Source organism: Oreochromis aureus, linkage group 15 (assembly GCF_013358895.1).
Source record: "Oreochromis aureus strain Israel breed Guangdong linkage group 15, ZZ_aureus, whole genome shotgun sequence".
Taxonomy (NCBI): Eukaryota; Metazoa; Chordata; class Actinopteri; order Cichliformes; family Cichlidae; genus Oreochromis; species Oreochromis aureus.
The window spans coordinates 2,743,415-2,815,503 of record NC_052956.1 but is presented as its reverse complement, the minus strand read 5'-3'; the positions used below and the strand labels follow the sequence as shown (position 1 = coordinate 2,815,503).

The 72,089-nt window shown below is 40.5% G+C and overlaps 1 protein-coding gene across 1 annotated transcript; it reads left to right on the top strand.

The window, feature by feature from the left end:
• The first annotated feature begins 41,085 nt into the window (after positions 1 to 41,085).
• On the top strand, positions 41,086 to 43,904 carry LOC120433334. The gene is made up of 4 exons (XM_039599443.1): positions 41,086 to 41,189; positions 42,194 to 42,528; positions 43,202 to 43,390; positions 43,497 to 43,904. The coding sequence occupies exons 2-4, from the start codon at positions 42,415 to 42,417 to the stop codon at positions 43,818 to 43,820; spliced, it is 627 nt and encodes a 208-aa protein (XP_039455377.1). The 5' UTR covers positions 41,086 to 41,189; positions 42,194 to 42,414; the 3' UTR covers positions 43,821 to 43,904.
• Positions 43,905 to 72,089: the final 28,185 nt, after the last annotated feature.

The following is a 72,089-nucleotide window of genomic DNA, read 5'->3' as shown; positions in this document are numbered from 1 at the left end:
TACTTGCAGTTTACCAAAAACTGTATTATTATTTTGTCTGTAAGCAGCACAACATAGAATTACAGAAATAACGTTTTAACTACCCGTCCATCAGTTTTCTTCCACTTATCCAATTTACTGGGGCCAATACACATTTTTCACTAACAAGTGGTAGTTACCAAGTGTTTGTTGATCAGTCTCTAAACCCTGCATGATTGGGGCTTTAGTAGCCAATTTCACAGCAACTGCGAGGAATCTCTGCTAACAACTCTCAACCAGTCACGGAATACACATTGTTTTTGTAGAAACTGGTGATTTTCACTCCTCTCATGGCCCATGTGACTGGAGTTACTGGTCTTATTCCTGACCTGATGCGCCATCTTTTGGCTTGACCGCCACCAGAGATCCTCAACTATTAGGTTGTGCCAGTTTGACACAGAATTTTATGCTTTGTTACAGTTTTGATTGGGAACACTGGTCAACAGTGGCAACAGTAGCAGCTGAGTTAAACTAAGAAGAAACCCCATGTGTCTCCACTAGCAGTGCCCAGCAGCTAATTGTGAAGCTGGAAATGCACTCCTGCTAGTGGCAAGCACAACATTTCTGTGGAGCAGTCAAAACGTAGCCGTGGAGAAGGGTGCAGCAGTGCACAAGGAGATTTGTAGGGGGAAACAACAAAATTTAAAGACTGGTTTTACTTTTTTATGGGCACAGTCAAAGAACTACATCCTATATAATTTATTTCTATATTCCAGCATGGTGAAATCCGACTGGTGAAATCACACGATTTACAGATAACATATAAATGATTGTTATTTTTTCTTGTAAACACAGATGCTAACCCTTGCTTTAACCTCTTAGTCTGTCATTTTAATGCTGTGTAGTAACAAAAAACCTCAAAATGCAAAATGTGCCTAACGGGCATGTTTTTGATAAGTTATCCCATGTTGTACAGACAAGAGTCAATTAGTTTAGCTTCACATAAGATAGGAATTGGGTGTGTGTGTGTGTGTGTGTGTAATTAACACACTATATTTAATTTGTTTTGTTGAAAAACTAACCTGTATAAATGACAATTTTCCTAAGCTAAGGTGTCTGGCTTTTGAAAATGTTTCTCACAGAGCAAAGAGGGTGTTTTTGCCGTTTTCCTGCCTAAACCCATAATTTGAGGTGCAAAGCCCACTTGTCAAAGCAGACATACCTATGACCTTTTGTATGATTGAAACCAGCCATGGTACGGCACATCATATTATTTGATGTCCTTGCCTTGATCGGTGCAATCATTCAAGCATTAAATGTCTACTTTATAGCTATTCTGAATGTCATTCTCCCTAGTTCATCTTTTTGAAAAGGAAGGTCTTCAGTTTTGAGTGAGCAACCCTGCGAAGCAGAGCACATCTCAATCCAACCTGTTCTACACAATTTCACAGCACAAAAAGAGGTGAAATGCTCTGATTTCTTTCTCTACATTTTTGATTTACTATTAAACCAAACAATTGCTGGCAGACTGTGTCACCCACTGTCTTGGTAAAGATAGCAGAGCACTTTCACAGGAGGCATAAGAGGTGAATTCAGTTCAAAGTCTACCATTATTTGATGCATTTGTCTCTTACAGCTTCTGCTGTAAGCACCTGCTGTGCTTTTTTACTTTATGTCAGTGCCATCTTAAATTTCTTTAAATTCATTTCTTGACCCACTATGACGACAAATTAGAGACAAATGTTCACAATTCTGACACAATGACCATAAAAATAACAGTGAAATAACAAATGAAGATAAAATACTCTTTCTTCAAAATTCAAATAAGAGCCTTAAAATTCGAATAGCTAAATTTAGAAATAACTGAGTGAAGTCAGTTATTCATGATGTACAAAAAGTACAGTCAGATGATAGTAAGAAACACCGTGTATTAGGTCAACCGACTCATTTAATCAAGGACGTCACTGGAAAAAAAATCTACATGAAATTTGTGAAATTTCTAAGCCAGAAATATCAAAAACAGCACGGTGCAAAACACATGCACTACTTTATATGTATAGATATGTAGAGAGAAGCACCTCCAAGTCACATTTGGCATTCATTGGAAGGCTGCGTAAAGCAGACAGGATAAGTGCCTTTTTCTTCTTCCAGAACCGTGACAGCAGCATTTTATGACCTTAGGATGTCTGCTGCAGGTACACTGGCAAATTAGTACAGGTAAAGAAAGAGTACATTGATGGTTGTGGTTTTACTAGTTAAAAAGTACATTAGAATATTGTTATGGCAAAATACCCGTGTTTGTAGTCTGTGTTTTTACTATCAATTTTCCTGTTGACTCCTGGGGGAGCATAGGTCCGCAACAACACCACGCCAACGGACTCTGTTCTGGGCTGCTCTCTTCAGCTGGGTCCATGTCATTCCAGTGGCCTTCACTTCGCTCTCGACAGATCTTCTCCACATCTGTTTGGGTGTCCCTACTTTCCTTTTCCCTTGTGGGTTCCAGTCCAGTGCTTGCCTTGCGACGTTGTCGAGTGGATTTCGAAGTGTGTGGCCTATCCAGCCCCATTTTCTCTTCTTGATGTCTTGACCGACCGGGTTCTGGCTGGTTCTCTTCCACAGGTCTGTGTTTGAGATCTTCTCAGGCCATCTGATGTTGAGGATGTGTCGCAAGCACTTGTTGATGAAAATCTGTATCTTGCTGGTAGTGGTCTTGGTCATCCGCTATGTCTCGGACCCATACAGAAGGACTGCTTTCACATTGCTGTTGAAGATGCAGATCTTGCTGCGCTGAGATAAGGCTTTGGAGTTCCAGATGGGTCGCAGGGTGTTGAATGCAAGCCTTGCTTTGTTGATCCGGCTCCTAACGTCTTCATCTGCGCCGCCATCACTGTTGACGAAGCGGTTGGTTTCCACCAAGTCTTCTCCCTGTAGCTGCAGTGGATGTTCTTGTTGGTTGTTCAACCGCATCACCTTCGTTTTTCTGATGTTGATCTTCAGGCTGATCTTTTCTGCCTCCTCAGCGAGCCGGGTAAGCTTGGACTGTGCATGTTGCTGCTTATGGGACAGAAGGCTGATGTCGTCTGCAAAATCCAGGTCCTCCAGCTGTTTGGTGAGGGTCCACTGGATACCGGTGTTGCTGCCCTCTGTGGTTCTTCTCATGATCCAGTCCATGACGATCAGGAAGATTGTCGGTGACAGCATGCAGCCTTGCCTCACTCCCCTTTTCACTGCAAAGGGGTTGGTCAGTTTTCCATTGTGGATGATCTGGCAGGACGAGTCTTCATAAAGCTGTTGGATGATGTTGATGAGCTTCTGCGGAATTCCGTAGTGCTACATCAGTTTCCACATGGTCTCCCTGTCGACGCTGTCGAAGGCTTTTTCAAAGTCAACAAAGGTTGTCTACAAGGGAGATTGCCATTCGATAGACTGCTCGATGATGATGCGCAGAGTGGCGATGTGGTCTGTACATGATCTGTCTCGTCTAAATCCTGCCTGCTCTGATCTCAGTCTCTTGTCCAATGCCTCCTTCAGTCTCTCTAAGATGACTCTGGTCAACACCTTGCTTGCTATGGACAGCAGCATAATTCCTCGCCAGTTGCCACACTGGGATAGGTCGCCTTTCTTGGGGAGCTTCACCAGGTACCCAAGCTTCCAGTCGGCAGGCACTTGCTCCTGTTCCCATATCTTCACTAGGAGCGGATGTAGCATCTCCGCTGCTGCTGCCACGTCTGCCTTGAGAGCTTCTGGAGGGATGCCGTCAGGCCCTAGGGCCTTTCCATTTTTCAAGGACTTGATGGCCTTGGTGATCTTTGCCTTGGTTGGTGGATTAGTGTTGATACAGAGGGGCTCTTCTGCTGGTGGTATGTCGGGAACTGTTTGCGGTGGTGGTCGATTCAGGATCTCTTCAAAATGTTCCACCCATCTTCTTCTTTGCTCTTCGTCACTTGTGCTGGTTTTCCCATTCTTGTCCTTGACTGGCTTACTTGGGTTGAAACTCTTACCTGACAAGGTCCGGGTGATCTCATACACTCTATTCATATTGTTCTGCTTGGCTGCTGTTTCAGCCTCTTCTGTCATACTGTGCACAAATTGTCTTTTGTCCCATCTGGCACTCTTCTTCACTTCTCGGTTCACCTCCCAATATTGCGCTCTGAGGTCTGTTTTCTCCTGTTGATCTTGACATCTGTTAATTTTCTGCTTCACCTCCTTCTCTTCTCTATCTTCTCCCATGTCTCTTTTGTCATCCACCCTTTCTGCTCCCTCTCCTTCTTCCCCAGGACTTTGGTACAAACGGCCTTCCAGGTCTTCTTTATTTCTGTCCAGTGGTTCTCTATTGTCTCTTCGACCAGATCCCCCAACGCCTCGAACCTATTCCTGACTTCACAGTTGAACTCTTTTACTTTCTTGCCGTCTTTCAAAAACTGTATGTTGAACTTATGGTTTGGTCTTCCTGAAGAGTCGCAGATGGATCTCAACTTGGTCTTCAGTGTTGCCACTAGCAGCTGATGGTCTGAGGCTGCATCTGCGCCACGCCTTACTCTGATGTCCAGCATACTTCGTCTCCACTTGCGGTCGATGGTGAAGTGGTCGATCTGGTTGTCAGTCTTCCCATCTGGTGAAGTCCAAGTGGTCTTATGGATCTTCCTGTGTGGGTAGACGGTGCCACCTATGACTAGGTCATTGAAGGAACAGAAGTCTGTGAACAGCTCTCCGTTCTCGTTGCAGGTGCCTATGCCGTGTCTGCCCATGATAAGTTCTCTGTCTGTGTTGTCGCCTCCCACCTTCGCGTTCAAGTCGCCCATGGCGATCTTTGTCTCTTCGTGGAGTCCGGTCGAAAAGGGATTGCAAGGAACTGTAAAAATCTTCTTTTTCTTCTGCTTGTGCTGCATTAGTGGGTGCATAGCATTGGATGATGGTGATCTTCCTGCCCTTGGAGTTGAACCTGGCTATCATTAGTCTTGGTGAGACGGGTTCCCATGCCATCAGCGCCCTCGTAGCCTCTGGCGCCAACAGTAGCGCGACTCCTTGGGTGTGATCGTGGTCCGCGTCCTCGTGCCTGGAGTAGATTATGGTTTCACCTGAAGACAGTCTGGTCTGGTGTTTTTGCTATACTAACTGGTTATTTGACTGTGTGCAATACGAAAGGATTAAGGGTATCATTTGTAGCTGGAGTCCTTCTCAGCTATGTAGCATGTCTCGGCTAACTGTTGTCACCAACGACTGTTGAATTTTCCACAGTCATTGGTTGTGACTTTACAGCTCACATTTTTGCTTTTTCTTTTGAATCTTCCAGCTCTGTTTTTGGAAACAATACAAAACACACTGGATGGTATTTGCCTAGCAAGAGTTAAAAACCAGCCGATGAAGATGGAGAAACACCTAGGACCAACTAGCACCAGCTGGTTAGCTGCTAGGTGCTTCCCTGGAATTGGTGGAGACCAGGAATTGAAAGAATGGTGACACTGAGCCTATCTTCATGCTTTCTATAATTTCCTGGACCTTTCAACCATTCCCAGTGAATGAATTTTATTTTTTATTTTTCTTGACTCTGTCACAATGCAAGCTAAATAGCTGTTATCATTTTATCCTTAGGTTATCTAAGTGTTTGTGACCTGTTGTTGTGCATAACAGTTGATTATTCATGACCTTTGGTAAAATAGTTTGAGAAACAAATCCCAATTATTTTAACCGCCAGACTGAATCGCAGAACAGAATATAACAGCATAAGAAGTTTTAAGTTACTGTCAGAGTTACAATCTTACCCTGGTTATTATTTCTGACATTTTTCACAGTGGCTTTTTCAGATCTGTACCACCAGTTCGTTTTTTTTATATCTTTATAAACACACCTATTGTACGTCCATCTGGCAAACAAGAATACTTATTATTCTTGCTTTTTCAGCTCAACACTGGCAACTGGAATTATCATGTTAAGGACACAGCTGCTGCTGGGCAAAATGAGCCAAATGCCTGAAATGGTGCAGCATCAAACCTTCTATTAAAACAAATGCAGAGAGTGGGTGGTTACACTTAGCGCTTATTCACCATCTGAAAACATAATTATAACAACAGCTGACACCATTGTTCTCCCTTTAAACTTTTCTTTGAGGCTGCCAACACCTGCTGGGGTGAATTACACTAATGATGAGCACTCAGTCACAGTGATTGACATTTATCTAAGTTCACTTCCACTACACATAATGCGTTTTATTTTTTCTTCTTCTTCTTTTCCCCCACCCTTAAAACCTGGGCCTTTTAGTTTGCTTTCCTTACAAATTTATTTATGCATCTCCAGGTGATGGTGACTGGCAGAGAGCAGAGACTGTGAGACAAACAAAGAATTAGAAAAGCCACAGTGAGAAGAAGAAAAAGTTGAGAAAGGGAAAGCAGAGGGGTGTGAAGTCTCATTTAGCTTCAGCTGTAACAGACTCTTTCAGCTTCACTGGTTGGTTTTGATAGAACAGGAACAGCCGGGCTCCCCCACAGAGAAAGGGACCAGCACAGTGAGATGAAATAGCTTTTTCAAAACACCCTGATCACGCATTACAGCAAATTACTTCCCATCACACTGAAAAAAAGAAATAATAAATAAAAGAAATCAGTGTGCATATTCAGTGAACTACGGCACTACAGTCTGTGAGGGTGCAATGTGGAGGCTGATTTGTACTATACAAATGAGGATCCGGGAAATGTGTGTGATTGTAAAGCGAAACTGCATACGTATAAGTTTTAAGATGGGACTTCAAATAAAAGTTGCATTTAATAGACATGTCTATGGCTATTACGTCTTGCGATGCACTTCATGTATTCATTAAGCCTGATCCATATTGCTAATTAACTTCCCCTGTGTGAGGCTTATCTCAAATTGCCTGTGTGCTGCACAGCTGTTCAAGAAGCATCTTTAAAAACTCTACGCTCTGTAAGAAAGTCTCTTAAAAAATATCCTGCCTCGGGGAATTTTTTTTCTACACCATGCAGTGACTTACAAGAAACTTGGATAAAAGCAGTGAATGTCAACTGTTCTAAAGTTATGAGTGGAAATTATGCATGCGTCAATGTGTCTGTAACTGGCAATTCAGGAGGCTCAAACTGGAAGGGATTCATACATTGACACGGCACTCCTGGTACTCACCCAAATAAGCATCCCCTGTTTTTGTGTGTTTTGCTTCATTTCAGAGTAATGTAATTTTTCAGAGCATCTAAGAGGAACGGTTCATCTTAGTGCCCCATGCTTCTTCACTCATTCAGTCTCTCTGTTTCAATTTAGTGCATGATGCTTACTTAAATAAAAAGAACAAAATTATAGAGGCCCAAGTGTTTTGTTCAGTTGGCATGTTGGTGCAATGGTTAGCCCTGTTGTCCCACAACAAGATGGTGAGCTGGTGTTCTCCTGTCTGCATGGGGACTTTGTCTTCCTCTTCCTGTCTAACTGGTGATTGGTTGTTTTGGTCTCTCTCCATTGGTCTTGTGACAGATTGGTGACCAGCACACGGTGTATCCCCCTTCTTAAGAGCTGGAATGAGCTCTGCATTACGGTGTGTTCACACCGAACGCGATAGGCGTGAGCGAAAACGCCCCAAACGCCCCTAATTTGACGCGTGCACATTCGCACCTCAACGTGTCCAAGACAAATCCATCGCGCGTCAAAATTGCATCTTTCCACGCGCGTGGACCGGAAATGTGGGAGGAAGTTGTGCCAGATGTGTTGTGCTGCAGATGTCCTCTGAATAAACACATCATCTCGTTAGCGGAAAGGTATTTGTACATCAGTGGGAAAATAGCGGGACAGTAGGCGGGCTTGCTAGCTTTTGCACGGTTTCATCGGGTCAGTCTGAACATTAAAAAGCAGAATGAATGACCTTACCAGGTTGCCCAATCTCCTCACTAATGTGCCTCCAAGCTAGGTCCTTTTTATTCCTGTCTCGGTAGAAGTAGCAACCAGCATCATTTAGCTCTGGATGATTAGCCACGGCACTGATGAGCTTTTCCTCCATACTGAATGACGGATGAAGGGCTTTGGCCGGATCTGCCCCATTGACCTAGTTACAGCCACGTCACCAGGCTCCTGATTGGTTGTCGCGGCGCGATTTGACGCTGGAGTTCAGATTTTCCAACTCGAGCGGTTGGCGCGATACGCGCGTGCACAAAATGCAACACACAATCTGACACGCGTGGTTTTCTTCGCGAGTCAAATGCGCCCCACGCGCTACACTGACGCGCGTTTCAGGCGTTTTGGCGTTTTCGCGACGCAAATCTGCTTCCGAATTTTCGCCGGACGCAATCGCGTGTCATCGCGCTCTTTCCATTGACTTTACATGTAAACCTGACGCTCTGGCCGCCTCTATCGCGTTCGGTGTGAACGCACCATTAGTGTAAAAAATATGAATGGGTACTCTGCTTCTTAAATGCTCATATTAATTATGGCCAAATATTTGAATAATTAAAAAACTTAAACAGGAAAAAATGAATTGAACAGTGTATATCCAACAATTTGCTATCAGCCAGAAAGCTCTGCTTCTGGTTTTTTATGGTGTCAAACTAAAAACAACCAATTTTTTTATTATTAGGAATATTTCTTTTTCAGAAATCTAAGATAAGAACTAATGCCAAAAAAAACCAGAACAAAAAACTCTTTTTTTCCCATCTGAATTAATTTATTAGTAATGAATCTTTCAGCTTATAATAATGCCAGCGATTATTCGACGTTATGTGACAGTTTTGTTAAGTTTGAATATCTGCTACAAAAACATGTTAATTAAGAAATACATATACATTTCATGTATTTGAAATGAATGTTATCATGAAATACTGTTTTCTGTTACATTGTCACTTTGTAGTTAAACATTGTATTATATATGATGGGTAGGTGCATGTAAGCTGCTGATTGTGCCTACACACTCTGTCTAAAATATAGTCGGGCTTTCTCTCTCTCGCTCTCTGTTCTTTATCTTTGATTGACTGACTGACTGACTGAATGTCAATGAGAACAGATGAATTTTAATGTGATCATCACAGCTACACACCTGTCTATTAGCCCCACCAACACTTTTTTCAGATTGCAAGGACCAGTCAATCAGATGGCATAAAAGGGAAGTAACAACAACTTTTTTCAGACAATAGAGCCTGCACCAAGGCTCAGTAGGGGATGAACAAGGATTGCCTTGAAGTGTTAATTGCACAAAGCTACTCAATATAAAAACAGCTGGGAGCTGAGAATTAGCATAATAATAATAATAATAATAATAATAATAATAATAATAATACACTTTTCTCTTTTTTTCCAGTAATTTTTCACAAAGTTTACCTTCTACAGTGTAACAAAGTGGATTCCTGTGCGATATACCCTAAATATCAATCTACAAAAAATGTTATCAAGGTACCAAACTCATATTTACATATTTGCATTTTCCCTTTCTGACACCACACTAAAAGCCTCCTAGAATAGAATAGAATAGAATAGAATAGAATAGAATAGAATAGAATAGAATGGATATGTGGATTGCAATATATACATTTAAATCTAAATAAATGTAAATGTTTTGCCAGGCCTGCGACACTTGTTTGCTTTACTCATGTATAAACACAGATGTGTGGGGTTTTTTTTTGTTTGTTTGTTTTTTGTTGTTGTTTTTTGTTTTTTAGTCTTCAATATATCAGTGTTTATATCAGGTTTAATAAATGACATCTTTCAGGCAGATGAGTTACTGAAATTGCTTTCAGTTTTGGACATAAACCAGCAGGTGGCTCCATAAAAGCTGAAGGATCTATTGTGTTGAATCTACACAATCCTCTGAGCACCCTCTGAGACAGCAGGTGAAAGCAAGCATCAGACTGCACTCGCACATTCAAATGCAAAAATATGATTAATATCCACCAATATTAGCTCAAATTGTTTTGTAACCAAGTATCATAAATATAAGCAGAAAAAAAGTTAAACCATCAAATTAAACAGCATTCAAGACAGAAACCTCTGGCTTACACCTCTGACTGAGCTGTGGCTTACACCTCGGTGTAAAGTAAAGGGAGCACTCAGACTGCCATTAATCTTTAGTGCTCTCTGAACATCTCCTCGAAAAGCCTTCATTATACCAATGAGGCTTGATTTTAGACCAAAGCACTCAAAAAACTTTTTAAGATAAAATGGTCAGCACTGTCAAATGGTTCTATTTGGTCTAATGAATCCAAACTCTGTGCCCTAAGTACTAGAGGAATCCAAACATTGCTGATTAAAGGCATAGCAGCCCTGTGTATACTTGGTTTTAAAATGTTTCTTGCACAGGCGGATTATAAGTGGACCATCATGCAGAGACATAATCGTTCACGCCGTGTCTCACACTAGAGTTGTCCAGTTGAGATTTCATCACTCAAGATGTCTTTGAAAAGCAAATATAAATGTGGCCAGAGCCTTACCAACCAGTCTGAGCCCTGAAAAATGCTTTGTAATCTAAACAGAGATTGGCTAGACAGTTCCTATTGTCCTCAAAGTCGTATTTCTTCAGAGCACAGTTATCACAGCTCTTCTGCTTATCAGAGGTAGAATCAGCTTTTCAAAGCTTTCACTGTAAACATCAATAAGATCTGGACTGAATTCACTGAAGAAGGTCTTCTAAAACTCAACTTGGAAGATCAGGGCTCAGGCCTTTTCTCATGCCTACCCCCTGCAGGGCTGCAGTTCTTTAAAAACACAGGCTCCTCCAGCTCAAGAAGATTATCCCTTGAAGCAAAGAAAAACTTAAACTTTCATACTCTTTTGTACAGCTCAGAACAGAACTCAGAACACCCGTCCAGAAGTCTCACGAGTTTCTGAGAATTCTTCTCCAATAGCTAACCAGAAAGAGGTGATGTGCTAACTCCATATATTCCCAATCTCTAGTCCTATGAAAAACTTGGCTGGAACGTGTATCTGGTGGATGGTCTGGATTCATCAGCAAGGTCTAACAATGAACTGCTGACTGAGCTGAACTCTCTCTTGTCCCACAAGTGTCATAAAGAAACAAATTGTTCTTTTCAGGCTTTTCCTTTCAGAATATCTAAAATACTTTTTTTTTCTGCCAAACAATTAGTTACCTGGTAAGGGGAGTAAATTATTCGCTTAAATGAGACATTACTTTCTGTCTTCACTAAGTAAACTTTGCCAGCTGTCCACTAATTCCTGGATTCCTACTGTTAGTTGCTCTGTCAAAGCCAAAAAGAACAGAACTGCTAGCCAAAGTGTCACTTACATACTATCATAATTTTAGAGGTAACGGTTGTTTTGCAGTTTCTGTGACTGCAGATTTTTTTTTTTTTCACACTACATCGTGTCTGTATCTGCTCTTTCTGCCAGAATTAACTCTACAAGGCAATGGCAAGTAGTTGTAGTAGTTGTTCCAAACTGTGGGTAACTTCTGTGAGACACTGCATGTAAAGGAGCTTTACTCTCTGATAAGAGTTTCTCTCTCTCTCTCTCTCTCGCTCTCTCTCTCTCTTTTTAAAAAAAAAAGCTGGGTACTAATTTTTTTATGTCTGGTGAAAGCGAGTGTGTGAGAGGGAGCAAGACAGATGAGCCAAACCAGATATATGGGAGTTTACTTTTAATAACACAAGGCCATAATTTCTGGGAATGAGAAAACTGAGGAGCGCACAAACACACACAACATGAAAAATACCTTAACGGCGTACGGCTGTGTTCATCTGCATTGACACTAATGGCAACTATCAGCGACTAAGGTGGCTGTGTTATAAGAGACAATGATCTTTGATGTGCTGTTAAAAACACCCGCTACAGATCCATATAGCTGGAAAAACAATTTTCAGGAGACTTCAAAGCAGGAGCGCTTTATGGAGATGACTTGATATTTTATGCAGTGTATTGCTATGAATAGCAAAAAGCTAGATAACTTTGCAAATAAGGACTAATTATGATAACAAAATGACTTGATTGACAGCACTACTAAATGGTAGTCAACAATCAATTACAATATTTTGCAATTTATTGTAAATGAACTCAGGATTGATCACAAATTAATTACATTTAAAAAAAATCTGTTGTAAATGTAACTTAACAGCATATTTGTCATGTTTTAATGCTCTTATCATTATGGGAGCATGTTATATGCACATATATGTTTATATGTTTATTATTGCAACAATCCAAAACAATGACAAATACTCTCCAGAAAAAACCCTCAAAGGAACCGTGTGCTTTAAAACAATGCCAAAAGTTATATATACTACCACACAGTGTGACTGTGTTTAACCTGCCACGGGGGGAAATTAAGGCTCACAAAACATCCTCTTCTAAGTGGGATTAAAACAAAAACAGAAATTAAAAACCATAAATAAAAAAGAAATGTAAAAATGGAGAGTGCAATACAAAATTAGGACTCAGCCTTAAAGTGCAGTTTGGTTAAAGCTTATAGTTTAATAAAAAAAAATTAAAATAATTATTTGACCCCCTGCTGAAAGAATCTCTAATTTTTATCGTAGATTGATTTTAATGGAAATCAAGTATGGCTAGATGGCTCCATGACCTTAATGTGCTTCTTCTTTAGCCACACCTTTGCTGCCTTGGCAGTATGTTTTGGCTGATTGTCATGCTGGACGACCCATCGGCATTGCTCTAGCTGAGGAAACGAGGTTCCTGTCCAAGATGTTATGGCACATGCCCTGCATAGGACCATGCACTATACACTACCATCTGTTCTATGCAGTTAAGTCATGCTGCCTGTTCCCTTAGCAGACAAACAGCACCAAAGCATAATGTTTCCATCTCCGTGCTTGACTGTGGAGGTGGTGTTCTCGGGGTCATACTCTGCATTTCGTTTCCTCCAAATTCTTCTTTCTTGTGTCTTTGTTGTTTAAAATGTACACTGGACAATCATTCCACATCCTTTAATGCACTGAATTGCTGCCTTTTGACTGGCTAATTAGATATCTGCATTTATGAGCAGTTGAACACGTGTAGTGGCCAATGAGCATTAAAAGATTTTTACCCAAAATTTTGCCAGTGACAGTGTTTGCAGACATCTTATCAATTAGGTTAATGGCATTTAAAAAGAAAGGCACTGTGTAAATAAGCCATTGATTTTTGAGCAATCGTACGTGCCCTTTTCCCCAGTGCAAAGCAGTGTTTATTAAACCTACATTAGGCCTTACTGAATAATTGATCTGTCTGTGACTAACGTGTCACAACATTTTAACTGTGCTTAGCTCTGCAAATCTGTTCAGAGTTCTACTGAAGGCTGTTTGCCCCGGTGAAGTGTGGGATCCCAGGAGATTCACCTCAAGGCTTGAAACATAAGCATTTCAAAATGCCCACGGCTTCTTTTAAGGTGTTTGTGGCTGTTGAAGTGAGAATGTTTTAAAGTACCGAGGAAAAACAGATGGCTGCAACAGATTTGAGCCAGCAGCTGGGCATCACATGCCATTAGCTTTAAGCTGCCCTCTCTTGCTGCAGCACTGATCGTATTGTCTCACCCCATCTTGTACATACAGATGTCTTCCTGCAGTACCAATAAATCCTAGACTCTAGCCTTAGCCTTTACCTGTGGTGTGGGGAGATGTGTTTCACTAACATTGTCTCAGTGTGTTGCAATATCTGCACAACTGTATTGGATGTACAAACATGGCTGATGATAAATGTGTGTAAGTTGAAGTGCAGGTTCAAAAACCATGTGTTAATCTGACAAAGCTTTTTCTTCCCACTCCTGTGGTGTCAGCTTGTCTGCTTTGAGAACATGTCTCCTGTTTTTTCATTGCGTCGATTTTCACAGGCAGAAAAGCTACCAAACAAAACACAAGTCAGAAAAATGTTTCAGATTCTGACCCTGAAATATCAGCGACTACAAGCAGAACCTGTTAGAGTAAATAATGCTTTTTGTCTCCAGTAATAATTTGTAATGAGGAAATTATGCATGTTTGAACCTTTTCCTCCAACTTACATATGCACTAGTGATGCGCGAATCATGAACGAATCGTTCAATACTCGAGAATCACTTTACTGACTCGTGAATCATGATTCACAAGCGCAACTGACTCACTGACTCATCCCTGTTGCTGTTAGCAAACTAATTTCACTAGTAGAAATATATCTAGCTTATAATTCAAATTGTGAAGAAAAACACAACATCCAGTATCTTAACAAAACCATTTCTGCTCTGAACTGGAAGAAAAAACCCTGAGTAGAAGCTCACATCAAGACAATAGCTCCTCGGTTTACAGTAGCAACGCTCTGCTAACATGCTAACAGCACATTTGAGCTACTCACCCCCTCCATTCCTGCGCTGAATCGTAGGGGAAGCAAATCACTCATGACTCACTAACCCCCTCCCTCCTGTGCTGAATCATAGCGTAAGCAAATCACTCAGGACTCACTAACCCCCTCCCTCCTGTGCTGCTGAATCATAGAGCGCGCGAATCACTCATGACTCGCTCACCCCCTCCCTCCTGTGCTGAATCATAGAGCGAGCGAATCACTCATGACTCGCTAACCCCCTCCCTCCTGTGCAGAATCATAGAGCGAACGAATCACTCACTCACTCACTCACCCCCTCCCTCCTGGCTCGCAGCTACTTCTTCTTCTTCTTGGTTGGCAACCAATGTTAAGGCGCACTACCGCCCCCTGGCTCACAGCTCAGTGGACATTTAGATGAGAAAATATATATTTGACACATGTAAGGAAAATACTAATAAAATAAAAATAAACAAAAGAAATGTTCCCTTTAGAAATTCTTTTGCTCTTTTTTGCTATATAAAATAGTTGTTTTCTTTAAGAATCACTCATCTTAGCAGTAGGATTTACATTAAAAGAGAAACAAATTAAGTTTGAGTGAAAATGTACATTTTTTGCACTCTCTGGTCAACTGACTCAGTGACTCAAATGACTCAAAAAACCCGATTCACTTTGGTGAGTGACTCATTAAAACTCGATTCAGTAAAAAGAATCAAATTTACCATCACTAATATGCACAGTCATCAGGCTTATGAGTGGGCTCTTGTCACTCGATGCATTTAAAGACACGCACCAGCAGGGAACTCTATCAGTATTTCCCGCTGCTGATGTTTTTGCCAGAAAAAAAATGATTTGGCAGTTGCTGTCCACTTTGGGCATACAAGTTTTTCGGACTATATTCTGATGAGGAAACATTGACCCAGGAAGAGGTGAAAACCATCTTGTGGTAAACATAGAAATTCTGTACTTAAGTAGAAGTATAGATATAAATGTTAAAAAATACTCCAGTAAAATGTGAAGTACTGATTCAACACCTTTACTGAAGTAATAGTAAAAAAAAGTACAGTAAGAAAGTAAAAGTAGTTTCTTGAAGAATATTTCTACCAGCTATTTTTATGCAAAGCCAACCAAACCTTGTTCTATATTAATGTAGTAATAAAATATTAATAGCGCTCAACTTTAGTTCAGTCTAAATTAAATTCTAATAAAGGTACTCAGCTAGAATCAGGTAAATGGAACATGAGCAGAGAAAAAAGTAGGAAAATTTAAAAAATAGCTCAGTTTTTTTTTTTGCCTACATTATAGAGCATGACTTTGCCAATAAACAGGAAAATGAGCAGGGATGAGGTTAAAGTGAGATTCAGCAGGTCTGGGATCAGTTGTAATGGCTCAGTGTGGGGAAAGAGTCATAACTCACAATAATTTCTATTGAGAGCCAGAGATGGGCAGTAACGCGTTACTTGTAACGCGTTACTGTAATCTGATTACTTTTTTCAAGTAACGAGTAATGTAAGGGATTACTATTGCAAAAACGGTAATTAGATTACCGTTACTTTCACGTAGGAACGCTGCGTTACTGCGTTACTAAAACCGTGATTTTTGCGAGAACGTCTCATGACAGTGGCGTGGCGAGTGCGACGTTCGTGACAACAGCTGTCTGCAGATCATAATATATCGAGTGCGGGACAGAGTGTAGCATGCAGCGTTTAAAGCGTGGAAGTACTGACCTTATTTTGAGTTTGATTCCATAAAAGTGACAAAAACATTAGTGTCCGTTGTGCGTGGGAAGAAAACTACTTTTACAGCGAAAAAACCCTAAACTTCCAAGCAAGCACCGAGTGTACTACGACGTAATGTGAAATTCACAGAGAAACTCGCGGATTCTTCCACTGACCGCTGCAGCACACCTGCACCAGGGTAAACCTCCTCCGCCTACCCCAGTCCTGCTTTACAGGTGAAAATAGAGCAACAGGACCGCTAGTCTTTGATTTTATTTATTTTCTGCTGTGTTTTACTTGCATCTATTTGAAAGAGTGAGTGTAAACACAAAAAAATATTTTATTTTATATGCTGGAATGTGCAGAAAATAGGTTTAAATGTTAAACAAATTTCTTCCAGTCAGAGAATGTTGCATATAATTTAATTTTTGCTTGATGCATAAAGTTAAAAGATTAAAACTAATAAAACAAGTTTTAAAAAGAGACTTTTCCATTTGATTACATTTTGTATGATGAATTATGCAGAAAAAGTAGAATTGGGCTGAAAGATCTATCGCGTTATCACCTATTCAGGTTGTAAATCGTGTTTTTAAAAAGTAACTAAGTAACTAAGTAACTAAGTAATTGATTACTTTTGAAAATAAGTAATCAGTAAAGTAACGGGATTACTTTTTGGGGGAAGTAATCAGTAATTAGTAACTGATTACTTTTTTCAAGTAACTTGACCAACACTGTTGAGAGCTCTGGTAGATTTTCTTTGCTTTGTTCTGGATCTACACAACTGAATTCAACAAGACGTCAGCAGATGTTTCCTGAACTGATTTCCATCCTCTACACTGACAGAATACTGTTTATGCTGTCTTCATGCTAGACATTATAAAGTTGGTATGAAGGTGGAATTCAGTGAATGAATCTCAACATCATCAGCTTAATTTTCAATTTCATCTCTGCTACACTTGATGCTACCTAGCTCTGACCATGAGCACCACAGCTGCTGTGCACCAGTCACACACTGTTCTTTACTTAAATCCATCACAGTACAGCACACTAACCTGTTTATCCTGCACTAAACTGCAGAGTTTTTTCATACAGCCTTTAAATAGCTGTTTGTTTTGCAGCATGTTTCACACGGGGTGCCCCACATTTATAGGGGTGCATCACAGACAAAGAAAAGGGTGAGGTGAGGCTCAAACTAATGAGGAGGGAAACCGCAAACTTGGAGGTTCTGAGAGTCAGATATATCAGGAGCAGCTTGTGGTTTAGAACAGAGTTTGTGTAATTATAATACTATGTAATTTATGACCTGGCTACATTAGCTTGCTTTCTTCTCTCTCCGTGTGAAGCAGCTGTACCTCTAGTTTGCAACACACTGTGCTACAAACTGCACACAAACAGTTTGTGTGTTTGCTGATGTTTGTCGAGCTGATAGGAACACTGAATTTGAAATTACCTGATGCCTAAAAAACGTCACTCCCTTTATGTTCGCTCCTCTTCTCTATGGCTAGCTAGATGCTGAAGTACTGACACCTGCAGTCGATCCAGTGTATGATTTTTTTCTTTTTTTTTTTTTAAACAAAAAACAAAAACACACACATGACCACTGCAACCTCTGACTATGGCACACGGTTTTGCCTCTCTCATCTCTTTTTATGCGACATCCTCTACGCGAACAGGATTTCCTGTCATGCCTTACTGTTTAGCCTCAAATCGGTTTGATTTGAGGCCCTGATTGACAAATAATAACTCTTCTCACATCTGTTAAACCAAAAGTAACAAGCCTGTTTTGAAAATGTAAGAAGTAGAAAGAAAAGATATTTGTTTAAAAATGTAAAAGTAAAAAGTTGTCAAAAAATAAATACTCAAAGTATAGATACCTCAAAATTCTACTTAAGTACAGCAACAAAGTATTTGTACTTCATTACTTCCCACCCCTGCCCAGGAGGCTATGATCCTAATTACTTGTAGATGTAGTACTTGTCTCTCTTTGTCTGGCACAATGTTTTTGAAGGAGCTAGACTGTGTGCACTTCAAAAAAGGGTTCTTGGGTTCATTAGGGGCTCTACAAAGATCAAAAGGGATCAAGTAAACAGCCTCTGTGTGCTGTATTCTCACACACTTTGCAGCGTAGTGAAATCTCATTTTTGCATATATATATACATACATACATGACCAGGGTTAATTCTTGCCTGCTATGTTAGGATGTTCTGTGAGAAATAAAAGGTGGGTAACCTTGTCATAAGCAAAAAGTTGTTGGTTTGAAACCAAATTCAGATGCTGATATCTGCTCTCTGAGTTGGATTTATGCTCAGAGGCTGTTCTTCAGCCTCTGAGCATAAATGCATATCCACCTGCACCTGCATATTTAGTCAGCATAGTTAGTACATATAAACAATATCAGGCAGACTTTCTTTATACCTCCACAGAAAAGCCAGTCTAGCTTTTCTGTTTGTCAGAATGCATATAACAAAATACTGCCTTAATTCAAAACATAGGCACCCCAAAGATTCAATGGCCTTAGAGGAGAGGTAAAAGCCAAAAGAAAATAATAACAGTGTAAAAATAACATCCAGTGAAACAAAATTCAATGTCTTTAGTAAATGTATCACACATGAGTTTTTATGTGAATGTAATGATCTCTTCAGAAGAAAACATAAAGCTCATTAGATCAGAAAAAAAGATATAAATGGAGGTAGATTTAAAAGAAGTATCATACCTTTTATCGGACAAAAGCCACCACAAAGCGCATGATTGTCGGCTGCTGTGCTAAACATGCTGCCAGTGTCTCTGGTTGGATGCATGTTTAACAAGGCTCCACGGGGCTTGGGCTGGTCCAAAAGGACATTAAGAGACTGTCTCAAAGTCATTCAAGTGTCTTTGCTCTCATCATTGTGCTGACAGATCAGCTCATGTCTCATAACTGTGTTGCAGCATTTTTCCATGTATGTCTACCCACTCCACAGAGAAGAGATGAGTTTCCCTCTCTAATGTCATTTGAAAGGAGCTCCCCCATTTAAGATTTGTCACCTTTGAAATAGATTTGTTTTGCTTTATGATATAATAGCCTGCAGCACCACATTTTTACTTTTGCATATTTAAAAATCCCATTAGTTCTCATTTAAAATTCCCTGAATACTTCATTACATTATGCTTTGTTCTTAGGATGAGATGAAATCGAGAACAAATGTTTTGCTTCCATTAATAGATGGTGGTATTAAAAATTCTGTTTTATATTTTCACTTTCTTGTTACCAGATGCCTTTCCAATTATTTGTACTCACTTTACATTTGGTTTCCATAAATATCTGAACAAAGATATTTTTTAAAATGATATAAAGTTGGCTTTTTTTTTTTCAAAAGTGATACTCCACACTTAAAACCTTCCACACTGCATGATACACTTACACACATAATCAGCTGTGGTTGAGTTGAGCTACTTTGCAACCAAACTAGAGCTGCTGTTTGAGCTTTCAGTGACCCCCTGAAGGAAGGAAGCCAAAGAAACGAAGGCAGAGGACTACTATCAATTGATCCAGTTTTTGCTTTCAGAACTGCTGCAGGGACAAAAAGGTTCAGAGATAGTGTAGATCTAATGTCCCATTAGGACACAAAGTCTTTCCACATCACTCCCTTAGATCTGCTGTTTTAGACCTTCAGGATGGACTGATGCATCAGGCTCCCTGACTGGCTATCTCTCCATTTCTCACAGTTATCCATTACTGAATGCCTCTGGATTCAGCTGGCTCTCTGATGCCTCTGATCAAGTTAGTAGTCATGCTCACACTCTCAGGGTAAAAGCATTTTTATTTTTGGTTAGCCATATTGTGAAATTTAGCCCTACAGATTCACATGACATGTAGCTCATCACTCACACATAAATATAGAAAAAAGTGTCACTTCCTGCTTAGATATGTGACCTTAATTAATGTCAGATTGAGGGATTTATGGTGGTGGGTCAGTGCAGAAACACAGAAAACATTACTGGTGTTGCATACACAGCAAAAGCAACAACGTATTTATTTATTTCCATGGAAATGAGCCGACTTTAATATAAAAACTATGATGTGCTTCTGAGTTGACATATCTGTAGCGTATGATTATTCTCCTGATTTTTGGTTAATAGCAACTTAACATACACATAAACACATTGTAGACAAACAACATAGACATATCACAAGAGCTACAGAAAGGAGTAAAAGCACTTATGCCAATTACTGTAAGGTTAAAAAACAAAAACAAAAAAACCCAACAACCCCAAAAACAAATGGTATGCAAATGTGCAACAGTGAATTACAAATCATTCAAAGCAGGATAAACTTCAGTGGATACATGGCATATAGGCTTGTAAATGACACAATCTACAAAGGCCAGACACAACCAGCTACTTTGTATTTGTGGTGAACACAATTAAATGACAGGTACAATCTCCAGGCATCCTGGAAGCAGTTAAATGTGGTTTTTCTTTTCATTCTCTTTGGGGTAACATATGGATGTTATATCTGACATCAAAGTTTAGGCAAATCTGTTTTGCTTGGGTTTAATAAATGTACACACCAGCGATGCAACTTCATCTGGGATTGCATCACATTTGCCACACACATAGTTATGATTTTTTTTAAGGTATGGCTGAATACCACACTTTCATTTCTTTTACCAATACCACAGCCTTGATCTGCCAATACAAACACCAATCTTTCTCCCCTCTTGTAAACAACTGGGATGTTAATAATTCATTTGTCTGGACATACGCCTGAACTTGAGGTATCAGCTCTGCCTTTGAATCCTCATCTGTGTTATATTGTGGCAGGTAAAGGTTTAGATTTAACAAACAATAACAATTTTGTTTTTAATGGATTTTTCTCCAATATCGGATCCATTGTCTTTGCCAGATTTTAGTCAGTATCTGACTCTAGTGAACAGTGTACTGTTTGTCATTGCTCTAGTATAATAACGGGTACTCCGACTTCCTCACACACTCCAAAGACAGTTAGAGGGGTTAGGTTAGGTTAATTGGAAACTCTAAATTGCCCATAGGTGCGAATAGCTGTCTGTGTCTATGTGTTAGCCTGCGACCTGTCCAAGGTGTACCCTGCTCCGTGACAGCTGGGATAGGCTCTAGCCCCCCGTGACCCTGAAAAGGATAAGTGGAAGACGATGTCTCAAAGAAGAATGAGTAATACCTGGATCTGCAATTCAGAGTTTTGCAGAAACTGTTTGTTGGTTGTGATTCAAATTGAGACCTTTACCTTCAATAAAGCAGCCTCATGTGGCATTAATATCATTAGCATGCAAATAGCTCAGGGTCTGAGAGAAAGTAACATTTTGTGTACTTCTGTGACCCTACAGGTGAGCTGTAAAACTCAGTTTACATATAGTAATTAGGTTTTGTCAGTTTGTCTGATGTGTGTTCCACTTAAACAGTATTTACAAATTTAGAGATTTATAAATCATCAGGATCAAAGAATCATTGCATTTTGGTGGTGTCATGTAGTGAATCTGTCTCTGTACCCAAAACTTTTACACAAAAGCTCCTCAGCCAAGTTTGATCTGACCTTTCGTCTTTTGCTCCAATATTGACTCTGTTGTGAACCATCTAATGTAATTAGCTTGTTTAGCAAACTAACAAGAACTTGTTGGCTACATTTCAGGCAACAAAACAGATGGTGGCAGGAGAGAAACACAGACTTCTTTTGGTTACCTCCCTCTGAAACAGTTTGAAAGTTTGCAGAGAAATCAGATAATAACTCTACCTTCATCATCAACCATCGCAACAGTAACTAAGAGATGTGAGGCATAGCTAAAAGTCCATTAAGAACTTACAGTTCTAAGTCTTCCTCCAACCTCTTGGCATACATCACTCCTGCTGAACATTTCCAATTTAAATTTAGAGTAATGGTTTGCCCTTTTGTTTATAGAAGTTGCACCGGTGAGGTTCAGGAGACAATTAGAGTTCAAGAACTCAATGTTCCACTTGACTGAGGACAAACAGACACTGAAACCCAGCACCATGCAAATGAGTCCAATTAGCTGTAATATCACTGCATCGGGTCTGCCTCTTAAGCAAAGCAAAGCAGTCTTTAATGGATTTTGGCTCTTCTGCAGAACACTGTGTGCAAGTGTGCAAGCTCCTCTTAAAGCAGAGTGAAATACTTGCGCAGCATTTTATTTTTGTCATGATTTACAACTACCCAAAAAAGCCTCATTGGTGTGCACATTATCATATTCTAGCATGCCATTGTGGCGATGGGAAATGTAGTTCTCTTCTTGCAATAGCTGTCAGTGTTGTTTTCCTGCAGCAGCTCTCAGACAGCTTTGTTTACCAGCGTTAGCCCTCTTGACATCACAAGCTATAAGCCCCATTCTTTTGTTCAGGGGGGAAAAAAAGAAGGAGATGTAGACAATAGGTCAGGCAGAGGAGAGAAATGAAGGCAGGAGTTTGACTATAGGGGTGGTGCGGGGAGGTGAAGACCGAGCTGAGTAAGGTTGTGCCACTGAAGAGAAAAGGTGAGAGAGGGAGCGAAGGGTGAGAAGTAAGAAGAAAGCTGGCAGGGTGCAAAGGATCTGAGAGGGGATATAGACTGAGGCATGTATCCCGGTGGCTTTTGAAGTGGGTTATGAAAGTAGGCCTAGAATCCTGTGGAGCGTGTTCTTATACTACAGAGGAGAACAATAGGGGGGCTCAACACCTTTCTGACCGAAAAACACACAGTCGGAGGTTCCTCAGAACATTAAAATACAACATAAACACTCGTGTATTCCAGTGTACATTTCTCCGTGTATGTGTGCTTATGTCAATATTCATCTCTCTCCCAAACCTTTCACTGAGTGTTTCCTTGTCTTTCAGTGGGTTTGCAGTACATACAGCAGTGTGTGTGTGTGTGTGTGTGTGGTGTGTGTGTGTGTGTGTGTGTGTGTCAGAGAATTTGTTCCTAGCTGCAAACTCTGAAACTCATCAGAAAGCAAAGAAATGAGGTAAAGAGATGAATGTGTTCTAAAGCTGTTGTCTTGTGAACCCACTACAATCTGCCCACAGTAACTCCCAAGTCTGAGAAAAAAAAAAGCCCAGTTTGTTTTCATTACACATGAGAATACGTTTCCATATGTGTCAGCACAACTACATCTCCAGCCAGCCAATGGATATCTATATGTAGGCCTAATTATCCCAAAACTCTGATGGAAAGAGCTTCCCTGAGTTGCACTTTGTTTGCCAAGAGCTGATTGGATTGAATCGCCAAGCTGGCTGAACTTCACAATAGCACTAAATCAAACCATATTTTGCTGGGGACCTTTCCAAGTAACTCTCCCACCACCCCTCTGTTTCTCACACCTATTTCCCACTTTTCTTATGTTCATTTTCCTCCGATGTTTTTGTATCTGTTTCACTCACCACGCTTTTCCATCTCTCTCTGGTTCCATTTATATTCACTTACCTGATCTTTTGCCTCTAACTGTGCCTGCATTTACATGTCTTTTTGTTTGTGTTCATGTGTGTGTGTCTGCCTGTGTTTGTGCGCGCACTGTACGCAACTCATTGCTTTGCTTGCATAATTATATTATCTTATTTTCCATTATTCTTTACAGTTTCTTCCCACAGGCGGTAAATATAGGGAACCTGCTATTCTTCGTTTTATTTTTGTTAGATTTAATTTCTTCGAGAAGGTGTAGGAGTCTTTCTCTATGGTTTAAAGATTCATTGTTCAGGTTATAACTGTCTCCTTAGGGTGTGAAGTTGGGAGCTTACTTCCACAGTTTCTTCTGATGGATACAGTGTTTGTATCCTGGTGCAAAAGCTACAATATTAATATTGATGATGATGATGATGATGATACCAGGAAATAAGATGATCAAATTATTTATCTTCACTATGCTTCATAATGATTTATTCAAACTCGTTACCACATCATGCTCAAATTTAAATATTTGATATTAACAACAACAACAACAATTTTATTTATATGGCACACTTCCTAAAACTTGCAGGTTATTATTAACAAACTACATATATGAACAAAAAAAGAAGAACAAGAATACAAGTTCTTAAAAACATATAACAAAAACAAACAAAAAATAGACAGAAATTAAAGACATATCAAGACTTCTGGTAACAAAATGTTTTAAGAATTAATTTAAAGATGATAAAGATGTTGCTGGTTTGTTCTCAACAGGCAAAATGCTCCATAGTTTGGGGGCTTTAATGGAAAATGCCTGGTCAGCTAGCCATGACCTAGAAATAACCAGCAGGGCCCAGTGAGTGTCACCTAAGGGGTTAACAAGTCCATGATGTAATGTGAAGCAAGGACATTTAATGCTTTAAAAGGCAAAAAGAGGTTCTGTTTTAGAGGTCTGAAGGACAGAACAGGTCACTAAAAACCAGCACATGGTGCTGGAAAATTGAGCTCAATTGTGGCCAACATGATGGTTACAACCAAACAAAAACTAAGAAAGCACTACCTCTCCCAAAGAGTCAAATGTTGTATTACAATTCAGGTTCCTGAGATATTCCATGTCTCAAATATAAATTAAATATATTTAAAAATGTATTACAAAGCAACCTTAGATTCATCTATTACACTTCATTATGGGTTTGGGGGAGTATTATGTGGAGAGAATACAAGCTTAGATGTTAGCAGCTCCCCACAGAGAACACCGAGAATACCATATCCTGTTGTTGGAAACAGGATTCTAGAGGCAGGACACAGATACATGTGGGAACTATCTACAGGAACTATACTGTGACATGTGGAGTTCAAGTCCAAAATAATTATTGTCCAGTTATTGACAGAAGTTCTGACTTAATCTGGAATGCACCGATACAGTCTGCATTCCCAGAAGACTTTCATATTGGCTACACAGTGACTGATGGGTGCTTGGGAATGAACAGAACCTTTCAAAGAGCAAAACAAATGTGCAAAGATTTTTGGAGGAGTTCAGAGTGTTCTTTACAGATATCGCTTGTGCAAAATGAATGTCCAGTTCATTTTCAAGGATCTGCTCTGTTTTGCCAACAGTGATACCTGGAAAGCAATACACTAATGCTGAACTGCTTTTAACATTATTCAAGATGGTATCACTAAAGTCAAAGTCAAAGTCAAAGTCAGTTTTATTTGTCAATTTCTTCAGATGTACTTGCCATACAAAGGAATTGAAATTACGTTTCACACTGTCCCATGCGTAGACATAGACAACAATAAAGTGCAGATGCACAACATTTAGGTACATACAGGATATAACAAGACAGGACCTACACATAACATATAATAAAGTGTTCCACAGTGCGCCCTGGAAAGTAGTGTACTTGTCTACTTGACGTAGTCCCAGGTTGTGGTTGGTAAGTGTTTTTGTTTTAATGCAGAATAAGACTGTAGCAGCAGTAATAGTAATATAAATAATATAAATAGTGCTAAAGAAAATACTAAAATATATAGCAGCAGGTGTGTGCAGTTGTAATGTAGAGGTAGTCGTTTCCAGTCAGGAATGTGGAGAGTGTTTCCTTGTTGTGGAGTGTGTGTGTGTGTGTGTGGGGGGGTCCAGTCTGTCTTCCTATACTCCTGCCAGTCTGGTGGTTCTGCTGGCTGGGAGCCGGGAGGAGAGAGTTCAGCAGTCTCACAGCCTGGTGGATGAAGCTGTTGGTGAGCCTGGTAGTGCTGGAGCGGAGACTTCTGTATCTTTTTCCGGAGGGCAGGAGGCTGAACAGACAGTCTTGCGGGGTGGGTTGCATCGTTGACAATTGTGATGGCTTTGCGGGTAAGGCGGGTGGTGTAGATGTCTTGCAGGGAGGGGGTGGTACACCACTATCCTCTCAGCTGTTCTCACAATGCGCTGTAGAGCTTTTCTGTTATAGTCAGTGCAGCTACCGCCCCACACAGTGATGCAGCTGGAAAGGATGCTTTCAATGGTTCCTCTGTAGAATGTGGTCAGGATGGGTGGTGGAGCACTTGCCCGCTTGAGTTTGCGCAGGGAAGTAGAGGCGCTGTTGTGCTTTCTTGGCCAGTGATGCTGTGTTGGTGGTCCAGGAGAGGTCCTCACTGATGTGCACCCCAGGAACTTGGTGCTGCTCACCCTCTCCACCGCAGCGCCGTCGATGGTCAATGGGGGTGACAGGTGTGGTCTCTCTGGAAGTTGACAATAACCTCCTTGGTCTTGCTAACATTTAGCAGGAGGTTGTTGTCTCTGCACCACGTGGTCAGGAGCTCAACCTCTTTCCTGTAGTGGGTCTCATCGCCCTTGGTGATGAGCCCCACCAGCGTTGTGTCGTTGGTGGTTGGAGCTGTAGGTTGGTGTGCAGTCATGTGTCAGCAGGGTGAAGAGCAGAGGACTGAGCACACAGCCTTGTGGAGCCCCCGTGCTCAGGGTGATGCTGTTTGAGACCTTGTTGCCCACACGCACCGCTTGAGGCCTCTGGCTGAGGAAATCCAGCAGCCAGTTGCAGAGGGAGGTGCTGAGGCCCAGTCTGTCCAGTTTACAGATGAGTTGTTGTGGTATTATGGTGTTGAATGCTGAGCTGAAGTCTATGAATAGCATTCTCACATATGAGTCTTTCTTGTCCAGGTGAGTTAGGGCTGGGTGGAGGGCAGAGCAGATTGCATCTTCTGTGGATCGTTTCGCTCTGTATGCAAACTGGTATGGGTCCAGGGTGGGAGGCAGGGTGGATTTGATGTGTGACATGACTAGTCGTTCAAAGCACTTCATGATAATGGGTGTCAGTGCCACGGGGCGGTAGTCGTTGTAACAGGCTGGGGATGGTTTCTTTGGCACAGGTATGATGGTGGCAGTCTTGAAGCATGATGGGACAGTGGCTTGCCTCAGGGCGATGTTAAAGATGTCTGTGAAGACATCCTTCAGCTCCTCTGCGCAGTCTTTCAGCACACTACCAGGGATGTTATCTGGACCCGCTGCTTTCCGGGCGTTGATGGTGATGAGTGTCCTCTTCACGCTGGCAGCAGACAGGCACAGAGGCTGGTCGTGTGGAGGTGGTGGTGTTTTCTGTGGGCGTGTGTTGTTCTGTGCTTCAAATCGTGCAAAGAAGCTGTTCAGGTTGTTGAGCAGAGTGGTGTCGCTCTCACAGCTACGCGCTGCAGGCTTGTAGTCTGTAATAGCCTGGATGCCTTGCCATAGGCTTCGTGCGTCCTTGCTGTCATTGAAGTGGGAGGTTATCTTGTGTGTGTAGTCCTGTTTCGCTTTCCTGATGCCACGGGACAGGTTGGCTCTCGCTGTTCTCAGGCCTATTTCATCCCCAGCTCTGAAGGCCTTGTCTCACTAATGGTGAGAGCTGTACCTTTGACATGGATGTTTATTTGTGGATTTGTGAATTTGTCTGCATTGGTCTGGTTGTAGTGGTGGGAACCTGAACCTCAAGGTCTTGAGCCTTTTCATCTGGGTATAACAGCTAGCTCCTGTACACTGCAGGCAGCAGCACCGTGAGCTCAAGGTCACATCAGCCCTGTGAGCCTGCTGGATAGACCAGGATTCCAAACTGTGGGTAAGAAAATGATCTTAGCCTTGCTTTGGGCAGCGATTGTGCATGTGGATTTATATCCACTGTGGCTCTGTGATATGAAGAGCCAGGGAAGAGCAGTGAATGCAAGACCTATACATCTAGCATTTATGGGAATCCCTCATTTTCTAGAATCAGGTCAAACTTGGATATCTGCTGCTCAGCATTGCTTCTGTTCACCCAGCTGATGGCATCCCAAGCAGGCTCAAGCAGAGGTGAGTGGAGGCATTGATTTTAAAAGGAACTGCAGTGTAAGTTATAAACTATAGCTAGTAGTAAACCAGAGTGCCGACATGACCAGCATCTCATGCTCATCCCGCAAGAGCACTGAAGAATTCACTGGGGCTGGCATGTGATTTTAACACATTATGTGCCAGTGCAGAATGCAGTGTTAAGAGGTCGTACTTATTTTACATATTTCTGTGAGACCAGGCTGAAATTGACTGTTGTTTTGATAATGGCATAGCTTGGAGAATGACAAGGTGAAATGTCACTCAGTGTGTATGTTTATCTCCAACCTCGGTTGGAGCTATGCTTCTGTCTATCTCTCCACACGAAGCTGTCTTTCTGAGAAGAGCTCTGAGGGACTTTATGCTTGGTAATCCATTAAAAAAAAAAGGCAGGCACATTACAAGTGCATATTAAATCTCACGCTTAAATTACCCCCTATCACAACCTCCTTTTGCTTCTTGAGAGCAAAATGTAATGCATTCTCAGGCTGTCTTCCTGTTTTGTTTTTTGTTTGTTTGTTTGTTTGTTTTTTACACATAATGAAACCAATTTACAGGTAATTGCCTCCTCTCTGTACTCCTTGTCCAGTGCCTGGTAATGACAGTGCTGTGTGTGGAGTGATAAAAACGCAGGAAAACATGAGCCAGTGTGTTGTCATGGGGAAAGCAGGGATGTCACACTTTACCGTGTAATTCCATGAACTATACACACAGAGAGGAACAAATAGATGCCTGTTTTGACATGTGTCTGGGTCTACTTTCAACTGATAAACAGGTCAAATTTTTTTCATCCAATAAACTCTGATCTGTCATTTTCTTTTGCCACTACAATAAAATTTCCATGAACACATTTGTTTGCCTTTAATTGCACATTGTATTAAAAAAAAACAATTGTGGAACCATACAATACAATACAATTTTATTTATATAGCACATTTAAAAACCACAGGCATGCCAAAGTGCTTCACAGAATGAGTTAAGAGCAATAATAAATACAAATATAAAGCATAAAATACAAAATACACATAAAATATACTAACAGGCAGGTGACATAACTAACCAATAATACACCAGGCATAGTAGACACAACCCGAAAGGCTGAAGGTTAAAACATTATAATCATTAACAAGTAATAAAAATAAGTTCCAAATACACTAAGGATGTGGGCTCTAAGAGCTGGGGAAGGCAAGGCTAAACAGATAAGTTTTTAATCGAGATTTAAAAGATTGAATTGAATCAGACGCCCGAATAGCTAGGGGGAGGTTATTCCAGAGGTAGGGTGCGACAGCGGCGAATGCGCGGCCACCTCTGGTCTTGAGCCGAGATCTCGGTTGCACCAGGAGCATTTGGCCAGCTGATCTAAGCGCTCTCCCAGGGATATAAAAACTGAGGAGATCCGTAAGATAGCTGGGCGCGTGTTGTTTATGATTTTAAAAGTGAGCAATAAAATTTTAAAATCAATACGAAATTTAATAGGGAGCCAGTGCAGTTCGGAAAGAACTGGAGTAATAGACTCAAACCTGCCAGTACCAGTTAAGAGACGCGCAGCCGCATTTTGAACAAGCTGCAGTTTATGAATAAGGGCAGAATGGAGACCAGTATAAAGGGAATTACAATAATCTAACCTCGATGTAACAAAGGCATGGATAAGTTTCTCCAGGTCCTTACGTGGTATGTAGGGCTTGGCCTTAGAGATTAGACGTAGTTGATTGAAACTCGATTTAACTACGGAGGACACATGTTTGTCCAACTTGAAGGAACTGTCCAAGACAACACCCAGGTCCCTCACAGTGTCAGAAAGGGAGTCAGCAAAGGGCCCAAAAATACCAGTTGATTCAGCCCGAGAGAAGGGACTATCAAAGATTACAATTTCAGTCTTCTTATCATTTAGAATAAGAGAATTGCTCAGTAACCAGTTTTTAACTTCATTCATGATGACTATGTAAATGTATTACAGAAGAAGGGTGACTTAACTGAATGTCGTATAGCTGTTGGAGCCAGACGGGCTGGTCTGAGTATTTCAGAAACTGTGGCTGTAGTGGGATTTTCCCACACAACCATCTTAGGGTTCACAAAGAATGGTCTAAAAAAAAAAAAAAAAGAAAGAAAGAAAAGAAAATATCCAGGGAGTGTCAGTTCTCTGGACGAAAATGCCTTGTTAATGCCAAAGGAGAATGACCAAACTGCTTTGAGCTGATAGAAAGGCAGCAGTGACATCAAATAACCACCTGTTAAATCCACGGCATGCAGAAGAGCATCTCTAAATTCACAACACATTGAACCTCGACGGACAGATTGGCTGTAGCATTGGAAAAACATTGCCTATACTCAATTTCTGCTGCAGAATTCAGTTAGTAGGGTCAGAGTTTTGCATAAACAACATGAAAGCATGGATCCACCCTACTTTAGGAGGGCCTTCAAATCCAGAGACAAAGAGGAGTTGAAAAGGGTGCAGAGAGAGTTGAGGGGGCTTATAAGGAATGGGAAGGACAGCTACAGGCAGAAGATGGAGAACCAGCTTCAGCAAAACAACGTTGGTGAAGTCTGGAGAGGCCTCAGAACGATCTCAGGCCACAAACATCAGAACTCTCTGCCTGGGAGGGATGTGAGGTGGGCAAATGAACTGAATCATTTCTTCAACAGATTTGATTCAGCCATGAGGCAGTCTCCAACATCGGCTGCAGACTCACCCACCCCCACTGCTGCTGTTCCACCTCTGACACCTCAGACACTTCACACCTCCTCTATTCACCCTGCTCACCCCTCCCCACCCCCAACAACAGCATCCAATACACACTCAACACAAGGCTCCAGCCTGTCTCTCTCAACCACCCAGGTTAGGAGGGAACTGAGGAGGATTAAAGCCAAGAAGGCAGCGGGTCCAGATGGCATCAGCTCGAGGGTCGTCAGGTCCTGCACGGACCAACTGTGTGGGGTGATGGAGCACCTCTTCAACCTGAGCCTGAGGCTGGGACGAGTCCCACAGCTCTGGAAAACCTCCTGTGTTGTTCCAGTGCCAAAGACTTCACGCCCCAAGGACCTCAACAGCTACAGGCCGGTGGCTCTGACATCCCACCTGATGAAGACCCTGGAGCGGTTGGTCCTGGCTCAGCTTTGGCACCTGGTGAGCTCATCACTGGACCCACTTCAGTTTGCCTACCAGCCTGGCATTGGAGCGGATGATGCCGTCATTCACCTCCTACATCGTTCCCTCGCTCACCTGGAGACCGCTGGGAGCACTGTGAGAATCATGTTCTTTGATTTCTCCAGTGCCTTCAACACTATTCTTCCCTCGGTTCTGAAGGACAAGCTGGAGAACTCTGGAGTGGACCATCACCTCACTACCTGGATTCTGGACTACCTCACCGACCGACCATAGTATGTGAGGACTCAGGGCTGTGTGTCGGACAGGGTCGTCTGCAGTACGGGGGCCCCACAGGGAACGGTTCTAGCTCCGTTCCTCTTCACCATCTACACTGCAGACTTCTCGCACAACTCCACCCAGTGCTTCCTGCAGAAGTTCTCTGATGACTCTGCAATAGTCGGCCTGATCACTGATGGGGACGACAAGGAGTACAGAGGACTGACCCAAGACTTTGTGGACTGGTGCCAGCTGAACTACCTCCAGATCAATGCCAGTAAAACCAAGGAGCTGGTGGTAGACTTCTGCAGGCACAAGCATCCTCCACAACCACTGAACATCCAAGGTATGGACATTGAGGCTGTGGACAGCTACAGGTACCTTGGTGTTCATCTGAACAGCAAACTGGACTGGACTCATAACTCAGACGCCCTCTACAGGAAAGGGCAGAGCAGGCTGTACCTGCTGCGGAGACTCAGGTCGTTTGGAGTGGAGGGCCCACTCCTGAAGACCTTCTATGTCTCTGTGGTGGCCTCAGCCATCTTTTATGGAGTGGTCTGCTGGGAGGCAGCATCTCTGCTGGGGACAGGAAGAGACTGAACAGGCTGATCCGAAGGGCCAGCTCTGTTCTAGGATGCCCTCTGGACCCAGTGGAGGTGGTGAGTGACAGGAGAATGGTGGCTAAGTTGTCATCCCTGTTGGACAACATCTCCCACCCCATGCAGGAGACTGTGACAGCACTGAGCAGCTCCTTCAGTGGGAGACTGCGGCACCCACGGTGTGGGACGGAGAGATTTCGCAGGTCTTTCCTCCCCACTCCTGTCAGACTCCACAACAAAGACTTTTGCAGCTGATCAAACCCTCACACGTGCAATAAGACTGCTATATGTGCAATTCTTTCTCTGACAAAGTTGTACTTTTGTATTTTCTTACTCAGTTGTATATAGTATTTGTATTCTATTTTATTCTATTTTTATTCTATTGTATATAGTATTTTATTTTATTTTATTGCATTCCAGTGTTTTCTAATTTCTGCTACATAACTTTGCACTTTTGCTGTAACAAAACAAATTTCCCACCTGCGGGACTAATAAAGGTCATCTTTATCTTTATCTTTATCTTTTCTAACAGGTGTTCAGGCTGCTGCTGTTAGAAATCTGTTGGGTCTAAACTCAGACCCTGCTGTATCCAGGACTTATTCCCATGAAAGAAAAACAAGGCAACAGCGTTCGATCATTTACTTGCGCAAGGGAGGCCTCGTTGGTATCTTAGCTCATCACGAATGACCCCGACGATGGCCTCCTCTCGCTGCCTTTTATTGAGAGACAGTTCACACAAAACACAGCAAAGCAACGCCCACATGGTTCTAAGGCATTGTATGGATATGTGTGAACTTCTATATGTAAGTGTGTGTGTGTGTGTGTGTGTGTGTGTGTGTGTCCTCCTGCTGGGCAGGAAGCTTACATCAAAAAAGACCTTCACAAGGATGTCCGTAATAAAAGACTACAGCCCCTCACCCAGAACCTCGAGAATCTGGGGAGGGGACTGTGGAATTCCTTTCATCCTACAGTTAAACAATGTAGAAATGGATGGTAAGCATAAAAATGACAAACATTTAACAATTCACTCTAACAAAATCTTTGAGGAATTTTTCCAGCACCTTGTTGATTCTTTGCTCTGAAGGCAAAAGGGACTCTAACCCAGTGCTAGCAAGGTGTTCCTAATGAGGTGAACAGTGATTGGAGTTATTTAAAATAATTCAACAGTTACCAGTTCCCTAACATTTAAAGTCTGGATTTAATGCACTAGTAACAAGTATTTTTTTTAATACCACAGCTCAAGTCAGTTTTATTCGCTGCTCATTTTCGACTACTGTTCCTCACAACAAGCAAGTAGATGAAAATATTGCTTTGTTTGGGTTTTAAAGGGAAAAGGCTCAAGGGCTTCTGTCTGCTTAATGTTTTTTCCATCAGATAGATAGACATATGCAATTTATTTTTAATAAAATAGACCCCCAGATGGGTTTTCCAGGTGGCAATAAGTGATCACGTCTCTTTGAAATTATATTTATATACCTCTAATTTTTAAAACAGTTTTCAAATGCAGGGATTATGATGCCAGAGAACTGCAGCTGCTTTCACACTCGCTACCCTCCTGCTAGATCAACCTAAAGAGCTATGAGCTATATAAGCTCCCTTTAACTGATGAGCAGTGTAATTAACCAAACGTTGCCCAAGTTGCAGGGACAACCCAGACATTTAAAAGCAATTTATTTTTGACTATTTTGCTACCTTACAATTCTAATATGCACACACACTTAATCATATTAATACTGCACACATTACACTGATGAATGTTAATGGCTTTTTTGCTTCACGTCATCAGGGATTAATTAAAGTAGCAGAGGTCACTGACACAGCTGCCTGAGACAAAGATTTTGGGCGCGTTTATGTCTATGTGGGCGAGAATGAGCGCATGCGATTGCAACACTGCTTTGTTTTACTCGTCTTATCACTGTCAGAGCAGCTCTCTAACCCCCACCCTGCACCCCCTCAAAAAATCCACCAGCATAGCAACTGAGCTAAATACTAACCTCCTCCCATCCTGTCACCACACACTCCTCCTATCCCCGCCACTCACACATTCACCACCTTACTCTGTCACCAAAATGTCCTAAATTAGCTCTGACCTTCTCTAATGAAAAGTGAAAACAGCACCGTGGCTTATTACGGTAGCAGGGCTGTGAGCCTGTGAAATAGCATGCTGTTATTTACCAGCCCCCCAGTGGCAATTATGAGTCGCACCCAGGCTTTCCACGACACTTCCCAGCTAGCAGGTGGTCCTTTTAGATACAATAGACACAAATGACAATGAAGTAAACAACTCCTATTCAGCTTCTCTTGCTCTGAGGTAAATGGCACTGCCACTGCACCGAACGATAAAGCCCATAAGGGGGGGAACATTTATGAGAAAACACTACTTGATTTTATTTCCTTTAGCGATAAGATTACGAAGTATATGGAGGTTAAATATACTAGAAACTTCACTGTTTTCCAACAAAGAGCCAGGGTCTTCACTAGATAGATGCAGGCTTGACTGCATGAGAAAGGTGAGATTCAGTGATTTGTAAGAGATTCTATAATCACATTTATTTGCATTTATTTTATTTATCACTGTACTTTTTCAGTATATGTGATCACTTATTAGAAGTAAATGACAAAAAATATTCTGAAATGACAAAACACAATAAACAAAATGTGCATTCATCTTTTAACTTTGCAGTAATTTTCTGTGCAATCACTCCAAATCTTTTTCTAAGCCAATGGAAGGATTAGTGTATAAAGACAAAAAAAATATCAAATCATTTATGAGGAAAAAATGCAAAACATTCTCTTCTCCTCTAGTTTTACTATAATCAAACATCTTTCTGTCTGTATATCAGACAAATAAAGCAAACTGAAGACACCCAGACTGTGTGAAGTAGTGATGACTCTGTGTTCACAGCATTTTATAGATTAAACTGTAAATAAAAAATACATTTTAATTAATAGTGACAGTAATTAGTTTCCAGCCCAGTTTTTGAAACTCGTTGACATAGTTCAGCCTGCCAACACATGGAGATGGATTATTAGATCAATGAAAAATGTGCTGAGGTCGTATCCTAACACGACTATCTTCAACAGGGCATCAGTCAGTTAGTGAATTACATTAATATGCCAGCATTTGAAATATGGCAAAGGCTCAGAACATAGCTTCTTTGCCAGAACATAGCTTGAATGCTAAACTGATTGACAAATTTATCTTGCTCACTAGTTTCTAAAGGTTCCACTTTGTATTAGTATTATTTCTTGTGGTAATGAACACTTCAGAACCGTCATAGCTTTATTCAGCGCATGTGCATAGTATGTGTCTCAAGGGATAAGAGCAAATGAGAGTGTTTTAAGCAATCTTTCAGAACCCCTGCCATTCCACCAAACAGCTGTCTAGCTTCGCTGAAGGAATAGCACTGTACCTGTTTCATCACATTTTTAAACATTATCCTTGTTTCAGGTCGTGCTGCAATTAATTAAAGACGAGAGCCTTCTGGAATAGATGTATTCGGTGTTAAGTCACTGAATAAATTTAAGACTGAAAGCTGATTTGTTCAGTGTGTCGCTGGTAAAGAGGGTTTGCATTAGTGCTGTTTGCTTTCAGATCAGCTCGTGTGAGCGTGGTCATGAAGTCACTGTTGTAAACTGACTCTGCTCTTTCCCAGCAACGATGCCCTCCTCTGCTCCTCGGCTCTTACATTAACCATCTGTTGTAACAAATTCTCATAGGCCTTTTTTGAGTAGCATTTCCACACAGCTCACACATTTCTGCTCAGTATTGAGGGCAAATATAATCATCTAAATAAATGCGAGTCCTCTTGATGGCACTCTTCTTCTGAAGAACGAAACCACTGCCACTTGAAAACACTCCAGCTAGTCTTGGTAACTTGTTTCTTGCAAGATACATTCCCTTCTCCTAGATCTTGGTAAAAAAAATGGTAAATGGCCTGTATTTATATAGCGCTTTCTAGTCCCTAAGGACCCCAAAGCACTTTACATATCCAGTCATTCACCCATTCACACACACATTCACACACTGGTGATGGCAAGCTACGTTGTAGCCACAGCCACCCTGGGGCGCACTGACAGATCTTGCTTTATTCAAGCATTCTAAAGGATTTGCTATATAAGTTATAATGAAAGTAATGATTACTGGGGATTTCCAGTTGAGCAGTTTGCTGGTCTGCTGTGTGTTAACACAATGCCACCCTTCCCAGGAGTGGTTTCCCCAGCAAATTCCCTGAAGGATGGTGTGAGAAATAGAAAACAAACAAACAAAACAATGTCTCAAAAGCCCCTTGTCCATTAGTACCTACTTGGATTGACCCAGTACAGTTCACCATGGCATTCAGGGTTTTTTCATCAGGACAGTATGTGCTCGGCTGGGGTTACAAGCGATCTGAGCATATTCTAAAATGTCTCTTCATCAGACTGCATGCCACCGATTGGCTGGTCAGTAGTGTCACTTGATGACTCATGAGAGCATCTCATTCACAAAAATTAAAACCACCATTTTTGAAACCTGGCAACGAGGGAAACTGCTACAAAAAAGACACAGACCAAGCAGCAGGTATATTCTTGCCTCGACATCCACCTTTGTTGTAGTGTTCTTGTCGCATATTAATTACAATGCGGTACACTCGGATTCATTGCTATGATGACAACCACGCACATAAGGTGGTACTGGATTGTAAAGGAAAACCATTCGATCCAAGTCGAGTCGTGGCGAGCCGATCCGATTGGGTACTAATGGAAAAGGGGCTAAACTCTGCAGGCCTCAGCTAGCACGTTAAATGTAAAAATTCTTGATAGTACACAAGTATGGCTTGTTTGGAAGGGTTGCCAAGAGAATGCCTCTTCTCTCTGAAAAGAAAATGGAAGCATAAGCTTTAAAAAGTTGCATCTGAACAAACCACAAGACTTCTAGAACAATGTCCAACCAACCACAGCATATCAGCACAAACACCTATCACCAACTTTCCAGCACAGTGGCAGAGTGATGATGATTTCAGGTTATTTTGCAACCACAGGACTTGGGCACTGAAGCCATCTGTCTGACAGGTAATGTCCCACATTGGGCCATGCAACAGGACAATGATCCCAAGCACAGCAGCAAATCTACAACAGAATGGCTGAAAAAGAAAAAAATCCATGTGTTTCAATGGCCCAATCAAAGTCCAGACCTCAACCTATCAATGCTGCGGTGGGACCTTAAGAGAGCTATGCTTAAATGAATGTCAGTAAACCTCAATAAACAGAAGCAATGTTAAGTAGAGTAGGAGAAAAATAATAATGAAATAAGAGATTGACAAAGTCATTCAGAAAATAATTACTTCAAGTTGTTGCTGCTAAAGGATGATTCTACTGAATCATCGGATGTGCGGACTGGATTAATCCTGTGAACACTCTTTGTCACCTAACTGAACACGTTTCCTTATTTTTAATTTTCCCTCTAGCAAACACACAAGCGTATTTTATTTTTGCCTTGTACCCCGAGGTTAAAAGCCTTTTGCCTTCATTGTGCTTGTCCCTTTTGATTTTGCCTTTTGGAAGTTTGCACCTGTGCCTGTCTTGATCAGGTAAACGGTTGTCAAACTCTCTGTGTGCCTCATCAAATTAGTGAACTTGGATTATAATTAATCTGCCTTGTCTATGATTCATGATTGTGCTGGTCTAAATCAGAAGGCTGAAAAAGGGAGACGACATTTGGAGTTTTGGGTTTTGTTTGTTTTTGGTTAAAAAAAAAATTGTATGTTGTATTGTTGGAGAATAACAATTTATGCGAATATAATTTGTCACCGAGTGCTATATTTGCTCTGCTTTGATGTTTTACTTTGATGTTTTTGTTTTTTATTCATATTTTTATGCTGCATTTACTGGTTTAGTTTGTAGAGACTGACTTTTTTGGACCAATGTCATAACAATTAACACCAGAAACAAAAGCACATTGGGTTCTCTCTCAATGTTGCAAAAACACTTGTGTCATAACGATTTGTTTGTTTCTTAGAACTTTTTCAGCAGTTGCTATTTGAAATTCTAGGCTCTAGTTTATCAGGTAACCCTCGTTTATATTTCCAGTCCTGTAACTGGTTTATTAGCCTCTTAGTCTTTCCTCATATTTGCAGCCATTTCGGTTCCTTTAAGTTTAACTCATCACCTGTCCATTATTTTGCAAGTCACTGTTTCAAATTGCAAACTTCATCAACATTCCCTGACTTCTTCCCTATACCGCTGTGATTCTCTTTCTGTGTATCTATTTGGGAAGATCTGCTAGCCAGATTAAGAACTTTTAATTTAATTGTAATTTTAAAAGACAGTTCTACTGAGGTACCTGCATTGGATAGACTGAAAATAGGTCAAGATATTGTCATTACTGTAGCATCCGCAATGAGTACCCTCCCTCTGGCAATATCCATCTTTATCAAAGCCAGTACAGTCCGTCTGAATTGCTTCCAAATGGTTCCGGCCAATGACTGAGGAGAAATACTCAGTTTTATGGAGGTGATATAGACATTGTAGTGAATGTAATGCCACACTAACACCACAAGTGTGACCTCTCAACCCATTTGTTTTTGTTTTTTTTATTCCTAATGTCTCAAGGATATGGGAGAAGCCTGAACTCGGATAAAAGTCTGCCCTGCAGTTATTGAGTGAGAGCGAGAACATGCCCGAGAGCAAACAAAGTGAGCGCGTTTCACTCAAACTCTCTCTCTCTCTTTTTAATCTCATACAATACAGAGGTGTTTCTGACCCCCGTCCCCCCCGAGCCACACCATTACACTGTCAGGAATGTCAAAGAACTGCTGACAGGCCAGACTGCAAGACCACAGAATTTACATCAATATAAAGTATGTATAAAATATTGAGACAATGAAGCAGAGCTGCTGGAAAAAGTGCTTCATACCTACCCAGCAAGACTGTATTGATTAAGTGTGGCTCTAAATGTATCATTGAACAAGTGTGAATCCCTTTTAACCCTGTAGCTGTATCATATTTGCTCCATGAGTTTTTGAGACCCAATTTTCTTTTCTGAAAACCCTGAATTCATTGCACAATACATTTTAAAGCAAGTGCACAAATATCACATGTGGCAAAAATGATACAAATTAAAACTCAAACAGGCAAAAAGCCTTCAACTTCAATAAACTCCCATTTAAAAATAAATGTGAATTTTCTGGCAATTATTTGACTGAACATGAGCAAATTGGACCATTTTCTTTTTTCTTATAGGAAACCACAGACTCATTTATGTAAACTGTTTCTGCATGTCAGTCAGCAAAACTCAATAAATGTGTGTGCTTCTACAAAGGAAAGAAGTCTTTTTGCTGTTCTTGTTCTGAGAAGCACCTGATTTAGGTACATACTGTCAGAAGCTGTGCAAAGTAAACCCTTTCATCAGATCACTTGCACTCTGAGTTGATTCCCTGGAGCTTTGTACTGTACATGTGTTCTCTCTGTCGCTGACATAGTTTTTTGCTTGTTGCAGACAGAATGCCTTGCCTTGAGTGCTTTTTCTTTCTTTCTTTCCCCTTTCTTTTAAACCAGCACATGCAAGTCGATGCAAAGAAGATTTATATTTGAATGGATTACATAGTTCTGTTTCGGGACTTCCACATTCACGTACACCTGTGGTCAGCATAAAAGCAGGGACAGCAGCAACAACCTTTTTCAGATCAGAGCAGGTATCAGTGGTAGTAGATGTGACATTGATTAAATCAGATAACATGAGAAGGAGGAGCTGGTGTAGAGGTGGGTTGCAAAGCGACCTGCAGATGAACAGCAGGTTAACAGGCTAAAGGAGCCTAAAGAGTGCACCCTATATGAGATCTGCCCCTGGGGTGCATAAAAGGGAATCAGCTGAGGGATTATCTGCTACCCTTCTATGCTGAGCTCATCTGCCATGAGTGCAGCTGAGCTTGACCTCGTGGCCCGCCTGAACTAAGAAAAGCTGGATTTGTGTGATCCACAAATATATTAACTGATTAAACTGTTTTGATTATGTGGATTTTATGAGAGCTGTCAGTGCCAGCATAAAAACTAATCAGAAGTTTTGGCTCAGATTTGATGGGACAAGAACTGTGAAGTGTATCCAGGAGACCTATTTGAACTATCTGCAAACTGTGGAGCATGTAACACTCCAAGCAAGGAGGACTAAATATCAGTGAATTTTCAACAGAGCTAATAAGCAACTAAAGCTTCCTTCCATTATAGACTCTCCCACCCTTAAAGGTCAGCACTGTCAAGTTGATTTTCGATTGGCTGACAGCACACTATGTGACACCAGAAATTACAGTTTTATTCAGAGACAGAATATCAACCAAAGAAAAACAAAACAAAAAAACCCAAATATGTTACATAAAAGTTATAAATTGATTAATATGTCATTGAGGAAAACCCAGCCAGAATTCTGGCCCTTCACAGATTAGCTATTATATTCAATCAATCAATGACAGATACTCCTGATATCAGGAGTTATGGTATGTGTTGTTATGTGTATAAAGCACACCTGTGCACAGACATGCATCCCCATTTCTCCACAGACACGCTCTAAGAACTGTCAAAGAACGTCAGGGCCAAGACTGTAGACCTGCACAAGGCTGGAATGGACTACAAGACCATCGGCAGCAAACTTGGTGAGAAGGTGACAACTGTTGGTGTGTTTGTTCAGAAATGGAAGAAATATAAAATGACCACCAATCACCCTTGGTCTGGAGTTCTATGCAGGATCTTGCTTCGTGAGGTAAGAATGATCATGAGAAAGGTGCTGGTTCAGCTCAAAACTATAGGAGGAGCTTGTTATTGATCTGAGGGCAGCTGGAACCGCAGTCACCAGGAAACGTTATGTTTTCGGTCTGTTTTTCTGCTAAGGGTACAGGACAACTTCACCACATTAAGGGACCAGTGGAAGAGGCCATGTACACTCTTAGAAAGGATGTGTTAAAAAATGACACAAAAAATGTGTTGTTACACTATTAACACATTTTGTGTGAATTTTAACATAACATGTGTAAGAAAATGTGTAAACATTGAAAAAATGTGTAAAAAGCTTAACACACTTGATGTGTTGCACAGTTTAACACATTTTGTGTGTTATTTTCGGAATCTCACAACAGGACCTAAAAATAGCAGCGCAGTAATTTGATGCTAGCCCTGTGTTTAGTGAAATAAATTGTAGATGAACAATGTATTATAAGTATATTAACTGAATAAATAAAATGTTTAGTTATTGTTTGTTTTCCATAATCCTTTTCTTATTACTTTCAACAAATAAAACATTTTATAATGTAATGTGGACCAAGGTGTGTATGGTGTACTAAAATTCTGAAAGAGGATTAATTTTTTATTTCTCAGTGTGTATGGCATACCAATTAATGGCCATGGCTATACTATAAGCATAAGTATCCACACAGAACAGGCTTACTTTTGACCGTAACATGTGAACGAGGGCAATACAATTGAAGCAAAAGTAGAAAATGAAATGAGTAAGAACACACATGCTGAAAATTGAAACAAATTCTGCCCAGCAACATGACATACCAGCGGCGGGAAGGGGGCGCTATCTTTTCGCGCCACTGAGACAAAGGAGACAAAGATGGAGGTTACGTCGCCTAGTATGTTGTCAGACCTTACAGTAAGTATAATTTACCAGTTTATCTTAATGTACTAAAAATATGTCGGGTTTCTGGAAGAATGTGAAACTTTGAATTTATATAAAATATAGGAGTTATGTAGGAGTTTTGAGTTTAAGTTAATTACTGCTTAACTATACCTAGCTAACCTTAATGTAACAGTCTTGCTAACATATCCTACTCTTAATTTTAGTATTAGTTCTTGGCTTTAGTGCCATACTTCATTAGAGTAAATGTGTTTTGGTAGTATTTTTATGTATTACTTTATTCGTATATTTATCTATTTACTTTATTTATGTATTAGAGTATTCAGAAATTGCTCTTAGAACCAGAGTTGTAGTTGAGCTAGCGGCTCCGACAGGCATTCTGGTGTCTATGAGCAATGCCAGAGTCAGGACCTAACCGTAGCAGTGTTGTGTAAAATGACAATATTGTTGTTAGCTCTGAATATAGCAAATGTAGTTATCACCGAGACCATTCGTTTGCTAGCACAGAATGGGAATAAAGACTGAGTAACTTTAACATGAAATATACCTCATATTGACAGAGATAATTATTTTTTAAGCAGTTAAAGCAGTTTTTGCATCTAGTATAATTAACTAAAGTATGTGCGCATTCCTTTTTAAGGGTTATTGCTGGAAACATGCTCTGATATAGTTTCTTTTTTATGCAGAACTTCTGAGGAAGTAATAGTCAAAAAAAACAACAGCAACTTGACCATGCAAATTATCTTACTTATTCAGCCATGTGTTTCTTTTTTTTCAGCATGCATATGACAACTTAGAATCTGTCAAAGTCCTTGTAACCACTTTTATAGATGAGAAGTAAATTTTTGTAAAGTAAATTTAGCATTTTAATAATGTAAATTCCACTACATACTGTAAATTGCACTTGTTCCCACTTACTATGTATCTTTTAACCTTTATCTCATTATTTATTAGAGCTTTTTTTTCTCAGTTAAAATTGCTCAGCTGTTACCCATATACCTGTGTCCTTTCTTCCTCAGGAGCATTATTATGATCCAGTCTCCCATTATGGATTCCTAAACTGCGCAACCTTAGACGGAATCTCGACCAGGGGCAGAGACGTTATAAGTAGCGAAAAGTGACAGATGACTGTGGTGAAGACAAGAAGCTCAGGCAAGAGGATGGGAATACCAGCAGCACAGATGAGTGGGTCACCCTGATCAAAAGATTGCGGCCCTCAGCTGAGAACCTTCCAACTATCATGTCAGGCATGGAGGAAACATACACCAGTCGCAGAGCCTGGATTAGCAAGGACTCCCCCACTGCCGCTGAAATATTCAGAGAGTACCCACGGTTTTTGGACATACCAAGTCTGGTAAGTTGCTTGGTTTCCTGGTAATTGTTTATGTACTCCTTCTTCACTCAGTTGTGTTTTGCATACAAAGTATGTAACAGGAGTGGATACATTTGGAGGTATGTTTATGAGCTCCTAGTGAATATTTTGAAAGTTTTATAATTTCAGAGTTGGATCATTATTCACTGGGCTTTTATTACAATGAGCATTACTTTTCACATGATCCAAAATCTTACTCGTACCACCAAATGACTATAATAGTAGGGACATCAAATGACAATGTAGAAGTACTGCTCATGGAAGTGAAAAACCTACAAAAAAATCACCTAAATCTGTATGAAACTCTGCTTTCAGCAGCACTATTTTCAGCACAAAAAGCTCTACAGGACAAACCGCAGACAGACAAAATAAGAAATTGGCTGCTAGAACATCAGCTAAAAAGCCCTAATTTTTTTCTAAGGGTCTGATGGGACCCAAATCATAGCTAAAATTAATAATGGACTTGTATTCAAATACCACTCCAATTGTTATGTTTCAATGTGTAGGTAAGCTTGATGTGGAAGTGGGTAACAGAAATGTGATACTGTAAAGTTTGATTTTAGCCATACAGCTACCAAATGGGCAGAATGTACTTTTGATTTCATGTATTTAATGCTTTATTTTAAACTTAAACACTGTTTTTTCTCTCCATAAGGTGGACTTGGAGTTTGGCAAGCTTACAGGAGGAAAGACGGATCTCTTTTTACGAAAATGGGAAGCAAGTATCATTCTGAAGCCCCCCCCCCACACCCCACCCCGCGTGTTAACACACCTGCTTCCACCAGTTGGCGCCAGTCGTTGCAGCCTTAAATCAGCTATAACGCACCTGGTTGATTTTGCACTGGTATGTATTCAGTAAAGTTCACATGGTATTTACCTGAGGAAGGCATTTGTCGACACCTCACTGAATACTTCTCTAAAAATCTATCTTTATCTTCCCCATCTCCAAGCCTGGAACAAGTATTGCATCGTTTTGCAGTGATCCTGAAGCATCATCCACAACACACCAACCCCAGCTGATATGCATCGGTGATCTAAAGAGTGCAACCAGGCAGTACATCATTGTTGCTAAGAATGACAAAGTAACCATTCCTCTGAATGAAGCCCAGAGGTGTGTTGTGGATAAGCTTTTCAAGCTGTACTGGGTATGTAACTTGTCCTATCCAGCACTGCTTGTCTTCACCTTCTTTGAGTTTGTCTATGACCTGCCGCTGTCCACCCAAAGGAAAACCAAAGTACTGGAGCTGATTGCACAGATTAAAGCATGCAAGTAAAATGTTCACCTGTCCAAAATGTAGAGAGTCTCTGTTCACAAAGGTGAGAAACCTCATTTGGCATCTTTGTCAAATACACTGCTTATCGGGACTCTGACCATTTTATGCCTATGCAGTGGAAAGGTCAGACAATATGAACTGATTGGCTGAAATTTTGATTTTCTGCCTTTAAATATAGTGACAAGCTTTGATGCTAATAAGCTGTATTTAAACCCAAGGTACATAATTGTATAACCTGGATGCTATATTCGCCAAAATGTACCGTATGTTTTTCTGCTTGCATGCAACCGCACATTTGTTGAATGTTGACAATTTGTTGAAGATGACAATTGTTACCTTTAAAAAATTTTAATTCATGTATTGTCTAGACATGATTATATCAGAACATATATATAGATAGATATATAGATATATGATATTTTGCCCTTTTTTCATTTTTTTTGACATTTTAATGATCTAGAGAGATAGAAAGTTAGTCAGATATGAATTTTGTTTGATTTTGTCAAGTAAAAATTGTGATATAGCTTTGGCTAAAATTGAATTTAAAACATTTTAATTGAAAAGATTCTGACAGCTGTTGTTTATTCAGTTTGTAATGATTTATAATATGCTAAATAAAAAATGGAATTCAATAAATGTATAATATATACCCATCTTTTTTCTCCTTTTTTTTCAAAAATTGAAATGTACACATTTTAATACATCTTTGTGTCAAAATAACACATCCTTGTGTTTACGTTTTTTAACACAGAAGATGTGTTGAAGGAGCAGACACATTAATTGTGTTAAAACTGACACATCATGTGTTGTCCCTGAGCTGATGCAGCACATGTGTTAAAATTTAACACATCATGTGTCAATTTTAACACATCCCTTCTAAGAGTGTACTGTAAAATCTTGGACCAAAACCTCCTTCTCTCAGCCAAAACACAGAAAATGAGTCATGGTTGGGTCTTCCAACATGACATTGAGCCAAAACATACCAAAGCAACAAAGTGGCTAAAAAAGAAGCACATTGATGTCATGGAGTAGCCTAGTTAGTTTCCAATCCTCATACCTGGAAATCTGTGGAGGGAGCAGAAGCTGCAGCCAAGAAACCTGAAGGATTTAGGGAGTTTATATAAAGAGTAGTGGGCTTGCCAACAAGGATTTTTCCACCACGTACTAAGCCGTGCTTTGCTTGAGGATCAATTACTTTTTTCACTCAATGACCTGCAATTTGTAACTTTTATGTAATGTAGTCTTTCAGAATTTGTGATTGATATTGTGTCTCTCTCGTTAAAATGAAACTACCATAGATGCCGTTCATTTCTTTGGAAGTGAGCAATCTTAAAAATTCAGCTTGGGATGAAGTAATTATTTCTCTCACTGTACATTAAAAATTAGCCACAACACAGAAAAATAAAGAAATATTAGATAAAATATTGAATAGCAGCTTAATCACATGCTTTGATATACTTTCAGTCATATGCCTGTCATCTGTTATAGACAGTAGGATCAGTTTTCCCTCTTTGATTTGAGTCTGATTTGAGATTAATTAGTATCCAACAGCGTATCATCATCACACAGTGATTTATTATTTCCAACAGGTCTACTGGAGCGCTCACTGGGCAGTGACATCCATCTGCATATCTGCTTGGGTTTGATTTCTTCAGGCAGTGAGAGACAGTCAGGGAAGTGGCAGCTCTCACAGCATGGTGGCTCAGACTCACCATGCTGTGAGAAGGAGGTGCAAGAAGAACCCGTCAATCCCAGAAATCACCCAGCATAACACTTGCATCCCGTGTCAGGTTTCCATTCACAAACTTGCAGAAGTGTATTTTTACCTCATCATACTTTGATGATTCAAACTAAGCTAATACAGAGTTGGTTCAGTTGTGGGGGTTTTCTTACTTCTTTAAATGATCCAGACTCTTCCTTTTCTTTTCACTTCATTTTTCAGCCAATTAGCTCTCTCTCTCACCTATATTCCGCTGGGATGGTAAGTGACACAGTCCAGTGGAAGCTACGTGACGGAGGCTGTCTACACCATCCAGCAGTCCTGACACATCACTGCCAAACTGACAGGTGAGCTTCTCTCACAGAATGGGAGTAATGAAGACTCGGTTTTTATGCCTGGAATGGCTCCATGGTTTTACATGGTAAAACAGTGTTTTCACATGATAAGTACTAAACTTTTTATTCTCTTCACACTACTCTACGTCTTCTCATGGGTTTGTTTGACATTACTTTGAGTTACTCAGGAGTACCAGCAGTATTTAACTAGATTTTCACAGTCAAATAATAAAATAATCGAAGAGACAACTTGAGAGCTCTGCTGTTTTGTTCATCGGAATATCCTGTAGGGGGAATATTTAAATTTAGATTATATCAATGTGCAGTTTACAGTGTACTTGCAGCAGACGAAGGAATACTTGCAAGACTACATTCACACATTATACACATCACAACCTCGAAATGGGGTTTAGTGCACCATTTTGTTTTAAAAAGCGGCACACTAACCATAAATCTGTGCAAAACAACTTTATTTGTTCATATTTTCTACCACACACACACACACACACACACACACACACACACACACACACACACACACACACCATTTTCAAAGACACAATCTACTTAATATGCAAAATATGCACTGCAGTAAAACACTAGGGTTGAGCTAATCAAACTGTAATGATTTTCCCCAGGAAAACTAATTATAAATTCTTCAACTCCACTCATTCAATAACATAGCCATTAAATCATAATAGCAGGGGAAGAGTCTTATTGATATTTTCCTCACATGAGGAGGCAACATGCTCTCTTGTAAGAGATGAAGCTTTGATGCTGGTCTTTGAGGTTTACTTCAAAGAAAGCATACAGGCTAAATGATAGTGGTGCTGAGTTGAAGAGAGCACTCCAACAGGGCAAAAACACTGAAATACTGATGAAAAAACATGCATGCACGTATGTAAACATATGAACGTCCATGTACCATCCATATAAAACCAGAATCCACACAACATATCACATGGTAACAGCAGAAGTAAAAGACATAGTGGCACAGACATATACGCTGGCTCTAAAAGTCAGATAAAAATAAACAAGTTGGGGAAAATATGCCGTGAAATCTTTTTCCTCATTAATAACATCAAAACCAGTGTATGAAAGTGGAATTCTATTATTGTCTTTGGAAAACATATAGAAGAAAGCATGACTCCTGTAGTTTATTCTGAATTTTTCTGAATTGTTATAATAGAAGCCAAGAATAAGCAACTCCTTACTGGCATTGTTTTGCTATACTAACAATAGAATGAATTATGTTTTTCTTCCTGCCTGGGATCACTCCATCAAATGAGAACAAAACACAGAGTTTGGCAAGTCAGGCATGGTAGTTGCAAATGAGAATTTGCATAATTCAGGCAGACATCATGTTCATTTATGAGTTACTGCGCGAATAATGTAGTCACAGTACTTAGTAATATTAGTACTTATGTAATATTATATAGGTTCATTATAATGAAATTAAGAATTGTTAAAGAATGCCTCCTTCACACAAGCCTAGAGACCGGTTGGTCAAAAGGGAAAATATTTATTCCACAACCAGTTGCCAAGTGGTGGTTGGAGGTTGCTGGCTAGTCAGTCGCAAAGACGGTGCTGCACAAAAAACCTCGCTGCAATAGTTTCTTTGTTGTTAGCAGGTTCCTGGGGTTGCCTGTAGTTTGCATGAAAAACACCAATTTGTCTCCAAATGCTCATCATTTACCCTCTGAGGTGTACTGAAACTTGACAACATTCACCTTCCAAGTAAAAGTTGTGCCCTATCACTACAAGCGATGCATTTCTATAGGCGCAATTTTAACTTTAAAGGAATAGGTTTGGCTTGTGCTTTTCATAGCTTCACTAGCATTTTGCAAATGTTTGCAAAAAAGTCAGCTGTGGTAGCAGGGTGTGGTTTTTAGCTGCAGCTCCTACTGACTGGTGGCTGCCAGATTGTTCCAGAGTGGTCTAGATGCTAACTTACAATTTAATGAGTCACCTGCCAGTGCTGCAGCTAGCTGCAAATTTAAATGTGGGCTAGATCAATGCTTTCAAGGCTGTCAAGGTTCAAAACAATTAGACCAAAACTACTATTTAGAGGGTGAGAGTTTACCGTTATGTCTAATAATATTATATGCACTGTACTGTATGGTGGCATGAGTACAAGTGGACTTTTTTATTGAATATTTTTATAGATTTCTCTGGGTTTAAACAAAGTTCAGTAAGTTGGAATGACAACAGAACAAGCTTCTTGTCATTTCTAGATGTCCCTTATGTTTTCTTAATGTAGGCTGACTTGAATCCAAGTGTGAAGAAAGATGAAATAATTAGCACAGCTGGCAACAAAGAAGATGCTTCCTTAATGTGATATTTGTCTTTTCGGCATTCTTCTTCCATATATTCTCCTGTCTTCTTCTATATTAAGCTCATAGAGATGCTTGCTTTTAGCTTTATTCGATACATCCATCGTGTTCATATATGATAATTTTTATAACATGAAATGTTTTTTAATGTGACATGATGTCAGAAGACAGAGGGGAAGTGCTTACAACCTGCTGGCGTCTCAGCGATGTGCACTGGGTCCCCTTCTGCATCAGTGCCTTGATGCAGTGGCTATAGCATTCTGCATTTTTAGATGCAGAGCGATAACAGCCTTCTTTTGAAGAGTGAAAAAGTCTGCATGAGGTTGGAGAAGGTCATGGGTTCACTGGAGACCGTGGTTCATGTCCTGTTTGTGATCTATGTTTTTTCCCACCTTTTTTCCTTGTTTTAACTCTATTTCTTTCTTTTTTGTTATTTTTTTTGTAGGTTGTTGCACCAAAAATATTTTCATTAGGTTTGGGAAAAGCATTGGTTTGACCCTGCATGTTGAAACAAGATGCTTATCCAGTGTGTTTATATGATACTAATTGGGAATGAGAAACCTTTCAACACCTAACCCCTAACCTGTCTCACTGTTACCTAGCCCTACTGTGTCAGCACAAATGATAAAGGACACTGTGTGTGTAATTTTCAGATTTAATTCCACGCTACACATACGATGCAAACCCTACAAAAACTAAATGTGAAACTCCACCAGCTAAAATGGTTTTTGCAGACATGTCTGAACATCAGATAGGGTGTTTTAAGTGCAGAGGCATTTGTGCCGTCTGAGTAGGTAACCTGAACCAACAACTTACACTGACACCATTCCCAGTTGGTTTCACACCAAGTCAAACCTCGATCTGTGATTCACAGCACTTCACTACAACACTTTCCCACCTGCTGTGTGACCTAAGTAAGAACATTCTGAGAATGGTGTGATGACTGTGAACAATCAGAGATGTTTTCCCACAACTCCCCACCTGACAACACAAACCGCAATGACCTGTGTGGCAATCAGATTCAAGTCTCCAAATAGTAGTTTCAAGCAGGCCAAAAGAATGAATGTGGACGCTTAAAAGGTGGTTCCGTACACCTTACCCACAGACGTTACACCTAAAAATGAGACGTGCAGTGTAGCAGTTTAGACTAGTGACATTCGCAAAAGACTCCAAAAATGATACTGCAGTTGGCACCGGAATATTACGGCAAGAGCTGAATTCAATAATATTAAAAAAGGCATTAAGAGCATCTAGGGAACTCATTTTACTGCAGCCGCTAATGCCAAACATATTATTTGAGCACAATACACACACACACACACACATTAAACAAGCTTTGTCAAATGGCAGTTATTTATCTAAGGATCCAGCCACAGTACACATTTTTATGCCAAACACAAACTGCACAATCAGTGTAGTGATAACTTGAACCACTACACTGTCAGATGAGTGTCAGGTGCGACTCTTAGCAAAACAATGACACTTAACAGCAGCATATAAATGGCAGGTTCCTTGTGTAGTGACGCACAGGGAGATGACGCACAAATTATGGCAGTGACACTTTAATAATCCCCGCAGCAAACATCTATTATGTGAATTTGTGTTTTAAATATTCAAGGACAAGAGGGAAGAACCCACTCTCTTTTTTCTGTTTTCTGATCATTTATCTTGCATGCGTCAACCAAACAGCCAATAGTTGTGCCAGTCTCAGACTGTCATCTCTAATCACTCATTGCTTACTTCCTTGTGAGTTTTGCGTTTCCAAGTTGTGTTTACCCCAAATGAGCAAATCAATGCACATAATATTAATCTTATCAAAAATATTTAAATTGGTCTGAGGAAGCTGACGATGGTAAAACGCATGTTTCGTAGAGGTTTGCATCTGTTTTCATTCCACTTTGGTCTGGTTTGTAGTTCCACTTCACTCAATCCTCTGTGTGTGTGTGTGTGTGGGTGTGTGTGTGTGTGTGTGTGTGTGTGTGTGTTTGTGTGAGAGAGAGAGTGAGAGCCAGTGTATGCATTTATTAATATTGCTGCAGCCTGTAAGTAACTTACTCACAGACTTAATTTTTGAGCGCTTGATTTCAGCTCTTCACATTTGGCTGTTTGTGCAGTTCGACAATCTGCGCTCCCTTCGGCCTAATTTGCACCTCACACTCTCAAGGCTTCTTGCCACTCACCTGCTTTTTCACACATTTTTGTTTGGCCCTGTGAACCTGTTAAGTCTGTTGCTGGAACTGGTGCGTGACCCTGCCACGATCCACCGCCAAAGGGACAGATATGAAAAAGTGGGGGAAAAGCAGGGCGAGGCTGAGGAATAAATACAGCGCAGCGTTTGAGTGTTGGAGGCAAGCTTACAGTGCATGGTTGTACTCATGGTGCCTGCACTGTGTCACTGCATAAACTCTGACACATGGTAGCTGGACCGTGTTAAGCAAAGGCAAAAAAAAAAAAAAAAGAAGAAAGAAAGAAAAAGAAAATCAATCTTGTAATCCACTACTTGATTGCATGAATACAGAATTGGAAGTTGAGGCTCCTGTGCCATCTGTATGGTGGTGCACTAAGAAAATAATCTATTTAATTTCCCTGGTGGCCGCAGGTGCTATCATTTATCTCATCCAGAGAGACTTCTAAAGTAGATAAATGCACTTCTTAGAACGAGATAAATCTACCTTACCATATGTGCCCCGCTGTGCTGCCTTATGGGAAAGGCAGGGGGGATTCCGTGTTTGTGTTCCCTCAGCCATTTAATACTCAAGACGCCAAGCCTTGGCCAGACGAAATTCATTTCGATCAGTTTCAGTGGGAAAACTGTTGCACGACGGTGTGTAGCTGCAATTTAATACCACTACAAGAAATAAATAAAAAAGCAAAGTGGAAAAGTCTGCGCTTAAATGGGGTATTTTTGAAAGAACATCACATCACTTTAAAAGATTTGCAGCCATATCAGTTCTTGAGGGCTAATGAGCATATATGTAGTCTATCTGCATGATCCGAATGAGGCGCTGGACAGCTAACATAGCCTGACAACCCTCTGCATGTGTGTTCGTGCATATACACGGTACGTTTGATTCAGCCGCACAGAGATAGAGTCGTGATTCTGTCCTACGCTGTGCACACACCCCCTGGTGTTTTTGAGTTGACATTTTAATTCCTACTTGCGTGACTGTGCTAAAGACTCTGTGCCCCTCCTTTACCGTCACTAATGTTCTCTGTCTTTGTCTCCTCCTATTATTCCTCCCTGTGCAGAACTTTCCTTCTTTACTTGTCCTTTGTTTCCTTTTCTGCAGGGCTGTCAACACTCCTCACCCTAAAAATCTTCCTTCCTCCTCCTTCTCCTCCTCCTCCTCCTCCTCCTCCTCGAGGACTTGCATCTTGCCTATCACTAACATTTACTGGCAATACTACGTACCTGCACTTGAATCTTTTGACCCCTCACCCTTGGGGACTTTGAAGTGCTCTATAACCACTCCAGATCTTCATTGGTCACAGATGCTCATGACAGTTTTAGCTTATATTCTGTAGCTGAATATGAGCCTATGCATAATTCATAGAGTCAAGTCCTATGGCCTTGAGTGATGCTGCTGAGAAAGTTAAGTGTAGCAAGCAGCCAACCATGGGGGGAGGTCTGTGTGCAGCTGCCAGCGCAACAGTTTGCGCGTCATAATATTTGATCTTGGAGCTAATTGAACTTGACATGCATCGGGGAAAAGTGCATCATGGTGTGCAGTAAAGAGAAGCAGGACTGCGCTTGGTTTGAGCTTGTTCCTGAAATAAAAAATGCATTTTTTTAAAAAAAGGGAAAAAATGGCTGCTCCAAGGGATTTCTAATGGGTCTGGTGTGTGAGTAAGTAAAGGTGGGCTTGCCTGTCACATACAAGCATGAACCTTCTCTCTGTTTTTTAATGTGTTTTTTTTTTTTTTTTATTCCTGCTGTTATACATTTCTATGTCCGGATACCTCACCCATACAACACACTGTTCAACGGAGCAACAAATTCACAGCAGAAGGCAAACAAAAGGAAGAGAAACAAATCACGTGGAGCTAAAGGCGTGCAGTGGTTAAATCAGGAGTCGGTACATGAGCTCCGGCAATGGATGTCGGGTTTTTTTGTACATCTCCCAAGCCAGTGGGCAGAAAGAGTGGGGTGAGAAGGGGAAGAAATTATTAAAATGTGCCACAGCCACAAAGTGCTCTTGGAGTAATTAAGTCGACAGCAGCTTGGCTTGCTGCTCCATTTTGAGTGTGTAATGTTTTTCAATAATGACAGAGCACGGCGGAAAACTGGCCTGTCGTCACGCTCCCTCTCCCAGCTAATCCTTTTACTGCTGACCACTCTGACGGGGTGTGAGTCCAGCCCTGCTGCCTGCCTGCCTGCCACTTTTCTGGGGAAAGAAAAAAAGGGTGGAAGGGGGAGGAGGGATGAGTTGGATGAAAAAAAGCAGCCTGTTTGTTTTCCTATGTAGTGTTTCACTTTGTTTGTTTGTGCATATGTGTGTGTGTGTGTGTGTGTGTGTGTGTGTGTGTGTGTGTGTGTGTGTGTGTGTGTGTGTGCGTGTGCACACACGTCTGGGTTAATGTAATGTTTAATTTCATTTTGAGTGTGTGAGATTTCCATTGCTTGCCTGTGGGGTTACGTGCCAGCAAAGATGTTGGTGCATATCTTCAGTAAATGTTTATTCGGCCCATAGTGAATACACTCCAGCCCCTTGTTGCTTACAGAGAGGGTTTTTAGCATCATCTCAGGCTCCGAGCCCATCCACTCTGCTCTGGCCACAATGGCTAATCCTGACATAGGCAGCAGCGGTAAGCAATCAGCATTCGCGGCCCAAAACATAATGGAAGCCTGCCTGTCTGGCTAGATGTCTGTGTGGATGACTGGCAGGCCAACCCCCTCGTCTGGATGCTTGCCTTTCGTACCTCTGTGGCTGTGCTGATCGCTGAGTAGACAGTGTGTTAGACAATGTAAAGTTATTCTGTCAATAAAGAAGAAGTCAAGCGCATCCCAGAATTGAAGTAATCAGCTAATTACAGAAAAATGTAAGAAAAGCTTTGGCATCTCTCAGACGGTTTGAAACACTATCTAATGAATACAGAGGGAGATTTAGTATGCAGCATTTCCATATGTATGTCTTTCTTTCTGCCTTCCTGCATTTTTTTGAGTTTCTGCAGGGCTGATGTGCTGAGCTAAGACAAGTGGTCAGTCCAGTATTCCTAGTTCAGCATCTCTCAGGGATAATTCATGCTTATAATCTTTGAACGGTTAAGCGAAAAAAAAAAAAAAAAAGTAGGGGCACATTTCAACAACATGGTCAGTTTATTCTTGTGTATCACAAAGCATTGATTTTCAGCATGCTAGCATCGTTGAAAGGATATCAAAGTCAGTAAATCCATCAGACTGAAATATCTCAGCAGCTGCTTAATGAATCTGTCATGAAATCTGTTGACAAGCATAACATCTTTATAATGGTACATGTGATAATTGCTAAACTTGGTTTATGACCAACTTCCAGTGTAATGAAAATGGGTTTAATGCTGATTAACAAATATAAGCTAACACACAAAAATAAGATGGTGCTGTTAGTATCTTTTTGCCTGCTAACACTGGAAAGGTGTTCTTTTGAGAATATTAGCATTGTTATGCTATTTTTTACTGTCACACCTTTCCACATGCTTACTGGATTGAAGTTCCCTATTCCAGCAAACGCACCTATAGTCACATGGAAAAAAACCTGTGCGCTCTTTCAATATCAAGGCTTTTCGAATGAGACCTAATAAGAAAAAATGATCAGGTCTGTTATAGACAGTGTTGTTGTATGTTTGGGGGCGTTGCACCCCGGAACCTTCAGAGGTTTTTCAGAGTTCTCCCTGCCGGAATGTTATGTGTGGAACAGTTCCTGTATGTGTTGCGACTAGCTGTGGTTGTTTCTGAAAGTGGTCAGTAAACGTCCTAAAATTGGCACTCGAGTTTCCGAGCATTTTTATCCTGAGGTTATAACAAGGTCCTTATCAGGTTCAAAAATTAACCACTAAAATGGCAGATATGGTATATGGTACATACATACATTTTTAAATCCTGACTTCTTTCTTGAGTTTTCACATTCACAAGATTTTTTTTTTTTAGAAAACTATGAAAAACTGAGTACGTGCGTTCTTCTTCCATGGGAATTAGGAGGGTAGCAGTAGTAGCAGAGTAAGAGCCAAGTACTGATAATCAAATATACTTGATTAAATGATCATCAGCAAGTGTGAGCACTGCTATAAAACCAAGGTTTGGCAGTTTGCTGGTCTTTAGGATTCAGATGTGTGTTAGCATGAAAGTAAAAAGCTCTTTAGGAAGCACTTGTTGCTGCCTATCTGTCTGGAAAGGCCTATAGCCATTTCCAAACAATCTGAAGTCCACCATTCTTTAGTGAGAAATATTAAAATATTATAATACACACTAGTGCTGGGCGATATGACGATATATATCGTGTGGACGATAGAAAAGTGTCTATCGTGCCATTTGTCTTCTATCGTTTCTAACCCTAATTTTATAAATTATTACATAAAATATATCATTAACCCTTTACAACCGGTCGGAACAGGCACGCTCCGTTTTGCCCAACTATTTTTAAATCCCTGTAGAACTGGAACCACGTAAGGTAGTGCAATAATTTTTTTTGCATATGAAACCAGAGGAGTTGTACTTACATCTTATTCCATTAGCTTGCCCTAGGTCACGGTTTCCTTCCACATATAGCTTTGCAAAAATTGCATAAAAAGCACTTCCAGCAACAAAAACATAATATTCCAGAAACAGGCTTTGCCGATCCGATCAGCTGTTCATAACACTTCCTACGTTGGAATATAAGTCAGCGCGAACTATCGCATGTCCGCCATTACCTGTCCGAAACCGGAAGTGACGTCATTTTCACGGAAAATGTAGTTTTTTACTTTTTATAGCCTATGTTGGTGTTTTTAAAAGTCATGTTTGACTTTATGCTTTTCTGTATCGTTTCCGGGATGCTTAGAAGTCAAATTACACTGTTGGAAATAGTTTATTTTGATGCACATGCTGTTTTTTTGCAAATTTGCATTATAATATTTATTTTCATTTTTCCTGTAGTATATAAAAATTAGTGTATCTCAAACATAAAACTATGAAGACACTCAAAATAAATTTCTCGTGGTTGGAAACTATTTTGTGCAACTTTCTTGTATTTACAGTTTTGAGGGATAAGCCTCTTAAATTTCTCTAACTAGAAATACATGTTAAAAAAAAAAAAAAAAAAAGATTTTAAATTTTTTTGTAGCTTATTGCACTTTTTTGCAATTTATGTAGTTACTATGGACTTAATGCATACATATCATTAAAATTTGGGCTATAACGGTTGTATTGATGTATAGCAACTTGAAATGCTCCCACAAATGGCACTACAGCATGTAAAATGTAAAGATAAGCTCTGGCGGACTTGGTTCTATGGTAGGTCTTAAAGGGTTAAATAGCCTGTGGCAAATATATTAGTGTTGTCTTCTCACTATACATACTTTTAACTTTATGCAAGAGAAAATAAAGTATAAAAAAATGATATTTTTCACAAAGAAACTCCGTCTTGTGGTTTTGCGACATGGTGCTGCTTTACGTGCACCCGGATTTGCGACATGCTTTACGGTAACTCAAAACAAAGACTGCACCCTCTCCACTCGCTGTTTACAGACTGCATACTTCCCAGATGACCACAGGTCAGGTGGTATATCGTGATATATATCGTTATCGTGATATAAAATAATTCATATCGTGATAAATATTTTTTCCATATCGCCCAGCACTAATACACAGCGCCACATTTGGCAACAATGGCAACAACAAACACGGCATATGAGCACAAACACCTCATACCAGCTGTGAAGCACGGTGGTGGAGGGCTGGGGATTTGGGCTCGTTTGAGCACTTTGCAGCAATTGAGTCGACCTTGAATACCAAAGTATTGTCGAGGTGGATGTACTGACAGCTAAAACTTGACCTGAAATTGGGATGTGGAGCAGGGCAATGATCCCAAGCACAGCAACAAATTTCTAACAGAATAGCTGAAAAAGAAAAGAATCAAGGTGCTGTAAGTCCAGACCTCAACCTGATTGAAATGCTCTGCTGGGACCTTATAAAAGCTGTGTAATGCCAATAAAGCTCCAATAACTGAAGTAACTTTGTAAAGAAGAGTGGTCCAGAATTCCTCCACAATGATGTGAGAGACTGATAAAATCATACACAATACAATTACTTGAAGTTATTGCTGCTACAGGTGGTACAAGCTACCGATTAATGAGGTGTAAACACTTTTTCAAACACTGCTCCTGTATTTTTATTAAATAAATATGATTTAATCTATGCTGTGGTGATCTATGTTGTGAGGGAAGCAGTCAAAAAGCAGGGATACCCAGACTTACCCTTTCCCAGAGTCCTCCTCCCTTCAGTGTTTAGGAGTAGGGGCTCTAGTCTGAGCCCTTCTCACATTATATGAAAAGCTAATTTCTGCCATTTGCTCACACAGTCTTATCTTTTGATCACCACCCAATTTGCAGCCATAGGAATGTAAAATGACCAGCAAATCACTTAGAGCTGCTAATTCCACTGCCCCAGTGCAAGTTGGAGAGCATCACTCAACTAAGGCATTAAAATGTCTCCTAAAATAAAGCGGTTTTGAGATTAGATTGCAACGCTCATTTCAGCACACATAAAATGAATAAGTGCTGAATTTCATTTAGGTGCTTCAGCTCCAAGGCCCTCACAGTTATGCAGAAGCATGTGAGAGCAAGGCCCATTGTTCACAGTCAGTGTGTAGAAAGGTAAATTTTATGTCTCCAAGCCAAATGCATTCTCCATGTGTAACAAACCCTCGTATGGCTCTTTTTACTTCAAACACAAGCTCCCGAGTAATATTGCCTCTAACTTGTTGTGTTTTGCTTTAAAACACTGTAAAAGACATTTTTACCAGAAAGCTGAGCTGAATTATAGTAGATGTGTTTTTCCTGCAGTACCTTTCAAATATTGGATCACAGCAAATAGTCGTTAATGGGAGGAAATAGGTCTCTCCCTAGGGCTTGTTGCACTGAAGCAGCCCCAGTGCCTCAGACCTCTTCTCTCTCTCTCGCTCTCTTATTCACCCACTCTCATTTTCCTCTCCTGTTTTGTCTCTCTCTATTACGATGCACTTTGATGGTTAGACTCCACTGCTGTTTGTGAGAATGCACCATTGTGCACGCTGAAGCTTTCCCATAATGAGGCCAGAGGTTGTCAAGGGGAGGGGCAGGGCGGGGAAGGGGATAAATGGAAAGATGTGAGAGATTCCGGAAGAGGTGGATAAAAGGGAAGAGAGGCAGATGAACTGGCAAACGAGCAAGAGCTGTGAGTGTTTATCGGGGAGTGGTTAAGAGCTCTGCTGCGTGCCCAAGCTCTGCTGTCACAGCTTGAGACAGCCCAGCCAATAGGCACCGTGGTTGCACAAACTTAGAGTTCAAGGGTCGCTAAATCCCATTTAACCTTTCCATCCAAAAAGTGACATATTATTTAAGGCTTGCATCGCATCACCTGAGACGTCCCTATTCTCAGGGATTTAAGACGACTGTGTAGCTTCAAAGGTGAGGCCACAAAACAACACAGCGGTACACTCGGCTTCTTTGCAGAGCCACAAACAAAGATAAAGTCCTTTCATGCCAAAGATCTCCATTCCTGTCTTTCTTCGCTCAGAGGTGTGTGAAAAAGATACTGTGCATAATCCAGTCGCATCCGTATGCAGCCAGTTTCAGAGCGATAGAGCGGGAGTAAACAGGATTCCCTCTGGCTGTTGCTTTCACCTGCTGGACGTGGACTGTAAAAGAAAAACAAGGACACATTCACAGAGCCAAAGGCTTTTCATGCAAAGGACCGGCTTACAGCTGAAAAACTTACAGAGGGATGAATTAAATATGACTGGATGAATACCGCATGACTGTTTGTGCAAAGGATCCAAAATATTTATGAGGGAGAAAAACTGCAATCGTCACACTTTTTGGTGATTTGTTTCTATTTTTTTTAAGAAATAGAGACGAGTTTGACCTGGCACACTTCTTATTGCCCAAACCGTGCATGTGACATCTTTTTTACAAAGGAAAGCTCATAGTTTGTTCATTTTATTTGTTTTAATTTGTGGATTTGTTTTTAAAAATGAATCTGCAATTATTAGATTTTCGTGCTGGCTTCACAAATATATTTCATTCTTGTCACATTTATTCTTCCTGTTATGCTGGCTTTAATTATGGATTTAGCTATAAATGTACACATATAACACACACATGTTTACCCTTTTTTCCAACTTGTTTTTTCATTTATTTGCACTTTAGCAAGCTCCTTCCTTTCCTCCAGCTGACCATCTCTCCTGTATACCAATCTCTAACTACACGCCATCAACAGCACCCAGAGGGCTTCTACATGCAATATTGAAGATTTCCATTAGAGCTGAATTGTTTGGGGGGCGGGGGGGACCTTCAAGAGTGTTTTGTGCATCAGGAAACAGACATGACGCTTTAGCATCCTCACAGAAAGGAGAGATGTGTAGTACGGGAAGAGGAGGAAATAGGGAAGACCTCAAGGGTTTGATAAAGGAAACAAAGAGAAAAAAGATCAAAATTAAATAAAACAGAATGCAGTGTAACAGTACATGAAAATATCAGCATGCGTTGCTCCCATTTCACTTTTACTCTCAGATTTAAAGTGAGTTGTCTACCCGTGAGAGTGACGGTGAGGAAAAATCCAGCACAGCGGGGAACTAAACTCATCCTTTGTTTATTTGAATGGCATAAAAAGATTCAAATACACAGAAATATACTTGAACATACTGTATACTACTACTGTGTGTGTATGGGCAGAAATCTGTGCCATCAGAAACTGAATTTGAATAAGTTAAATTTGAATTTGAATTACTCGGATTGAATCTGAATTGTAACTTGAATGAAAGCTTTTGAAAACTGAATTTGAATTAGTCTAATTTGAAATTGAATTTATGGTTTGAAAATGAATTGATTTGCTTTGAAACTGCATTTTATCCTTTAAAAATTCAGCTCTCGAATAATTTCAGATTCACTTCTCACCATTCAGTTTCAGTTCTACAATTCAATTTCAGTTCCAAAATTCAGTTTTTTGGGACTTACATCCGGTTCCGGTTCAAGCGCAGATTAATAGAACTACAGACTGATAGCGTTACTGACGGAATCTACAGCGTCTTGAGCTGAATTAAGACTTCAGAAGTCATTCGTCATGTCGAATGACCAGCGGATAAACTCTCAGGTTGGTAATAAATGTATTACATGTATAAGAACAAGCGTCATGTTAACAAATGATAGCCGTACAGTAACCTTTATGCTTATTGTAGCTGCTAGCTAAAAACGCTAATTTAGCGTGGTTTGCCCTGAATTCAGCTTTGACAAACAAATATGATCGACTGTTTCTAGTAGAATTCCAAAGTTGTCATCTTGTACCCTGTCAGAGCCCTGTATGCTTGCAGAGACCCCTACAGTAGGGAAACATGCAAAACGCTGTCCAAACCTTTGTATTTGAGCTTTATTTATGTCTTACACAGCATCCCAACTCTTTAGCTAACTTAATAACTTTAGCTAAAGTGAATAGTTAGTCTAATTCATTAGTGCAGCATTACTGGATCACCTCTGTTTGAAGTGATATAATATGATATACAACTATCACTGACACAGCAAACTTTGTAAATAAACAAACAACACTTCTCATTCTCTAAACGTTTGGCCACAGCTGTAAATTACACTATCAGTGCTTGTTCACTCTTGACAATAATTACATTTCTAAATTCTCTTTGTGCATTTACAGGTAAACAATATCGAATATTTTATCTAAATGACTGCTTTGTCTTTGAAAAGGTGAAGAGCCTGAGGCCGGTGACACTCCAGTTCTACTCTAATTACATCCTTACGGTGGCTCACAGGACAAGGCGACATTCCTGTCCTGCCAGAAGAGAAGAGAAACTTCAGAGTCTTCATGAAGTTCAACCACACCTGTCATATGGAATATGACAGGGTCTCAAACTCCAGTCCTCGAGGGCCGGTGTCATGCAACTTTTCCATGCCCTCGAGGACTGGAGTTTGAGACCCCGCCGTATGGTGTTTATGCAGTTTTCTACCCCACAGTTACAGCATGTCTGACTGCCTGTTCAGCATATGCAAAAATATATGATGAGTTTAAGCATGTGATGACAAAGGCCTTCCATTATGGTGTTTGTCATCACATGTCACAGACATCTGGATGATCATTTGAATAAACAAAAAAACAAAACTTGTTACTTCATCTTTTATCTTTATTATTATTATTGTTCTTATTTTACATTTTTCATTGTTAGGCATTGGGTTTATTTGTAGTAGTCCTTTCCAGCTTCTCTCCCTCTTCCATATTACGGTGTCAGCTTGTCAGCATCTATTTGGGTTTGGGAGTGGAACAGGAAGTAAGGAACAGAAAGTGCCATTTAAACCAGGAGAGGTTCTTATATTTCAGAAGAAGGATTAATTCAAAAGAAATGACCTCAATGCCATATTTTATTTAGGAACCCTAGAGAGCACTTTGCAAAATAACACATTCTTATAATTTCACCCTCAGATGAGCCAAGCTACGACTGTCAGGGAAGGTGATGTAGGTACAGAGCATGTGAGAGTGGTTAAGTTAATGTCTCTTGTCTAGATGAAGGCACAAGAGGGATCAATGGCACGGCAGCGAGAGATTCAGTATCTTCAGTCTTCAGTGGACACTCCATTTCTGGCACAAAACACCTGTAAAAGATGGTCGATTTAGGAGGTGACCCGACAACTTCAGCCTGTCAAACATAGCAATGGAGCAGTATGTTTAAAAAACAACTAATAAGCATGCACTCAGTACCCTAAGAATTATTATGGTAGTTAAACACAGTGATAGTTGTATATCATATTATATCACTTCAAACAGGTGATCCAGTAATGCTGCACTAATGAATTAGACTAACTATTCACTTTAGCTAAAGTTATTAAGTTAGCCAAAGAGTTGGGATGCTGTGTAAGACATAAATAAAGCTCAAATACAAAGGTTTGGACACTGTTTTGCATGTTTCCCTACTGTAGGGGTCTCTGCAAGCATACAGGGCTCTGACAGGGTACAAGATGACAACTTTGGAATTCTACTAGAAACAGTCGAACATATTTGTTTGTCAAAGCTGAATTCAGGGCAAACTACGCTAAATTAGCGTTTTTAGCTAACAGCTACAATAAGCATAAAGGTTACTGTACGGCTATCATTTGTTAACATGACGCTTGTTCTTATACATGTAATACATTTATTACCAACCTGAGAGTTTATCCGCTGGTCATTCGACATGACGAATGACTTCTGAAGTCTTAATTCAGCTCAAGACGCTGTAGATTCCGTCAGTAACGCTATCAGTCTGTAGTTCTATTAATCTGCGCTTGAACCGAACCGGATGTAAGTCCCAAAAACTGAATTTTGGAACTGAAATTGAATTGTAGAACTGAAACTGAATGGTGAGAAGTGAATCTGAAATTATTCGAGAGCTGAATTTTTAAAGGATAAAATGCAGTTTCAAAGCAAATCAATTCATTTTCAAACCATAAATTCAATTTCAAATTAGACTAATTCAAATTCAGTTTTCAAAAGCTTTCATTCAAGTTACAATTCAGATTCAATCCGAGTAATTCAAATTCAAATTTAACTTATTCAAATTCAGTTTCTGATGGCACAGATTTCTGCCCATAAACTGTGATATATCTCTGGGGAAGAAAGGTGATTTAAGTTACTTTGAATGTTGCATGGTTGCAGCCAAGAAACCTAAAGTATTTAGAGAGTTTCTGTAAAGAGGAGTGGTCCAAAATTCCTCCTGAGATTTGTGCAAGAAACATCCCACTGCTGTGCTTGCTAACAATGATTCCTCCCCCAAGTTATAAATTGATTTGCAGGTCATTAAGCAAAAGAAATATGTGATCCACAAGCAAACGTCTTGATGCATTCTCAATCATCCAGGAAAGTAAATCTCCAAAAGTTGAATCTGTTCATCTGGACGTAGCGTTTTGTGGGAGAAACGTTTCGTCACTCATCCAAGTGACTTCTTCAGTCTCAGCTGACTGCAGGTTTCCCCAAACCTTATAAACAGTACATTTGCATAATGACTGAAACCAGCCCACTGAAGGAACAATGGGCTGTGAGGTCAGTTCCTTAATCATAATTATGCAAATTCCCATGACCATTGATCAACAATCACTGACCAAAACCCACTGATCAAAGAACACCGATCAATGGCCATGAGTCCCATTCACAGAGAGTTGGGGAATGGCTGCAACACAACACAGAAGAGCAACCTCATCAGGCCAGGACTCTGCAGTTTATTTACACCTACAGGCCAGTGGACACTCTTTCAATGATGAGGATGTACACATCCTGGACAGGGAAGAACGCTGGTTTGAGCGCCGAGTCAAGGAGGCCATTTACGTGAAAAGGAAAGACCATCTCTGAATCGAGGAGGGGCCTAAGGGTACATCTTTCGCCATCTTACAATGCTGTGATTGCAGCCATTCCCCAACTCTCTGTGAATGGGACTCATGGCCATTGATCAGTGTTCTTTGATCAGTGGGTTTTGGTCAGTGATTGTTGATCAATGGTCATGGGAATTTGCATAATTATGATTAAGGAACTGACCTCACAGCCCATTGTTCCTTCAGTGGGCTGGTTTCAGTCATTATGCAAATGTACTGTTTATAAGGTTTGGGGAAACCTGCAGTCAGCTGAGACTGAAGAAGTCACTTGGATGAGTGACGAAACGTTTCTCCCACAAAACGCTATGTCCAGATGAACAGATTCAACTTTTGGAGATCCCCAAGCAAAGCACAACTTTAATGTAATGTGGTTTTTCTCGATTTTTGGTTGATATTTCGTCTCTCTCCATTAAAATGAAACTACAATAAGAATTAGAGACTGTTCCTTTCTTTGGAAGAGAGCAAACAAATTCTGTGGGTGTGTGTGTGTTACTACCAGATAGGTGCTCAGTTTCTCTCAGTGTCGGCTGATTATTAGCATTTTCCTGCATAAAACTGCATGCTGCTGCAGCTGGACACCAAGCTGAATGTTGTGAAAGGAAAACCAATTTGCAGTAAATTTGAGCTGCATAAAAACCAAAATGATTGGCTAAATGATGCTAAAGCTAAGGAAAATGCACTTGGAATTGGATAGTACTTTTTCACATTACATTGCATAACTACATTGCATTTGCATTACAGCCATTTGATTAATGGCTGTAACAATTCTAACATTGTTAGAAATGCTATATATGTAATTAATCAGATGCAGACAGAACGTCCCCCAGGTCACAGTACATTAATCTCATTCACCAGCCGACTCATGTAGCTCTCTTTGATTATGTTTGTATTTGAAACTCCAATATTTACTAGCTTCTCATTTCTGTTTTTATCTACACTAACCTCTGAGGAAAATCTGACTCTTAAGAAGAAGTGCTCCACTAATGGTTCATCTGTCTGCTGGCTGGTGAGTAGAGATTGTGTATTCTGTTAATCAGTGATTATATGCTTAAATAGCAACCTGCAACCAACCAATGGAAACAAGGCTAACAAAAGATAACCAAAACATTGAGCTGAAAGACATTAAAGCTGCAACGACTGCAAAGCTGGGCGGTATTTTTTGTGCATTCGTCATCCAAAACATCTTTCTTTTTTATCTTTTACACAGTCATTGTTAATTTAAGAGGTATAAGTGAAACAGGCCACTAAATTCAAAGGTAAGCACAAACAATTATGGGTCAAGCAAGTACTGATCAAACCAGTTCGGAATAAAGCCACAGGGAACATATGGACCTACAGAAAACAACGAATTAAATTCAAACACAATTGGTACCTGTGCAGAAAAGGCGGCATAATAGTGAAACTTGCCAGAGAAAAACAGTTTAACATTGTGTACTTTTCACGCTTAATTCCAATGTTTCAGGGTTGGAGTGTCTTGCAGAACTTATTCCATCAAAGGCTTTGGACACAGTTATCTAACAAAATCAGCAATTAACTGCAAAGAAGCAGAGACAATTCAGTGAATAAAGCAACCTAATTAACTTCCACCATGTGAATGTTTTTTCCAGCAAAACACTCTTGATAGTCGAGCAGATTCTCTAAAACTGTGTGTAGATGTAGCGCAAGGCAATGTGCGCCTCTCTTTGTGTGTCTGCAGATTTTGCTGTTTTCATTAGACACATAAGGACTCACCACGTCCTCTGTCCAGCTGTGAAAGTAGAAACTAAGAAGCCTCCAGGTACATTGATGTGCAGTTAATTCTGTAGCTAAATGCTCTTTCCTGCACATACGGACACACACAACCGCCTACACATGCACACACATAAGCATGAAGGCAGTCTTTCCATTTACTAGCAGTATCAGCTCCTGAGAGGCACTTTGAGAGAGGCCTGAAGTAAAGTGTGGGCTTCTTTTCCCTACCATGTTAGTAGCTGGAACAGCTGCCTGTTTTTGCCCATGCATAATCACATAATGCATGTTTATAGTGTTGTGCAGTGAATTTGAATGTCTCTCTCTCACCACTCGACTCATCTAGCTTTCTTTGAATAGATTCAAACACACCCTGGCCCAGACACACACACACACACACACACACACACACACACACACACACACACACACACACACACACACACACACACACACACATGGGTAGTCATGCATTTAGCTGTGGCCCTTTAGGTGGATACCTGCCTCAGCAGGTGACAGCTATCAATCGAGCCCCAGGGTCGATGGAGGGATAGAAGAAAACCCCTTTCATCCTCCTTTTGACTTCTACTCAGTCCTCTGCGCTTGCTCTCTCTCCTTGCTTTTAACTGCACCTTCTTGTGTGTGCAGAATTCTCAAAGCTCTAACACACTTGTCCAAGATGATTCTTCAAACCTTTTTACAATAGGCGTGCCGGCATGTCCTTGTTTTGCTCTCTCCCCTGCCCTCTTTCCACTATCACTGTTCATTCCCTCAGATTTGTTTGAATTTAAGCTTCTGGCTGAGGGAGCAAAATCCCCAGCAGATGATAGACTCGGGCCTTAGAGGGAGCAAGTCACTGGCGCCATGCCTCCTGGACCAAAACTCAGAAAGAATTCTCCAGTGATACTAATTCTGTGCCGTCGAGTACTTGTTGAATGTTTTGTCTCTGTGCATGGGCAATCATGCAAATCTGCTTTCCGCTGGGGCTCTGCGGGAGTCTATTTATGTTTGGCCTGATTGGAGAATAATTCTCACTCTTAAAGGGGTCATTTCAACTATTTGTGGTCTGTGACAGTTCAATCAATATGTGGAAATATGAGCGACTCATTCTCAGAGTGAGAAGGCTAAACAGAACGCCCTCCACAACGGCATATTTTTGCTCACATGTGAACAGCACTGAGGGTTTTCGGCTCTATTGAAAAACTTTTCTTTTAAACGTTGCACAAATGGCATCTCCATCAGTGCCTCTCTCCCGCCCTCATGAACAAGACAGTATCCGAGTGTTTTTCTTCTTCTCTTAGTCCCTGGGGGATGGAAGCCCATCCCCCCCCCCAATCACCAGTTCATCATCCATCTGGGAGGTAGGATAAGCGCTGCATGGGACATTAGGCCCATTACCCAATCACAACATGTTATCAGCCCTGGCCCACCAACTCTCCTCTTGCTCTCACACCGTGCTCAGATATACTGGAAAGGACACTGTGCTTAACACAAGCTGCGAGGGAGCGTTGGGGCTGTATCACACCACTAGATTGTCTTGGAAGTTTCTCCATGTCAGATGTGTGTAGCTGTATTTCTGCTTTCAATTTGAAAGTCAGATTATCTTCATGAATGTATAATGACATTTCTAACCCTCCAAAGGGTAAGCGGGTATAGCTAATGGGTGGATGGATGCATATAAATAATGAAAATAGGCACAAGCTTATATGTTTCCATTTGTAATGAGATCTTGAGAGGTTTAAAAGACTTTTTTTTTGGAGAGGGTGCGGGGGTCTAAATAAAATAAGGGCATTTATAATTGCAGGCCTCTACATGTATGAAAGATTAGAGTGAGCAACTCTATTACATAAGTGAGCTTAATATGCAGAAATATGCCATGTGCACAAATAGCAAGCATTCCAGTATAAAGTTGATGTATGTAAGATCATTAAAAATGCCAGTAGAAATAGCTTACCTGTTTACTTGTGGCCAGCTCTTAGCACCCAGCTGGTAGCCTGGCCTAAAAAGTAAATTGACCCGCCTATTGTGACTTTTACATAATTTCCACCATGGCTGAGAGAGTCCCGTAATTATTAGTATAAATGATACAGGGGGAGGATATAACAAGCTTAAGATTGGGGATTAAACACACACACACACACACTTTTCTCTTATCTCTTATTACTTACAGTTTGTAATATATAATTGCCCTCAGATCAGTCAACTGAATTTCTTTTTAAAGGCACAAAGTTTTAAAATCTGCAGAGAAAGTTTGGCACCATAAGTACAACAATTCCTTCTCCTCTTAAACATCCCTCATATACTTAGTTATAAATTAGAAATGTAAATAGAAATTACAAATATGCTTTCATGTGAACAGTAACAACAGCTAGATGTCTAGAGAAATGTTAAATTGTAGCTGCTGCAAGAGCTGAATCGCAGTTTGTTATTAATACTGTTAAAAGTGCAATCGCTATAACAACAGGGAGCTTCAGCACATCAGCAGCTGTTTTCATTATCTGCAGCGCTGCAAGATGCTGATGTTGGTAAGGATTGTCTTCCTGGTGCTGAGGCTGCTATATAGCACTGCGTATGGTTGGAAATGGTGTTCCCAGTGTGGGAAATGGCTGCATGTTAACCAAGAGACAAGAAAAACCAAACCAAAAAAACTATTTGTTTTTTTTTTTGTGTAACAATTTTGACACACGGAAAAAAACTGTTTCCATAGAAAAAAAAAATGTAAACACATTTTTGACACATTACATGACTCTGGTGTAGCCAGTTAATTAATAGTTAATTAAATTAACATTAACATTTGTGTTGATACACACATAGGCACAGCTACAGTTGCCTCATGATGCTTCATACTGTAATGTATAGACACTACAATAATCCAGAGAAAACAATCCGATGACCGGCTTTGAGCAAGCACTTTGGCGACAGTGGGAAGGGAAAACTCCCTTTTAACAGGAAGAAACCTCTGGGAGGTGAAGCAACCAGTCCTGTCACAAAATCCTCTGAAGAATCTTCAAGTGAAATTTCTGTCATGTACACTCAGCATACTGGCCACTTTTTTAGGTACACATCTTCAGCTATTTCTTAATACAAATGTATATACAGACCAAAATCTGTGAGCTGTGTTTCGAGCAGTCTATACCATGAAGAATTAAAGCACTTCTAAAAGCAAAACTGAGCCTAACCCACAACTAATAAGGGGTAAGTAACAAAACTGACTGATGACGTGTGTACAAGACTGCATCTGGGTCATAAGCTAGGATAAAACAGCATCCCAAAGTTGAGAAATTCTTTGTTTTAAATGCAGTTGAAATTAAGACTTATTAAGCATGCATATTTTAAACCCTCCAGTATAAAAGGCAGAATGAAAAAGCTCTGAATGAAGTGGATACAATCTGATACAATTGTCTACGCAAAGTCTTCAAGAAACAGTTTCTTTGTCTGTCTGCTTCCTTTGATTAAGACAGGTCAAGTTCTTCTTTACTGTTCATACTGTATGCATATGTGTGGTTCTGTTCCAGTGTGGCAAGAAAACAGCTTTAACTTCTACACAGTGGAGGTTTTGTTTTACACAACTGTTCGGGCTAACTCTGCCCATTACAGCTTTCACAATCCAAAATAATCCCAATTTTGACAGACCTCCCTCATGGAATTGTTAAACTAGGACTGTGGAGTCACGGAGAAATGCGTGATCCAAAAAATAAATAAATAAATTAGTGCAATTTTAAAGAAACTTTATTTAACATTTTATAGTGTAATCCAATATTTAGTTCAGTACAAATTTAATAAATTAACAAATCTTTTGCTAGCTTTATCTCAGAACTCATTTCTGCACAATTCTTCCTGAAAGTATTTTTTTTTTCAATGGTCCATTCTATACCTTCGACAATGATTTCAATATTAACTGCTTGGAATTTTCTAAAAATTAAATAAATAATAATCAAATAAACCCACTTAAAAGACTTGAATTCTTCCCAAAAGCACATAGTGTGCAGTAGTCTGCCAGAGTGAAAAAGGATGGTCACAAAAGAAATGCATCAAGTGAAAAGATGAAAAGATACCTCCTACAATACATTAATTATTTAGACCTTGGCTAATGTCAGTGAAGAGAACACACAGATAAAGCTGAATAGACCCAGTTAATAAGAGTAAAAGACTAAAAGAGGACAATTTGCCACACAAGTCCTTTAAATTCCTGCTTTCTTTAAAGTTAGATTTTACTGTTGGACTGTGGGACTCTGCAGCGCTGCTCCCAAACCAAGAGACTCTAGTCTGTTCACAAAGCTGAAAGAAGGAGTCGTGTGCATGAAATATTAGCTATCCTCAAAGCTTACAGTAGGAACAGTGTTTATCAGCGTATCTCAGTGTGTATTTGTGGCTCTGAATAGTGTGTCAGTGTGGTTCTCAGGGATGGGGATCCGACTGTCACTCTTTGACATTGTAGCCTGGATCTAGCGGGGATTTAGTGTTTTTGATTCCACAGTATGAGTGACCGTTGGGCACACAGGCAGGACAGAGGGTGTAACTGGCCTCAAACCTCCAACTAATCTACTCATGGAATTATCTCCTGCTAAAGGAGCTTATAGAGCCACTGTTTACCCCGGGGGGGACCCCAGATGTACAGCAGACTCCACAAACACACATTGATATGGGAACCCGATGCGACTTGCTCTCGGAATTATAGCCCGGGATATCATTTACCTATCCAAGACAAACCAACAAGCAGATTTGGCTAAAAACATAAAAATAAATCAGATCTTTTTACATGTTTTTGCAGAAAAATAAGGAACCAAGGGAAATCTACACAAGTTCAGCTTAGGCATTCAATTGTTAGAATCCCTGTGCTTCTAACATACAGCCCCCTCCACTGCTGGATATTTAATACGTTAGGTCTTTAATGCATTAAAAAAAAAAAAATTCTGTCCCACTTTGCATGCTGAGATGGTTGTATTGCAGTAAGCTTGTGTAAGCACAAGGCACACCAACTGAGTGCTGATTCCAGTTCTGCCTGTCCAGTATGTTAACCGGTGGCTAAAACACGGGCTAAGTGAATAAACTCTCACAATGGATTTGAACAAATTGCATATTTAGAGATTTTGTAAAAAATAAAATTTAACAGCATTTCTTTGGGTATCAGGCGATACAGCAGCAGCATTCAGCACTGACCTGATAATCCTTAAAACCTTCACATTTCAGTTAAATGTTTAAAAGATAACGATGGCTCTGGGGATGGTAAAGTCTATTTCTCAGCCTACTGCTTTGCTCAGGATTGAAATATTTCAACAATACCTAAGCAACTGAAACTTTGTATAGATGTCCACGGCACACACAGAAATACTGAATTTGGCAGTCTCTTGACTTTCACTCTAGTGTTACCATGAGATCCCTTAAATAGCATCATGAAGGGAAATGTAATTTGAGCAGTAGATGTAGACGTTTCAAATTCCTGTGGTGTTTCAGTATGTTCATTTCTTACCTTACTTTCAGCAGTTTACATAATCATGTTGTACCTGCCACCCTGTTAACATTAATAATAACAACATCTGCTGCACTTTTTGTTGTAGTGCCAGTAAATAAACACTAATGCTTACATCAGCATCAGCAGTATGCTAAAGCTGATTCTATCCACCCATTCAGGATCATGGGAGGCTGGTGCCTATCCCAACTGCCACCGGGTGAGAGGCAGAGTACAGCCTAGACTTACTGCCTGTGTTTTGAAGCTGATTTATGGTTTTCTTTTTTGACACCCATTTGTGTATTTTGGAAATTCAGACAACGGCCATTTCAAGCTAACACTAGCTAGCATGTTACGAGACAGCGATAACACTGCGTAGTTTTTATGCCAACTGGTGGTTGGCATAAAGTGGTTTGCAGCTATGAGATAGCTATGATGTAGCTTTCCTGCTGAAGTATAAATCCCCAATAAGAAGTGTGAACAAAATATGAAATCTCAGTGGACAGTTTGGGTTATTTTCGACACTCTCAAATTCATTCTTCATTTATTATGACTTCTGTTTGTTTTCTCTATGGCAGAAAATAAACTGAAGCAGAAAAACAGGTTTAGTTCACATATTTTTGACACTGCCCTCTAGTGACATTACACAGCTATAGCATGAAGAACCACAGTCATGTACAGGCTATTGCACTGTCATGGTGGCACCTTCATGCAGAGGCTATGAGTACACTTGTATGGAGTCCCTAAAGAAGCCAAATGCTGATTAGCTGGAATGTTGATATGGAAAGGAAAGGGCACAACCAAAGAGGAAGGAGAGAAGGAAGAAGCACAAACAATACCTTTATGACACTCAGTTTCTCTACTTTTTAAAGTAATTCTTTGTTTATTATCATTTCTGCATTTTTCATGAAAAAAAAATCTCAGCGAAAAGACCAACAGCAGCACAAACATAATCAAGGGAAGCTTATGTTTTTGGCTGACATTTTTTTGACACCGCCTTTGAGCGGGGGCAGACAGCTACAACATGTAGACATGTGTAGCACCAGTGCAGTACTATTTAAGATGCTGACTAGAGCATTTAAGCCTAAGCACTGCTGTTTGTGGCTCCAGAGAGTCACTAGCATGGCTCTTCTTGTAGCAGGGTTAGTGGTGTAACGATGAAAGCGTCTTATTAGTCTTTGTGCATTGCCTACCCACTCTCTGTTCTTTCTTTATGATTTATGTTGTTGTTGCTGATTGAGCTTTGGTATGTTGTGTGCATGTGCATTTTGGGGCAAATAAATAAAAGATCTTTTCAGTTTTCGTTAATTTTCTCCAAATGCCAAAAAAAAGAGTCTAAAATAAAAGTCACACTTATAAATACTTGCAATCTCACAGGTTCAACATTGCGGTTTTTACACAACATGTCTGTTGTGCCTTCTTCCTGGCATGCTCCTCTCCTTCCCTGTAGTTTTCACACTGTGATTCAGCCAATTGGCCAAGGTGTTGATATGAGCCACGACAGCATATGAAAGCATGAGGTGATGAGAGCACGTGGGAGGCTTTGAGATCCAACATGAGCTGTTCATGGGTGTTTTCTGGCTGTTTTTGCTGAGTCCTCACTCCCACCCTTTGGAGGTGAGAGCCAATGAGTAAGAGGGAGAGGAGGGGGGAGAGAGAGAGGGAGGGAGAGCAAGAGAGAGAGAGAGAGAGTAAGCCAGGCAGGGATGACTCTCTTACATAATGTCTGCTGCTGCTGCATGACACGTTTGGTCACGCTCCGAATCACTACTCCCAAGTCCATCACCAAGAGGTGTGTGTGTGTGTGTGTGTGTATTTGTTCGACTGACAAAGAGAGATGATGCTGAGAGGGTGGTCCGCAGTCCTGCCCGTGGCTGAATGTAGGGATTTGTTATTGATTGCACCGCTGTCTCCTTTAATTATGTTTCCATCCAATCAATGCAAAAGGTGACGAGAGCCAAAGTGACATTTCTCCACTCTGATTACTCGTGTCTCCTTTGTGGCTATTCTGTCCTCTGCTTTGACTTAGTGCCACACTGCACCCATCTGCAGTCATTTCACTTTGGACATTTTAGCTAGTGCGAGCATACGCTTTCATTCGTTTCGGGATGCACAATGGCACAAGTGAGATAAACCAGGAGTGTGTGCAAATAC

Coding starts and splice junctions, on each gene's coding strand:
- LOC120433334 (XM_039599443.1), top strand. CDS start 42,415: ATGTCAGGCATGGAGGAAACATACACCAGTCGCAGAGCCTGGATTAGC. Junction 42,529..43,201: donor TTTTGGACATACCAAGTCTG/GTAAGTTGCTTG, acceptor TCTCTCCATAAG/GTGGACTTGGAGTTTGGCAA. Junction 43,391..43,496: donor ACCTGGTTGATTTTGCACTG/GTATGTATTCAG, acceptor CCCATCTCCAAG/CCTGGAACAAGTATTGCATC.